Source organism: Labeo rohita, chromosome 4 (genome assembly GCF_022985175.1).
Source record: "Labeo rohita strain BAU-BD-2019 chromosome 4, IGBB_LRoh.1.0, whole genome shotgun sequence".
Taxonomy (NCBI): Eukaryota; Metazoa; Chordata; class Actinopteri; order Cypriniformes; family Cyprinidae; genus Labeo; species Labeo rohita.
The window spans coordinates 43,058,492-43,111,917 of NC_066872.1; the positions used below are offsets into that span (position 1 = coordinate 43,058,492).

Here is a 53,426-nt window from a genome sequence, read left to right on the forward strand (position 1 = left end):
GCAAAAGAATTAGGAATTAAGGTGAAGAATTAGGTGTGACAACATCAGGAACCGTTTCCAGTTCTCCAGCGCCACCATTTTCCAGAACTGCAACCTACCTGGAGTCTTCAGAAGTACAATGTGTCAGGTTCTCAGAGACTTTGCTTGGTAAAAAATCCTAAAAAATGCCCCTGACTTAATAAGAATAACAAGCTGACGTCTTGTGAAATACATGAAGACAGTTTTTTTATATGCTTTAGAGACAGATAAGTTGAGAGTGACTCTTGAAGGACAAGCATCACATCCTCTTGTACCTCTGATTCAAGAATTTATCTTCTAAAATCTGGCAGTAAGTTTTGGGAGTTCATTTTAGTCCATCTCTGCAAGTCAGACTTTTCAGGATAAGAGACTAAACATGAACTCCCAAAACTTACTGCCAGATTTTGGAAGATAAATTCTTGAATCAGAGGCACAAGAGGATGTGATGCTTGTCCTTCAAGAGTCACTCTCAACTTATCTGTCTCTAAAGCATATAAAAAAACTGTCTTCATGTATTTCACAACACGTCAGCTTGTTATTCTTATTAAGTAAGGGGCATTTTTTAGGATTTTTTACCAAGCAAAGTCTCTGAGAACCTGACACATTGCACTTCTGAAGACTCCAGGTAGGTTGCAGTTCTGGAAAATGGTGGCGCTGGAGACTAAACGGTTCCTGATGGTGTCACACCTAATTCTTCACCTTAATTCCTAATTCTTTTGCAGTTAACATGCATCTTTTCTTCTCCACCTGTTTTTTCTGACCATGCAGACTCAACAAGCATTTCACTGTCCAATGGTCAAGCCTTAACTTTGCAAATTCTTGTAATGCATTAGTATTGCATTCTTCTCATGGGCATTTAATAATTTGGACTTTTCAGTCTGGGTTAAATATCTTTTTTGGCTCATTTTAGCTGTAAACGAAAACATGCCTAATAATCCTGCACACCTGAATATAAGGAGTTTTTCACTTCCAGCCTTCACGGACAATTATACATCACATATAAATGATTAAATACAAAATTAACAGTAGTTACTAAGACTGATGTGGTTTGGAATTGGTAAAATGTGTTTGGAAAAAAAATATGACCAGAATATCAACATGCCTAATAATTCTGCACACAGTATATAACAAAGAGTGAAAAATTTAAGGGGGTCTGAATACTTTCCGTACCCACTGTGTATATATATATATATATATACATATATATATATATATATATATATATAATGCAAATGCTGCATGTATATACAGTTGCAGTTTATTTATTGCACATATGAAAACACCCATTCAACAATTAGGTTTATAAAAATGTCACAGACACACAAGTGTTTATTTAAAATATTTGTTTTTAATTTGAGGCTTTGAGGTACATAGAGTTCCTGAAAATCAGTACAGTCTTATATAGAATAAGTGCATCCAAACCAAAAACAAAAAATAAATAAGTGCATCTGTACCAGTGGCTTTAGTTACAGTAAATGTAAGAAATATGAATTAGATATTAATATCATAATACTGTGATCAGTTTTATATACTGGAGTGACCTGCCAAACCTGAATTTATTGAAAAGTGTATTATTTTATAAATAGTTCAATATATTAAATATTCAGTGATGTTTATGTGCTCTGCATTGACTTTCAATCAAATTTCCAATGTTTTACACACATTACAGTGATGATAATCCTGAGTGTAGACAAAGGCGATATGCTAAACAGAGTAAAATCACGCAGTCTCTGTTTAACACACAGTAAGACACAATACAAGACTTCAGACAAGAATTCAATCCTAAAGTGCAGCATGTTCATTCAAAGGCATATGTCCACGTCTGTCTGCAGGAATAAGAAATTAAAATCCAAAAGAGCGAGATCTCAGGGTTTCTGCAGAACGAGACTGAGGAGCTGGGAAAGAAGGCGCTGGGCAGGTTGACTGATGGGGTACTGATGAGGCAGTTTGTCCTCCAGCCCTGACATTTTCACATAATACCTAAAAGAAGCAGAGGATATTATAATAGAAAAGCATGATAGCTCTATCTCAGCTTTAAAAATATCTGAAGCTCATTAAGAACCTGAACTCCTCCTTGAATCCCGTTCGGATGTATTTGCTCAAAGAGGTGCTGTGCTGCAGACAGGCTAACAAAACACGGCATCGCTGGTACAGGAGAACTGCCTGAGACGGGCTGAGTGGATACTGAGGACCTGAGAGAACCAGAACCACCTGCTGGGCCTGATAGCCGACGAACGGGAGCTGTGAAAGAGCAAACAGATTCGTTTTAATATGGAAGGCAAACATATGGCATGCAAATATGCATGAAAATGAAATGGTTGTATACTTACTAAAAATAGATGTGGTTTAAGCAACCGAAACACCCAGCTGATAGTGAGGAAATGTCCCAGAGCAGGTGTGCGACTAGCCTTAGAACCACAAATGAGAAGAGTAAAGTTGATCAGTGTTATATATGCATATACATGAAATATATATGTGTGTATGATAATGCTTCTCACCTCCTGACAGAGCACAACCACCTCAAACAGCAGCGCTGATGCCGCATCCAGATAGTCCGCCTGCAGACGCTGCAGCTGTGACACACAAAAACACTTCATTATCATAAATTAAACCTAATTATCATAAAGTAATTGATCACAAACAAGATATGAATGGAGGATCAAAAAGAAGAAAGAACTTATTTTATCTTTTCTTTACACCTAGGAAGCGAGGGTGAATATATGATAACAAAACTATCTTTTATACCTTATTAATTGAAGATTTGGAGGCGTTAGGAGCGTCTGGCAGCCGGAGATCCGGATCACACACTAAAGCCAGCAGCATATTCTCTGTAAGAGCTCCCCTGCATTAAACATTAGACATTTCTTATTGAAATAAGGTGTAATGAGCGCACTAGTATTATTGGAGGAAGAATCACTTACTGTTTGGCTGTCAGCATGCTGAGCCTCGCCGGTTCGATCTCTGTTTCTCTGAACATCAGGCTTAATATCTGAACCACCAGAGTGCAAAGCCTGCAGGATGGAGAGAGATCGTCTTTGTCTTAATGTCCTATATTACAGAAAACTACAGAAATGCTCATGAAAATGTGATTGGCGATGGGTTGTAAGTAGTAAAATGTCAACCTGAGAACATTATGAAGTTGTAGATTTTATAAACACGCACAGTTCAGGTTTTTATGAGAATGAAATGTCAGTTTTTCTTGTCCTGATTATAATGTCTCGTGATTATTTTCTTGTCCTGATTATAACATTAATTAAAGTTTACAAAAATGTTTCTTACAATGTTTTGCTAACTTTATTTTCAACCAAAATCTAACGTTATTTGAATGTTTATTTGTAAAATTCTAAAAATGTTAGAATGTCCAGTTTTCTTGTTGTGATTACAACATGACATAAAGTAAACTAAAACATTTCTCAAACATTCTATTTAATTTTATTTTTACCCAAAAATAATGTTATTTGAATGTCTATGTTTAATATTCTACAAATGTTAATGTCTGTTTTTTTTGTTTCTTGTTTCTTGTGATTATAATTATGAAAGGTTACAAAAAGATTCTTACAAAATTCTAATAACTTTTTTCACCCAAAATCTAACATAATTTGAGTTTTTTTTAACATTCTAAGAATGTTAAAATGTCCAGTTTTCTTGATTAGAATGTTTTTAATTGAATGTACCTTTTTTCTAAAATATTCTAAGAACATTAAAACTTCCAGTTATCAATGTGATTGGATCGTTATTTAAAGGTGACTGAAACGTCTCTTCAATGTTCAAATAATGTTATATTTTGATTAAAAAAATTAGTAGAACATTTATTTGTAAACATTTAAGAACATTAGAATGTTCTTAGAACGTCTTCTTTTTGTGATTAGAATGTTACATAAACATTTCTACTAATTTTTTGACCCAAAATCAAAAAATATTTGAACCATTTAAAAAAAAAAAAAAATTCTAAGAATGTTAGAATGTTAGAAAACATTCTGAGATCAACATTTTCATAATGTCCTTATGATGTTATTGGAATCTGATGATTATTCAAATATTTTTGTAACATTTAACATTTGTAACGTTCTAATCATGACAAGAATACTGGAGATTTCAAAGTTCTTAGAATATTAAAAGTAAACATTTCACTCAATTTTAGTTTGACCCAAAAATATTTGAACGTTTAAGAAACATTTTAGTCATCTTTAAATAATGATTTAATCATGATGAGAACCGACTTTTTAATGTCCTTATAACTATATATTATAATCATATTTTGGGTTTATATTTAATATTTAAACTGTATGTTTTGTTATTATCATATTATATTATATTAAAAATAAGTATTAAAATTTATATATTGGGTAAATAAAATTTAGTACAATGTTTACTTTAAATATTTTAAGAACTTTAAAATCTCCAGATTAGAATGTTACAAACGTTAAATGTTTCAGAAATCAGAATCATAATCAATCATAATCAAATTCAAATAACATCATAGGAATGTTCCGAAAATGTTGATCTCAGAATCTTTTCTCTCAACGTTGCAGTTATAAGAGCATTCCATAAACATTACGTTAAGAACCTTTTGTTCTAACATTTTTATTACTCTTAAAAACATTAGTGAAAGTTGTGAGAACGATTAAGTTAGTTAAGTTATATGTGCATGAGCTGCATGTCAGATTTTCTCATGACGAGGCTTACAGAAGTCTGTCTGCTGTGTGAACTCCTTCCTGGCTGCCCTGAGAACTTTCAGCCAGCGTTTTCACCAGGAAAGGACAGAGGTCTGGTGACTGAAGAGCAAAAAAGAAGGATTTCGTGAGAGAAATTAAATTTCTGGATGAACAATGCATGCATTTGGCAGCCTTATCTTACCCTCCAGAAGAGTTTTTTGATGGTGGGGTTGCGGCACGTGGCCGTGTGCAGCTCCTGCAGGAGCAAATACAGACTCTCCAGGCTGATGTTCTCCTGCAGTAGCTCTCCGCTCAACTGACTGAACAAGTGACACGTCCGTTCCCAGCTGGAAACACATTAGAAGACGCTTTCATTTGACACCACCCACACAGATAAACGCAAGCTGTTCGGTCAGAAAGACGCAGTACCTGATTTGGTGATATTTCTGTTTCTGAGGAGAAGTGGATGAAATGCCACATCTCTTCCTGTACACTGGGTCCAGCATCAAAGTTGATCGCTACAAGAAAACAGCATTTCAGTTTTGCAATGTTTTGCAACCATTGCAATGCCTTGCAAAAACGGTACAACACAAAAATGTGTATTACTTACAATATGCAACAAATGCAATTACTCTCTGTGTAAAATGGTCAACCTACAGAAGTATAAGCTGACTCCACAAACACTTACTATGATGTAGCTGCTCCAGGAGCTCTGCAGGTGAAGGTATATTCGTGATGATGGAGAAACAGCATAAAGGTGTAACTCTTCCTCCTTCTCCTCTTCCTCTTTCTCCTCCTCCTGCTTCTCTGTTGTTGTTCTCTTCGTCAGTGTTGTCGGGACTGAAGCTCTATGACTCTGGTTATTGGTGATGTCGGGCAGAGGAGGTGTACTGGAGCTGGAGGAGTGAGTGGGAGACGTGTTAAACACAGCCAGACGCGAAACATCCGGGTTCGGGCAGGAAGCTGAACGCCTCTTCGGAATAACGCTGCCTCCTTCTTCCTCCAGACTGCCATCGCTGTAACAGACAAAGACATAGTTTTTTAGGGTATGTCAAACATGTGGGGTGATTAACATCTTAAAGGCACAGTTCACTCAAAAATGTATTTTCTGTCATCATTTAACCACCTTCACATTGTTCCAAATCTGTATGAGTTTCTTTCTTCTTCTTCAAAAGAAGATATTTTGAAAAATGTTAGTGAGAAAACTGTTCAAAACTGTCATTGACTTCCATAGTACAGAAAAAAAATACTATGGAAGTCAATAGGGACCAGAAACTGTTCGCTTACGCACATTCTTCAAAATATCTTCTTTTATGTTCAGCAGAAGAAGGAAACTCATACAGGTTTGGTAAATAAATTATGACAAAATTATCATTATTTATTATTGGGTGAACTATTCCTTTAATATGGTATTACAGGCATAGTAAATTAAAAAGTTTAAAAAAAAATTATATATATATAATTTTTATTTTTTTACTTTTTTATTTACTATGCCTTTAATATATATATATTTAAATAACTAAATTATGATTATGATTATTATTGTGTTTTATTTTATATTATTAATAATATTTTATTTTATTTTAGAGTAAAAAGTAAGTTTGTCTTTAAATATGAATATTACAATTTTATGATATTATTATAATACTATCAATCATTAACAATAACAATCATAATTAATAATATTAATATTTTAAAAATGTTATCACATGGCAAGCAGGGTCATTACAGTTCATTAAAATCATTAAGAAAAATGTTACTTGGAATATAATAAATGTTAATTGAAATACAATACTTACAAACTTTATTTTATTTCAAGTAGCTGCAAAGAAAACATTCCTCATTTTAATTTGTTGCAATTTTATATTTTAATTTTGTATTAAAATATAACTAAAACTAAAATAAAAAATTCATAAAAATTACATAGACATATAAAATAAATTGCAAAAATGACAAAACAAGCAAAATTATGAAAACTCTCACCAAAATTAAAATGAAAATAAAAAGTATACGAATAAAAACGATTTTAAAAATATTAATAAAAACTACAATATAGTACATATAAACAAAATAATGTAAAATACAAAATAATAATGTAATAAAATAAAATAATATAATAAAATAAAATAAAGTTGAGGTTTAAATTTTGAGTTTGAGTTTTGAGTAACTTTCCAGATTAAGATTTCTTAAGGTTTCAATACTTCATACAACAAAATTACTAGAACTTCAACTAAAATTAAAATGAAAATGGAATTTATAAAAACAGAAATGAACTCAAACGATATCAAACGATAAACAAAATTTCATTTAATTTAATTAGAAAATAAAATGTGTTTGGTCTCACATGTTCAAGGTCTCAATCTCTCAAGATTTCAAAGTATTGTAGAAAATTATTTTTCTTGTCATGATCAAAGAAAAATACTTCAAGGGTTATCTAATAAACTGATCTAAGATAGATCTATTTATAATGCAAAGGTCTCTTCAAAGAGCTCCTCTGAGCTGTATAATTAAACAGTGCCTTTGATAAAGCATAAAAGCGACTTCTAGTTGCAACACTGCAATCTAGTTGCACTGACAGAACGTTTCCATGAGGAGGCGCTGATGAGCGACATGTTCACAGATGCCAGACAAGATCGCTCATCATCATCATTCTCGCATTTCAATCTCCTCTAACAGCATGCAGGATAAAGACAAAACTTTCCACACATCTCAGCCTTCTCACAATTTCCACAGTGGAAAATGCCCACAAAATTTTTTGGCTGCACTGACCTACTTTTCCATTTCATACAGATTTTTGAAAAACGCTTAAAGACTGTTACTGTACAACCGCATGCCACCGATTCAATAAAGCCTTCAACTGATAGTTAAACTGTGGAAAAGCTGGTTTTAAATAACGTTTAAAGCACTTCCCATGTGGTTTACTCCTCAACGGCGAGCGCTCACAAATATGTGCTAAACGTGAACTAATGGTCTCCCTCGGGTCGGGCTCGACTCGCTGCTCCTCTATAAACATCACAGCGCGTTCACACTGGTCTCAGAACAGTCTCAGAGAGGTCTGGCTGGCATCTCCCGCACAAACACGCGTCGTTAGGAACGTCAGGCTGCCGTGTTTTGCTGAGACAAACAGGGTGTTTTAATTGGACATTTATTGCTCGGCGGTTTCCGTCTCATCTTGTGCCCTGGCAACAGCGTGAATGACGCCAGTCCTGCTCCGCTCAACGCCGTAAAGTCATGGACTGTCAACAGTGTAAAATGCATGACAGCACATCGTGTGCAGCAGCTGATGTTAGTTTTGGAAATCCACTGGTCACATTTTCCAGCTTTAGCTATGAATATCGCGTTGTTAGTGTTTACTAAAGCTATCACTAATAAAATAATGATTAACAGTTGAAATAAAATCAAATTTAAAAATTAGATGAAGGTAAACTAAATGGAAATCAGAAGTAACCATAATACATTACAGAAATAAGTTAAGTGAAAACAAAAATGGAAATAAAACTAAGACTGAAATAAAAATAAATGGAAACTATTTAAAAGTTTAAAAAAATTAATAAAACTCAAAAGTGTACCAAAATGACCAAAAAAAGTATAAAAACTACATAAAAGACACACACAACAAAATTACTAAAACTTAAAATTAAAACGGAATGTATAAACAGAAACTAATTTGAACTATTAATATATATATATATATATATAATACAATTATGAAATAAAATGAAATAAAATGTGTTTGGTCTCACATGTTCAAGGTCTCAAAAGGTCCTTAAGGTTTCAAAAATATAAAATTAAATTAAATTAAATTAAAAAAAAAAATTAAATGTGTTTGGTCTCATGTTGGGTTATTATCAAACAAAAATCTTGATTAAAAGTGTTATGAAATTACTAAAAAAAACCTCTAAAAGTAGGTATATAAAAATATAAATAAATGTATTATATATAATTTATAAAAATAAAAATATAATAATATTTAATATATAATCAGTTTTATTTTAGTATTATTAAGATACTATTATAGTTTTTATTAATATTTTGAAATCGCTTTTTATTTTTACATTTAATTTTGGATAAAGTTTTAGTAATTTTGCGTTATGTGTTTTTGTTGTTTGTATTAGTTTTTTATTAGTGTTTTTTTACAATTTAATTTTTTATAGTGATTTTTTATTTTATTTTATTTTATTTTATTTTATTTTATAAATTGACAAAGGTTTTTATGGATTTAGTTTAAATTTACTGCAATAAGCCTAAAATAAATGTATTATATATAATTTATAAAAATAAAAATATAATAATATTTAATATATAATCAGTGTTATTTTAGTAGTATTGAGATACTATTATAGTTTTTATTAATATTTTGAATTTGCTTTTTATTTTTACATTTAATTTTGGATAAAGTTTTAGTAATTTTGCGTTATGTGTTTTTGTTGTTTGTATTAGTTTTTTATTAGTGTTTTTTTACAATTTAATTTTTTATAGTGATTTTTTATTTATTTTATTTTATTTTATTTTATAAATTGACAAAGGTTTTTATGGATTTAGTTTAAATTTACTGCAATAAGCCTAAAAGGCCTAATACTAAAATGGTAAAAATTTAATTGTTTGATGTGAAAATCATCATGCAGCCACAACACTTAATATATAGCTGTTGGTTTCCAGTTGACAAGATGCCTCCTTCTTTTATCTGCATTCATTAAACATGCATATGTAATACGACCTCTCTCCGCTCCTCATTTCCTCTTCAGACGCTCACACTGAATGTTATAGAGTGCAACAAGTTATTGGAAATAGGTTTTTAATCAAATAAACTATATAATATATATATAAAACATAAAAGTCACTAAAAAGTCAACTTTTCATCCATTAAGTTAATGTTTTCTTTTGCAAAACACGTTTTTTGTGATGTCGACGCATGTTAAACAATTCATCCTGATGACCTCTGAACCTTTAAATCAATATATCACCTACAGTGTCACTGATATCTTATAACACAGAGCTGAACTTAATCAATTTAGTTTCTAAGCAATGAAGCACAACAAACGCATGTCCCGTGAGATACAGAGCAATGGGATTCAGAATATCTCTGCATTTATTATCGCACAGGTTTGTTTAATATGATTGCTATAGCTGGAGTTGCTAAGCAAATGCCTGTTGGTTGTGAGCATTGTAGAGTCGGAGGCAGTAAAAGCTGCGAGGTGGAGATAAAGCGCTGTGAATGGCTCATTGTGGCGGTCACGGCGCTTGTGTTGGGTGAACGTGAGGCTGTTAAAAACTGAGAGGGTTTTACCTCATTGATGTGGGAGAGATTCTCCAGCTCGAGGACTCAGATGACAGGAGAACGGGACTCACACCTGCAGGATCATAAAACACAATTTCGAAGTCGAGGTTTATCTGAGATGACAATTTGAAATCTTCGTGAAGTTTAGATTTACATTCATGCATTTGGTGGACGACACTTTTATCCAAAGCAACTTTCATTGCATTCAAGTTACACATTTATGCTTTATCCGTTCTTGCTTTTTTGTGGGAATCGAACCCATGACCTTGGTGTTTCTCTACTATTTGAGCTACAAGAAAACATTCATTATGATGTTTCAATCTAGCCTGAATTTTAAAACATCAATGTGACATTATTTTTGTGTCTATAACTGCGATTTATACAGACAATTACTTGATTCTATCTTTTTGCTGGTGGCGTAACTGTCCTGAGATGGTAAAAAAATGAAATAATCATAATAAAATAAATAACGTGGTTGGTATAAACTATTTTACTATTATTTAATATACTTAGGCAGTTAAATTACTTTGTGTTGTGAAGTGTTTTTTTTTTATATACAAATATTAGTGCTGTCAAATGATTAATCTTGATTAATCACATCCAAAATAAAAGTTTTTATTTACACAATATATGAGTGTGTACTGTGTATATATGTTATGTATACATAAATAAACACACATGCATGTATATATTTATAACAAATATGTTAAATTCATGTATCAAATATATTTATATATAATATAAATTAAATAAATATAAATATATACATGTAGATACATGTCATTATTTTCAAAATACATACCGTATGTGTGTGTATTTATATATACATAATAAATATACACACTACACACATATATTATGTAAACAAAAACTTGTATTATTTTTATATGATTTTATAGGATTAACTGCATCCAAAAACCTTTATTTTGGATGCAATTAAGCATTTGACAGCACTAATAAATATATATTAGTTTCCCCATATTTTATTATATATATATATATATATATATATAAAATATAATTTAATATTTTTTAAATATTATGACACATTTTTGAATGTCAAACGTCATAATTACAAATAAAAATATTAAAATAAAAATAAATAAATTACCATTTTAAAAACCTTGTACATGGCCATAATAAATAACTTGTAGTAAATATTGTCCCATATTTTAGTAATATTTAATAATGTAATATTTTTTAATATTATGATTATATTTTGAATGCAAAATGTTAGAATTCTATAAAAGTTGTAAAAATTAATTTTACCTTGAAAAATGTATGTACATATTTTCATTATTTTTAGTAACTAATTTACCATTGTTTTGGTTGGTTAAAGTTTAATAATATGTTTCATTTATATCAATGTCATTGAGCTGTTACAGTAACAAAGTGAATCCTTTTCATTTACAGATGAACTGAGTGCTGAGTGTCTTTGTGCATCCGGTTTATTCAGATAACCTGCTTCAGCTGTTTCTTCTGCACTGGCTAAGCAGCTTTTCTGCACTGCCATACGGTAAATCTCAATGCAAAAGCGTCTCTTAACAGTTAAGATGAACACAAAACTCACAGCTGACACATGCATGCATGTCAGTGTGGGTTAGACGGGTGTCAGTGCTGCTGCTTCATCCAGACAGTTGAAAGAGCTCACGGATTAACACACATACCTGCCGTGCAGATTACAGCTTTACATCACACTGTCTAGGAAAAATGGACTCAATCCTGGGCCTCTAATAATAGTCAGCAGTTATGCAGCCATGCTTTGCATCTCCTGCTTGTGAACAGTTAATTAATCCCTGATTAATTATTAATTCTTGATTGAATTAAATGGTTGTTTTTACCCTCCAGAGAATGACGGGCACTCGAGTTGCGTCCTTGCAATGGAAATGATGGCTTATTCTGACCGGATCCTTTGGGTATTATGCTCTTTTTCCCAGGATTCTTTGAGGTATGAACAACACGGATGTGCAGTGAGCGCTCACGATCCTGTCCGCTGAGGAAATCAGGCAAATCATTGATCTGTAAGGAGAGACAGAGATTTGTACGCATGCAGCCTAACATTGACCTTGTTACATCAGTGTAAGCCGCTTAAAGTGGGAATGAATGACTGTTTAATAACATCTAATCATCTGCAATCAATTAGAATGTACGTTTATATATGAATTATGCAATGCATGTTGTATTTTTGAAGAAAATGCATTTGCATCTATGTTAGGTTGGATTGTCTTTGTAATTCTGACATTTCTATGCTTTCAGCCGTCAGTCTTTTCCAGTCTTTCAGCGCTGAAATGTTCCATGACTCATGCTTTGAGCTGTACGCACATGAGCTTACCAAACCTTCTTTAAGCAGTTTAACATGACAGGATAAGTAAACGTCCTCACTATAATTAGCATTGTCTTAGAAGACAGTCGTGCTTTATTTGACATTTAGAACACACTGACTCAGCGGCAAGTGATGTATGACTTTAAAATGAACCGTAAATAGGTAAATAAATAACTAATATAATTTAACAAATAAATGACATGTAATTATGCATTTTTCAGGTTTTTCAGAAACTCTGTTCAGAAGAGTTTGGCCAAGTTAAACTATGGCAGTTAATTTTGCAATAAAGAATTTACACTACCAGTCAAAAGTATTTAGTAAGATTTTTAATGTTTTTTAAAGAAGCCTGCATTTATTTGATCCAAAGTACAGCAGTAAAAATGTAAAATATTTTTACTATTTTAAATAACTGTTTTCTATTTGAATATATTTTAAAATGTAATTTATTCCTGTGATTTCAAAGCCGAATTTTCAGCATTATTATTCCAGTCTTCAGTCACATGATGATTCAGAAATCATTCTAATGTTGATTTGCTGTTCAAGAAACATTTTTTATTACTATTATTAATATTTAAAACAGTTGAGTACATTCTTTGATGAATAGAAAGATCCAAAGATCTGCATTTTTCTGAAATAAAACTTTTGTAACATTACACACTATACCATTTAAAAGTCAGTATATATATATATATATATTTTTTTTTTTTTTTTTTTTTTTTTTTTGGAAAGAAATTAATACTTTTATTTACCAAGGATGATTTAAATTGTTATTGACTGGTAGTGTATACGCAATCAAAAAAAGTTTCTATTGATGTGTACTGTATATTGCATTGCATTGCACTTTTATTTTACTACTGTGTTGTAATGAACCGTATTGTTTTAGTAGGAAACGTTCTCATACCTGGTTAATATTCTGGCAACATTTTCTCAACGTTAATAGAACGTTTGTTCAGATACCTAGTCTTTAATAACATTCTTAGAATGTTTGCACAAGAACATTGATACATTGTTAATGGAATGTTTCTCTGAAAGATTCTGGTTGGACGTTCTAACGTTTTAAAAGTTACAAGTTTCAGACAACATTCCTATAATGTTTTCAAAATGATAAAATGGAATGTTCACTTAAAGTTTTCTCTAACGTTCACACATCCAAGAAAGAACGCTTTTTAAACAGGACACTTTCAAAAATAGCCTTTTCACAACAACGGGAACGTTAGAAAAACGTTGTTGTTCTTTTTTTTTTTTTTTTTTTTTTTTTAGCTCGGTTAATCATGCAAAAATATTCAATTGCACTGCATGTGGGAATGAAGTATGAATAAATAACATTCGTATTAGTGTGTATATGCTGCTTTCTCACCAGCTCGATGCTCTTGATGTGTCTGAAGCTGAGCGCTTCTCGCAGCGCCCGCGGGTGATACTCGCTCAAATAGACGCGCTCATCGCTCAAGATCACATGCATGAAAACCTTCTTCACCGAGCCCGAAACCACCACACACGGCTCGTAGACCCGGATCCGCTCGTACACATCCCGACTGGTGTTCCTTTTGAGAAAAGAGTCCAGTTTGCTGTTGTTCTTGCGGAGCAGCAGCCCGTCCGCGCTAGTTCTGGCCATGGGAATGTCACCTTTAACACCACACACACCCTACGTCCCATATCCACCGCTCGCTGTCATATTAAATATCATGCAGGAGTCATGTCTATATTCACTGATTCTCTGCTGCGTCCGCTGTAAGGTGTATCCTCGCTCTCAATGCCCGTTTAACTCATGTCAATGGGAGCGGAGCGCCGCTCTCATTGCGCATGCGCAGCCGCCCTTATAAATAGTGCAGCATGGCTTGGCTCTTTGTTATAAGGAGTGTACAGCCTGCAACAATAACAAAAGACAGGCTAAACGTAAAAAAGAATATAAAACGTTATAGCTGATGAAACTGATAAAATAAGTCATAGCTGAGATGTAATATAACGTAAAAGTCGTATGGAGTAGCCCATACATCATGCAACAATAACAAAAGATATGGCAAATGAATATAAAACGTTATAACTGATGAAATAAACATAATGAGTTATAGCCGACATGTAATATAGCGAGAAAGTCGTATATAGCGGATATTTTAGTCTTATTTATTTTTATTTTTATTATTATTATTATTTTGTGGAGTGCCCTACCACTTTCATTTCACTGCTAAACTTATTTGTGTTCGGTGGAAAATCCCTTTATCATTTTCCTTTTATAGCCCTATTGTATAATAATGTTTATTATTTTATTTTAATTTGAGCAGAAAAGATTGCGGTTTAATGTAAGAGATATGTGATATGTTTCTTAGCTGAAGTGCATGCTGAATGATCACGGAACAATCGCGCCATCTTGTGGACGTAAAGACAATTCAGTTTTATTTAAGCAGACGCTTCTGTTTGCCATTGATGTGGAGTGCTAGTTAACCTGGGAACAATTAACTAAACTGTTAGCCATTATGCCTCTCATCATTACAGCATTTTTATGCATAATTTATTGTGTAAAAACGCCACTCATATGTTGTCTATAACAACAGTCTTTTTTTAACAGAGTGACTATTTATTAGGTTCTGTAAATACAAAAAATAATCTGCCGTTCAGAGCAACAAAATTAATCTGTCAAGCACGAAATTTACTTTTATTCATCCATCATCTTAAATGATTTGTTCATCCTCCATTTTCCAGCATTTCACAGCATTGTTTTCTATTGACCCTTTTTTTTCCGTATAAGTGGGCGTGGCCATTTGTAAATTTTATGGGTCTGGCTTCCGGTCTCATCCACGTTCAGCTATTTCAGCTGTAAAACTGCTAGTTTTGCTGCTTAATATTGCAAATTGGCATGTCTTACCATATTATTTTAACGTATTACCTTAATTATGAGCACACTGGTTTGTAGTGCAAACAGTTTTACCGTTTGCACGTTTTTTTAGTCTTCTTATTTCCCTATAGAGTGTTTTCATGATGCATCATCAATCGGCCATATTGGCGGTACTGAACGTAAACAATGCCACTGAACCAAACAGAACTCGCAAATTTTGTTGATTATTGCTGAAAATGGTCAATTAGGGTCATGTTTTGTTCTGTATTAATCAGTTGGACCGGGAAAAACATTTGGAGTACTATAGACTGCCAAAAGTTATAACAAATCAAGGAAAATAGTGCAAAAAACTGTCAGAGGAACAAAAGGCATTTGTGGTTGGCCAAACTGAACCAGGATTTCCAGGGCAAGAATCATTCGTGTTTGTCTTATCATTTCCCATCAGGTAGGTGAAATATTAGTCTAATATCTTAATTAAAACTGCTCATACTTATCTTTACCACCTATGAACTTTAGTTTGTCAAAATATTGTGCCCTTTTCTGTTTACTAAGTCTTTCTCTTTATGATTTAGCAGCTTCCACACATTTTTTCTGTGGTTTATACAGCATAAATGAGCAGAATTAGCAATATATATATATATATATATATATATATATATATATATATATATATATGAAGAGTTCAGATGCAAAACCAGCTAAAAGCCATCTCGGTCAAAAATGAGATAATGATACTGAGTGAATGCTCTCGACACATATTATACGTCCATCAGACACTTTTTCTTCAAATTCGTTAAAATACCAGCCTCAGCGCAATCAGAAGTACCAGTACTTACATAGAAACCTATACAAATGAGCCTGATAAAAATGCATTTTTTAAAGAAAGATGTCAGATGGATTTAGCTGGTTTTGCATCTGAACTCTTCATATATATATTATGATGTATAGTGGGCAATAAAAAATACAAGAAATGTGTACAATGATTTTAATCTTTTTATTTGTTATAAACAAAATCAAGTTTTAAGTACCATAGGTTTTTGAGATCCCAATGTACGTCCGTAATGTGGACATCAGTGTAATTCTCCTACACTTCCATAATACAAAAAACATAGAAATATTAAATTGATGCTCTAATGTGACCTGACACAGTTGCATTTTTCATTTTTTTTATAAGTGCAAGTAGTCACCTTTCCCACGAACATATAAAGTACTAACTGACAAAAAATAAACCCTGGAGCGGATCACAGTACCAGTATGGAGTCCTCACCTCTCCTAATATAACTTTACTCTCCGAGAAACTACTCAGCCCGCCTCCTTAGAGTCATTCAGAAAACTTCTCATATATGCAACATACTAAATTGAACTACATTTGGACTCAAACCTGCTCCAGTATCTAGATCTAGCGGTGTGTGGTGATCTAGTTGGCTCTAGCTTGAGTCCATCATTTCTCTTGGTTTTCTGAACCCCTGGAGCCGTTTGCACGTAGAGGCTGTAATCCGTCGCTATGGCGACAGTTGTAAAAGTTCTGAATAAAACTGTGTTTCTATGGCCACAGACGCTGTGGAGTGGCGCTGGGGTACAGCGGCAGAGCGGGCTGCTCGATGGGGCTTTCTGTGGGCGAAGGGGTGGAGAGGTGGAGGTAGACGGGCGCGCTGGGTGCAGTCGGCACTGTGGGTGTGGGAACCCTCTGCAGGACCACATGTGGGTACATCTGACTTTCCGTACGGTAAAGACCAGGAAGAGGAGCTTTTAGGAGGTTTTCCTGACTCCTGCAAAACAAACAAACCATGCAACCAAGAAATGCATGTTTTTATTGAGCAAGAGTATATTAAATTGATCAAAAGTGACAGTGAAAACATTCATAATGTTACAAAAGATTTCAAATAAACGCTGTTCTTTTGAACAATCAGCATAAAATCAACACTTATGTTTTCTATCAAAATGACAGATTTAAGTGTGTGTGTGAGTGTATGTGTGCAAGAATGCGCAGTTTCTCACCTCTGATACCCGCGGTTATCGTAACCAGCCAGTCCGCCCATATAGACCGGGCTCTCAGGGGTCAGATGGGGGTCAAGGTGCTGGGAAAGGTTGTAAATTTTAGGTGGAGGAAAAGCTTCCCAGTCTCCTTCATCTCTCTCCAGCCAACACTCGCTTCTCCAGGAGGATTTGCGCTTGTCTCTCATTCTGGAAAGTCAAAGAAATCATTAGCATCCTCTTTGCCTATTTTAAGCTCCCCTGTGTCTTTCTCCCCAGATGTGCGTACCTGCCCCGTCCGTCTGTCCGTTCAGTCCTCTCTTTGCTCATGCGCTCCTGCAGGCAGCAGATGATGAAGGACACGGACATGGCGAGGATGACGATGCTGCTCACTACCGATGCCAGCACGGCCACTCTCAGCCCGCGGTCCTCCGGTCTGGGAATGGCTACCGTGTTTACACAATAGTCCACATTGAAAATCTGGGCTTTAATTAGTAGGAGTGCATTTTTATCTCTTAAAACAGAAATGATGGCAGTGAACACAGACCCTCGCAGTCGGGCGGGTAGTTGCTCCACTGAGCGGTGTCGCTACGCAAGACACAGGTGATCTTCTCGCTGCCCACCAGCTGGTATCCCTCGAGGCACCAGAATGCCAACACCGTGCCCACGGACATCCCAGTGCCCTTCTCTACATAGAAAGAACCTCGCCGAGGGGGAAGCAGTGACGTACAGCTCAGGCCTGCAAACACAAACCACAGATGGTTAGAAATCTATTTTAAATGTGCTAAGACTGCAGTATAAACTTCAGTCAAACAGAGAATAAAATAGAATAGAATAGAATGCAACTTGTTGCAATCAATTTTTCCATGGTTGGACTAAATTAAACAGAACATAACATAACATAACAGAATAGAATAGAATAGAATAGAACAGTATAGAATAGAACTTGTTGCTATTACTTATTCATGATTGAATTAAATGAGACATAATAAAATAGAGTAGAATAGAATGCAACTTCATAGAATGAAATTTGTTGCGGTCACTTTTCATCATTGGACTAAGTAAATAGAATAGAATAGAACAGAATGCATCTTGTTATCACTTTTTCATGATTGGATTTGAATAGAATAGAATAGAATAGAATAGAATAGAATAGAATAGAATGCAACTTGTTGCCATCAATTTTTCATGACCGGGTTAAATCAAACATACTAGAATAGAATAGAATAGAATAGAATGCAACTTAGCACTTTTTCATAGAATGAAATTTGTTGCTATCACTTTTTCATGATTGGGCTAACTTAAATAGAATAGAATAGAATGGAATAGAATAGAACAGAATGCATCTTGTTATCACGTTTTCATGATTGGATTTGAATAGAATAGAATAGAATGCAACTTGTTGCCATCACTTTTTCATGACCGGGTTAAATCAAATACACTAGAATAGAACAGAATAAAATGCAACTTATCACTTTTTCATAGAATGAAATTGGTTGTTGTCACTTTTTTGTGATTGGGCTAAAGTAAATAGAATAGAATAGAATAGAATAGAATAGAATAGAATAGAATAGAATAGAATGCAACTTGTTGCCATCACTTTTTCATGACCGGGTTAAATCAAACACACTAGAATAGATAGAATAGAATAGAATAGAATAGAATAGAATGCAACTTATCACTTTTTCATAGAATGAAATTTGTTGTTGTCACTTTCTCATGATTGGGCTAAAGTAAATAGAATAGAATAAAATAGAATGCATCTTGTTGCTATCACTTTTTCATGATTGGGCTAAATTAAACACATTGGAATAGAATAGAATAGAATGAAACATCAATTTTTCATAGAATAAAATTTGTTGCTGTCACTTTTTAATCATTGACAAAAGTAAATAGAATAAAATAGAATGCATCTTGATGTTTTCATGATCGGATTAAATAGAATAGAATAGAATAGAATAGAATAGAATAGGACTTGCTATCACTTTTTCATGACTGGGCCAAATCACACACACCATATTTGAATAGAATAGAATAGAATAGACTAGAATAGAATGCAACTTGTTGCTATCACTTTTTTCATGACTGGGCCAAATCACACACACCATATTTGAATAGAATAGAATAGAATAGAATAGAATAGAATAGAATGCAACTTGTTGCTATCACTTTTTCATGTATGGGCAAAATCAAATACAGAGTAATAGAATAGAATGGAATAAGTATAAATAATAAATGCCAGTAATCATAATATCAGCACTTACGTTTTCCATCAAAATGGCAGCTTTGAGTGTGTCTGTGATTGTATGTGTAATGACTGCGGCATGAGCATTCGGATCCATGTGCAAAGAACTTTATTTCAGTGGTCAACAGGCAGGGTCGAAATCACAGGCAGACAGGTACAATGGAGGCAAGGCAGAATCGTGGTCGAGATACAAGAGCAATTGGTCAAGGCAGGCAGAAAACAATCACAGAGTCGAGGAACAAAGAAATGCTTGGTAGATTGCCGGTGCAAGTCAATACTTCACGTCTGAACAGATGAAAATGAACCAGTTAAATAGTATGTGAGAGAGGGTGTGGTGATGGGCAGCAGCTGAAGGTGATAATTACAGAATGAGAACAGGTGTGGGTGTGCAGTGTATGATGGGAAATGAAGTCCATGATGAAATGAGTCCCAGGGAAGGTGAAGTGAAGCGAGTACACTCTAGAGGCGCTAGAGGGCACTCATGACATAGCCCCCCCTCTAGGCAGTGGCTTCCAGACGCTCAAACACTAGAAAGTCTAGGAGGGTGGTGGATCAGGGGCGGAACAATAACTAGAGCAGGGGACGGGATGGGGGGTAGAGTTCTTGACAATGTCACCTTCCAGATGGATCGAATGACTGAAACGCCCCCCAAAACGCAACGGGAGACAAAAAAAAAAACGCCTTCCAAGGCGGCTTAGGCGATGGAGTCGCCCTCCAGGGCAGGACAGGAAACAGAGTCACCCTCCAAGGTGGTTTAGGTGACAGGAACGCCCTCCAGAGTGGAGCAGACACTAGAGACGCCCTCCAAGGCGAAGCAGGCGACAGGATCGCCCTCCAGTGCGGCTTGGGTGACAGGGAAGTCAACCAGTGCGGAGCAGGACGGACTGAAACAAAGAGCTTAGAGAGGTTAGTTTTGGCCTCTATGGCCCAGACAGTACCTGCTCGGGGTTCCTTGATGGAACGGGGTGGAACAGGCGGGTTAGGAACTCCACGGGGAGAGGCCGGCTGTGGGTCAGCCGGTAGGGATTCCCTCCAGGGTAAGACTGGAGACGATGACACTCCCCAGGACGGAGCAAGTGGCAGCGGCCACCCCGGAGATGGTTCAGGTGAGGTAGGACGCTCTTGTCCCGAGGGCTCTGGTCGTGGCTTCGACACATAATTCTGGGGCGGCACTCCTGGCCATAACTCGGGAACAGGACTGGACCACGGCACTCCTGGCCGCAACTCGGGATCGGGACTGGACAACGGCTCTCCTGGCCGTGACTCGAAAACTGGACCGGACAACGGCTCTCCTAGCCATGATTCGGAGCTTGGACCGGACAACAGTTCTCCTGACCGAGATTCGGGGCTTTGACCCGACAATGGCTCTCCTGGCCGTAACTCGAAAACCTTTGTGTCTGGAACCAGGCAAGGTAAGGGTTCAATGACTTGAACTAACGGACCTAGAGGTCGTGCAGCCACCAGAGGAACCTCCAGAGAGTCTACGACCCAATTCGACATCTCTTGAGGTGGTGCAGCCACTGGCGGAACCTCCATGGTCAGGGTTGAAAGGACCGAGGGTATTCGTGCCTGATCGAGAGGTTGTGCAGCCACCAGCGGAACCTCTGGAGAATCTGCGGCCCTAACCCACATCTCCGGAGGTTGTGCAGCCACTGGTGGCACCACCAGAGAGACTTCAGCTTTAGCCGTTACCCCTGGTGGTTGTGTAACCACCAGCGGGACCTCCTGAGGTTCAACGGCCTTCTGGTGCACTGGTTCAGGGATGACAGACATCTTGAGTGCTGACTTTGACTGAGGTATGGTGGCCATCTTGTGAGCTGACTCGGGCTGAGATATGGCGACCATCCTGTGAGCTGACTCGGGCTGAGGTATGGCGACCATCTTGTGAGCTGACTCGGGCTGACATATGGCGACCATCCTGTGAGCTGACTCGAGCTGAGGGAAGGCGGCCATCTGGTGAGCTAACGTGGGCTGAGGTATGGCGGCCATCTTGTCTGCCGACTCTAGTTGAAGTCTGACGACCATCTCGTGCAACTGCTCAAGTGTGGCAGCCATCTTGTGCAGTGGCTCAGGTGTGGCAGCCATCTTGTGCAGTGGTTCAGGTGTGGCAGCCATCTTATGCAGTGGCTCAAGTGTGGCAGCCATATTATGCAGTGGTGGTGGTTGTGGTTCTGGTTGAGGTTCTGGGGTAATAATCTTTGGGTGGTGGTCTCTCTGCCCATCGTTCCCATAGGGGATCTCCTCCTCCACTTCTCCTACAGTGAATGTGGATCCACAGTGCAAGAGAACAAAGTCAATCAATTCGGCCAGAGACCACTCTGGATCGTCCCAGGGCAGGTTGAGACTGATCTCAGAATCTAAACCACTCAGAAAACAATCCTTGAGTAGATCATTATCCCCTAGAACCATATGGCTGTAGCCCAGAAACTCCTCCACGTAGCTGTCGATGTCTCTTCCTCGTTGGAAGATGGCACAGAGTCTAGACAATGGATCCTGGTAGTCACCATGCCGTGGAAACTTGAATAGTTCTGCTGGATCCTGGGTGGTGAAGTATTCTGTAATGACTGCGGCATGAGCATTCGGATCCATGTGCAAAGAACTTTATTTCAGTGGTCAACAGGCAGGGTCGAAATCACAGGCAGACAGGTACAATGGAGGCAAGGCAGAATCGTGGTCGAGATACAAGAGCAATTGGTCAAGGCAGGCAGAAAACAATCACAGAGTCGAGGAACAAAGAAATGCTTGGTAGATTGCCGGTGCAAGTCAATACTTCACGTCTGAACAGATGAAAATGAACCAGTTAAATAGTATGTGAGAGAGGGTGTGGTGATGGGCAGCAGCTGAAGGTGATAATTACAGAATGAGAACAGGTGTGGGTGTGCAGTGTATGATGGGAAATGAAGTCCATGATGAAATGAGTCCCAGGGAAGGTGAAGTGAAGCGAGTACACTCTAGAGGCGCTAGAGGGCACTCATGACAGTATGTGTGCAAGAAAGTTTTCCTGAGACTTAGTTAACAGTACTTAGTTATCCTCAAGGGTTAAGATGAAAGCATTTTCCATCAGTACCCAAAGAGTGTTTTCTCCCTCGCTCTATCCCATAATCCACCTCTCCTCCAGTCTCTCTACATTCCCACAGAGGATTCCGCGTCTTCTGTATTCTCCTACCGAGTTTTCATCACTGCACTGTCCATCTCCACTGTCAATATACAGTCAAATGGAGCTCATATTGACTGTGCTGGAGTCAGTGTGATTAAGCTGGCAGGGTCACTGGATGGTGTTTATTGTTCACACCAGTTCCAGTCCTGCGCTGCTCTCATTAAGCCCGGCTTAACTGGCATGGCAATGCCGCTAGCATTAAGCAATCCGACTCCATGGCAAAATAAATAAATAACTCAACTGTCAGTTTCTTTTTCTCCCCTCTGTCCCTTCTCACATACTCCCCAAGGGTCACAGCAGAGAGCTTCTCTTAGAATAGAACACGATTAAATAAAGCATAGGGCCGTGCATTAAAAATTGATTACCCACAAGTCCCTGCAGCTGAGGAGGCCGGGATGATGCAGCCTGACCACACACTCCTGAAGATGCACAGCCATAAAGCCACAGGCGTTCTCCAGTGGGACAGTTTGAGTGGATCAGTTTGTCAATGCATGATCATGTAACTTCAGCAAGGAACAGTGTGGTATAACTTTGCATCTTTAACGTGTAATTGTAACTCTTCGGCTGACCTCATGAGCTATTCCTGTGTACTCTGGCTTTCTCTCTTTAACACTATCAGTTCAGTAATCCATTTAAAAAAGTGACGTATTTGTGTTGCAGGTAAATGAGTGACTTGGAGTGAATAGAGGAACTTTACAGGGGTCCACAATATGTATTTCTATATATTGCATTTATAAGGAAATGCATTATGCCACTTAGTATTATTGAGAAACAGTTATAGTTTTCAGCAGTGTTTTGAATTTCATTTTTATATTTTCTGTCTTCATTTTCATTTTAGTTAAGGTTTTAGTGATTTTGCTGTTTTCATTATTATTATTTTTTATTTCAGTTTTAGTTTTAATTACTTTAACTAAACCAATGTTTCAATATTAGCTGAAACAAAATTAAGATTTTTGTTTTAGTTCAGTTAAAATGTGTTTTATTATTTAAATCATTTATTTATTTTTTAATGTGAGAATGGGCACACTGTGACATTAGATCACAATTAAGCACATTTTCTCAAGCAATCTTCATTACTGTAATGCAATAATGTTACTATAGTGCATTACAATACATAAAAATGATTGTGATACTATTTTATAAAAACATGATTTACTGCATACAATTTAAGGTATTGCAAGAAACATGCATAAAATCACAAATTAAAAAATATAGAATTATTTTTACTTTACAGAAATTAGACTTTTTTTTTTTTTCATTATATCAAATAGAATTCTGGGGCTAAATGTGCTAAATTGTCATAGAAATACTGGCACAGTGCAAACATCTTAATGTTCTTGAACAACCAAACCAAATATATCTCTTTTTCTTTATGCAAAACATAACTTCTTACTATCTTCTTTGATTTTAGGATGAAATCTGACTCATGCATGTTCTTATCCAGGACAGATCCGCTTCAGATTCCTTCAGGTTTGCAGTGCACTGAAAGCTGAAAGCAGGGCATATTCTGTCATGGCCACGGTGGCGATAAACCCCCCTCCTTTTCAGTTTCAAAGCTGGCAACCCTGTAACGGAACTGACAAACTGCCAACTATCCCACTGCCCGCCATTGCCACGTGGCAAAAAGCATCCTTTGTTTCACCTGTGCAATAAACCTCAAGGTAACTGACACCTGTGGATGGTTTCTTTTCCTTCACAGATACATTATATACTGCAAACAAACTCATATATTAGCTTGATAATGTTAGAGATCCACAAATCTGTCATGCATATTGACTTCGGGTCAGTAGAAATCAATAAACTATTTGCAAAGTGCACTCAAAGTATGCAAAGGCTGGCATATATTATATGTTCTCCAGTCATAATAAAACGTGAGTTATATGCAGTTCAGGCTGATCTGATTTTATCTGAGCTGTTGTGAAAGCTCTGTTTGTATGTAAACCCGTAAGAAGCTTTTGCATTTTAAAACCAACACGTGAAATTTCACAATAAGTGCATGTGTTTTTATATAGCCTACCTATTTGTGTTTGCACACAGTAAATGTTGCACTGTGAGTATGCTTTTTATGAAAAAGTTATGAACTTTTTAAGTGCATTTGCTCATTTTTGCACAGCACTATATGATGCTATGCAGTTATTATATTATTATAACAGACATATTGTTGTTTTACACACCTGTGTAGTTGTTTGTAGGGGCCTCAGTGCTGTTTATCAGTGTCTCGGTGGCAGTGGTGCGATGAAATATGGGACTGACCGAAGACCCTTCATCTGGCGTAAAAGTCCGAGCCGAGTTCCACGTCATAGACCACAGCAGGAAGCCCCAGGTGAGGCAACTCTCCTTCAAAGCCATCGAAGACCGAGGTTAAAAATCACACAGAAAGTGTGAATGTCAGTCGCTCATGTCCGCTGGTCCTTGGCGACTCCAGAGACTCTCCTGCGCTTCAGCAGCCAAACGCAGGCTGCTCGCTCAGGGACAGAGAGAGAGAGAGGGACAGAGAGAGAGAGAGGGAGGGAGGGAGTTACACTGACTCTCATGCAGCGCTGCTGTGTGTTTGTCCTCCGTAAGCCGCTTGTCATTGCGCTCTCGCTGCTGCAGCTCCACTGCTGATTATGAGCCGCTTGCGTAATGCAACACACGGCAGAGCTGCAGTGCTTTATGTGCGAGTACATCCTCATGTACATGTGCTTTGCACTGCTTCCTCTCTCTCTCACTGTCACTCTCTCGCTCCCACGTGATTACAAGACTGTGGCTTTAAAGTGGCGGCATATTTATGCGTTTTCGTCTTTTTCTAATACATACTCTACCAGTCAAAAGTTTTTGGACAGCATGATTTGTAATGTCTTTTAAAAGACGTATTTTCTGCTCACCAAGCCTGGGTTTGATTTGATCGAAATTACAGCTAAACAGTAAAATTCTAAAATATTTTTACTATTTAAAGTAACTGTTATTCTATTTGAATATATTTTAAAATGTAATTTATTTCTGTGATCAACACCGAATTTTCAGCATCATTACTCCAGTCTTCAGTGTCACATGATCCTTCAGAAATCATTCTAATATGCTGATTTGCTGCTCAAGAAACATTTTTAATATTATTATCAATATTTAAACCAGTTGAGTATATTTTTTTCAGGATTCTTTGATGAATAGAAAGATCTGAAGATCAGCATTTATCTGAGATATAAAGCTTTTGTAACAGTATACGCTATGACATTTAAAAGCTTGGAGTCAGTATGTTTATTTTTATTCTTTTATTCTTTTATTTAGCAAGGATGCTTTAAATTGATCAAAAGTGATGATAAAGATATTTATAATGTCATAAAAGATTTCAAGGCAGCATTTATTTGATTAAAAATACAGAAAAAAACAGTAATATTGTGAAATATTTTTACAATTTAAAATAACAGTTTACTATTTGAATATACTGTAAAATGTATTTTATTTCCGTGATGCAAAGCTGAATTTTCAGCATCATTACTCCAGTCTTCAGTGTCACATGATCCTTCAGTATTCATGTTGATTTAATGCTCAAGAAACATTTTTATTATTATTATTATTATCAATATTAAAAACAGTTGTTCTACAGTTTCCATATTTTTGTGGAAACTGTCATGTATTTTTTCAGGGTTATTTGGTAATAAAATATTATACTTAATATATAATATTACATTTCGAATATTAATAATATTATATTCATTTTTAAAATCTGTCAATAAACAGCTTTTTTGTGACAACGTACCCCATAATGTGCCAGCATGAGCCTAAACAAGTGTGACAACTCAGTCCCAACTCTTCTAATAATTTTTATCATATCATCTAATGATGTCTGATTTAATTAGGATTGCATTTGTATACTTATTAATTTTCATCTCTCCATTTCTAATCTCCTTTTGTCTATTCCACTTAACATGCAAAGCCTTTGTGCTATTGATTAATTGATTTATTGACTGATTTAGAGTGAGTTCAGGACATCCGGGCCACATTGTGACTCCGAATCTGTCAAAAAGCATCCATTCACTTACCATTCATGTTAGTTATTGATCATTTTATACTAAAGATCACAGGCACTATTAATGCAGCACGTCACTCACTCACTGACAGCAGCTAATAATATCCCATTGAGAGCTGACAGTGACGTCTCTGTGCAGTGATGCTGGTGACAGACTCCTCTTTCTCTAGCCGTGACCCTGCTGAGAGGAAAACAATCAGACTCTCATTTCATCTGAGCAAACAGTCCTAATATCCCACACTCTTTCTCAGTTTCCCTCTCAACGTCAAACTCCTTCAGCATGTATAACGGATTGTTGCGTTGATTAATCAAACACCTCGGCCCGTCTTTTAAGTCTCTGTAATGCTCTGAGATCTTCACCCACATCGTGCCATATAAACCTGATCCTAATGGCTCCTCTCACCCCATCAAACCCTTTCAACGCTGTCCAAGAGGAGGACAGCACTTAATCTTCAGCATTGTGTCATGGAGAACACAGTCTTTTCACAGCCTTACGCAGGAGCAGCAGCTCTCCTGACCGCTTGTTTGAAGATTTAAGCGTTACTGACATTCATCTCCTGCTTAAACCCTAAAGAGCTTTACAGGTAACTTAGGCAACATTGATTAGGTAATGCAACCCTGTGTTCGCCGTTTACTGACTGTATGGAGAGCAGAGCGCTGATTTAAATGTAGACGTATGCCGAACATGTAACGTGATTACTCTCCAGAATAAAAGTCAATCGAACAAAAGCACACAAACAGCTCTGCCCCCCACTGTGACTGAACAAAGCTTTGCTTTAGTACAGCATTTTCTTAGATTAAGAAAGAAATTACAAAGACTTAGAGCACATTACACAACAGAAAAGCAGCAAACTGAGATTTTTATTCCTTGTTGGCTGCGTTGCAGATGTTTTCTTGTAACAGCACTTCACAGTACAGTCTTTAAAACTAATCATACTTGAAAAATACCAATTCAGTTACAGTAGTTGCTCTGTTTTCCACTAGGTGGCGTGCTATGCACATTATGGTCTAAATTTTTGGACTGATGTTGTAATTTGTTTTTGTTTAACTTAACATAATGTTATTTGGTAACACTTTACAATAAGGTGTCTAATTATAATTAGTTAATGTATTAACTAACATCAATGAACAATACATTTATTACACTATTTATTATTATATAGTATTTACTTTTTTATATAATGCATTAGTACAGTAATTGCTTTGTACAAAATAATGCAACATGACACAGGTAGATATTTGTGTGATAATTAAGTATATAATATAATATAACAAAGGTAAGAATATTTGATAAATTATAATTGTTTAATAATAAATTAAATCAAATGTATATTTTATATTACAATTTATAAATTGTTAAAAAATATAGTAAAATTCAGTAATAATGTATACTAATTAAATATAAATAACTATTATAAATAATATATGAATTATTTTAAATTAAAATTATGAAATAATTAAATATTTTTCTGTTATAATTAATGATATATATATATACACACACACACATAAAATAAAATATTGTTTTACTATAACATTATAAATTGCATATTAATTAAATAAATTATATTAATTAATAAATTATAAATAAATAATAGACAAAGTTTAATAATTTAAATATTGTAAAAATTATTATTATGAAATCAAATCAAATTTCTAATTTACATTACAATTTATAAATTGATAAAAAACTGTAAAATACAGTGCATTCTAATTAAATATAAATAACTATTATAAATAATATTATATTAATTATGTTAAATAAAACAATAATAATGATTATTATTATTAAATTATTTTAAATTATAATAAATTATTTACGTGATGATATTAAATATAATTAAATATTTTATATGGTTTAATTAATGTTAAAGTATAAATATAAATTATTGTTTAATTATAGCATAATGAATATTATATTAATTTAATAAATTATTTTAATTAATACATTATAGATATAATAATATAATTTTATTAGAATTAAAATTGGAAACACATGATGTATAGCCATTATACACATTATATATGGCCATTAAGATAATAAGATAATATATATAATTAGCATACATATATAATTTTTCGTTAGAATTACACTGGGCGCACCTTTTTGAATTTACATTTCACATTGTCTTTAAATCCTTTTGATTGAAAGGCATTTTAATAAATGCTTGTTATTTGCCAATTAATTTTTCGTTCTTTCTTTCTTTCTTTTAACTGATCAGTTGGAGCAGCACACGTGAACTCCAGTACTGTTTAGAAATCATGTTGTTGATTGCACTATTATGCTAAAATGTGGAAAAAAGCCATAGTAATGAAAGATTAGGGTTTGACTTGTAGCGTACTGTATATACCGTCTATACACTCGCCTGCTTACATTCTGTGTACTGATCATGACATACAGGCTCCTGGGTTTATAGCGAGTTTTTGTGCATGTGTTAATTCAGGTGCTTCTGCTCTTTATTTTCAGACACTCTCAACAGCGTGATTTCTGATCCCTGTTGCGTTTATTCTGAGAAACCGGCGCTGCTGCATGTAAACGGTTCAATTTGGCTCAAGAGCATCGCAACCCCGCGACCCCACATCCATTCATAAACTCCACTCACTCACCTCTGATTGGTCCGGCTTTAAACTGGGAGGAGATATGGTTAGATTAAAGTTAAATTAGCTTTACCGCATATTCACACATTTCATCTTCATCCTAAGAAACGCTTTTATAACGCACAAGAACAAGTAAGTTCATTAAGAGTACAGCTCATGCATGCTTATGCGCAACTGGTGCCATTTTACAGTGTAAAAAAGAAAGAAAGAAAAGAAAGCATGGCGAATCAGAGATAGACGCATTTACAGGTGGAGACACAAAAGAGCCATAGGTGACCTTTTCATCAATACGTCCTGAAAGAGGTATAAGAGGGTCTGCAATCACTCCTGGATGGACTAGAAGGACTACAGGCGCACTCAAACAGGAACCAAAGAGAAAAGTCGCGCTCTCGTCCATGCAAACTTTTCTGAGAAGACGCGCAACGCGTGAAACGCACGAAAAGGGAAACTCATTTGCGCGGACAAGAACATCAGCACTTCAATTATAATTCATAAAAAGGCTGAAAGGGAGTGAAGAAAACTTTGTGAAGAAACTTCTTGCACCTCTGAGAGCTGATTTGAGCAAAGCGTTCTCCCATGAGGCTGGAAGGTGCCAGAATGGACTTAATCAAAAAAATATGGACGGCTCGGAAACTCATTCTCGTGGTCATGATTCCTTTATCGCTGCTGCCTTTGCCTCTCATCCACCCGTGCAGTGTAAGTAGATCATCCGTCATCATTTCCACCAGCACACGCGTTCTCCGTGCGCTTTTACGCGCGGGTTACTTTTGGGTACGTGCACTAAAATGTGCGTTTAAATGCCGTCTATTTAAACGTTAGCACTTTCTACGTGGTTTTAACTGGATTTTGAATATTTGAGTCCGTACGGAATCTTTATATGTGTGCAAACATAAATAAAATGCTGTTTTATAAGCAAACAGACAGTTTAATTTACTTAATGCCTCACACATGATAATTATGATAGGCTAATTACTCATTGATTATGGTCTCCTTGGGGTTACGGTGAAGGCGACGATCCGCCGCGACCTCTCACCTGATTGGTCGCTTTCCAGGTGCGCTGTCAGAGCACGTCGTGCGTCTGTGCAGTGATGGTTCAAGTGTGCGGTTCTGACGGGAATTGTTTGTTTGCAACACCGGCAGGTTTTACAGATGTTGTTTGTTTGTGTAGCAATTGGGATCTTAGATGCAGTCCAACATCAGCAAATCCTGCAGAGAGGCATTGCGCCATCTTGAATCCTACTAAATTGTTTTAGTGAATTTTTCATACCTGTGTATGCCAGATTATGTGCATAAACCACCTAAAGATGTAGCATTTTACCATGTTAACTGCATTTCAGGCATTTTCTGCATTTTTCTATTTCACAGTAAATTCAGTGTGTCATTTCTATGTGTTTTTAGTGAAATTTACCAGCAATTTCTGAGTGTTTTAAAGTAAATCTACACCATTTGTCAATGTATAATGAAATAATGGGAAAAAGCAAATCAAATGTGCAGAAAATGCCAAAAAATGAGTCCTTAATTCAAAAATTTACTCTAAAATTGGAAAACTAATAATATATATACACTGTAAAAAACAAAAAACACAATTTGTTGAGCCATCTTAAAATAATTTGTTACACTGCTGCCTACAATTTTAAGTTCAGTTAACTCAAATAAGTTTAGTCAACTTGAAATGTTAAGTTGTACTAAGTGACAATTTAGATATTTGTGTTTGTTAAACTTAAAAGCTGGGTAAGTAACCCAGCTGCCTTAAAATTTTAAGTTGATTCAACTCAAATATCTAAGTCACTTAGTACAACTTAACATTTCAAGTTGAATAAACCTTTTTTGAGTTGACTGAACTTAAAATTTTAAGGCAGCCGGGTAACAAATTATTTTAATTTGACTCAACAAATTGTTTTAGTTCTTACTGAAAATTGGCTAGTAATCACATTTACAAGACATTTATGCATTTAACAGATAATTTTTGGTTTCTATAGTGTCCTGTAGTGACATAACTATAATTCATATAAAACATTTTTCATAATAGGTGCAGTTTATGACTTAATATTAATTATTGCATGGATTTACTTAAAATGAACTAGTGAAGGTGAATGTTATTAAAACAGTTAATGGATGAATGAATGGAATGAAGACAGGGTCTAAGAAATGGACTTTGTCTTATGCATAATATAACTAGCCTAACATTACACATTCGGGAGATGCTTTTTTCCAAAGCGACATAATGTAATCACATGATTCAAATTGATCTAAAGAGCTGTAAAGTCAAAAGGCAAACGGGGAAACAGCGCACAGATCAGGAAATGTCATTATCTTCTGCCTTGACAGCTTTTTTTGCAATTTCAAAACATGTTTAAGATTAGATCACTTGCACAGGTTTGCTTATCTCTCTCTCTGATAGCACTTTTCATCAAGAGTCAGAAATAAAGGGGTTAGTTCACAACAGTTCACTAATCCCATCTCACCCGCCGACTGAAAGCAATTATTCACACAAAGCAATTATGTAATGAATGCAATGTGTGTGCGAGTCCTGCTGCCGGGAGGCTCGTGTTGATGTCGAAACAGTACCGGGTTGTTTTAAGTGCGTTTCCAAATAAAGATGCTTGATGTGTTAATCATCTAATGATCAATTGTGGAAATCATCAGTTTCTTTTATCATCAGCACCTTCTAACAGAAATCAGTTGGATCTGAATGGACTGATTTCTTGAGCAATGATAAGATTAGAGCAGAACAAAAGCAATGTGCCAATGGAGGCTTAATCTTCAGTGTGCCACATAACTGACGTCCTTCAGCACAGTTGGGTGGTAATGAGAAAGCTGAAAGGTGCTGGACTGAGTTTATGAACACAGGAGCACGCTGAGGGATAATCAGCTTTGGCAGGAGCGCTGAGGAAAGGCCAAAAAAGGCCAAAAAACAGACATTTGCTGGTTCAAGTCCCGTAAAGGACAAGCCATGAACCATTGTGCCCTTGCTAAATCAACACTTACTTAATAATACTTTATTAATGTCACATGATTGATAAAATGGTAACGCTTTACAATAAGATCCCATTAGTCGGCATTAGTAATGTATTCCCTTACAAAGAAACAATTTTCACTTAGAAATTGCTAGTAAAAGTTTCACAAACACAGTAATTACTAAGAAAAGCCAAGTAACACACTGAATCAAATATAAAATAATAATAAAAAACAAACAAACATATATATATATATATAGAGAGAGAGAGAGCAAGATTAATTCAAAATGTTTATGCACTAACAAAAAATTGGTGTAGAAACAGTTTTTATTTAGAAATTGTTAGTAAATTTCACAAATAATTATTAAGAAATGGCAAGTAACAAATTGAATTAAATGTGAAATTTGAAGTAGAAAATCTGAAATAGTATTTTTTTGCAAAACATACTCTGATGATCTTTATTTTATTTGAAAAATAATTTTTATAGTGATTTTTTTACAGTATTTTATTTTTATTAATGTAAAATACAACTGTTCATGTTAGGTCTATTAAATAATATTAACAGATAACATTTTGGATTTTAATAATTAGTATTAGTAAATGTTGGAATTAGCATAAACTAAGATTAGTAAATGCATTTTTCATTAAAGTGGATTATAATGTTAACAAATTGAGCAAATTATTATAATGCAGTAAAGTGTAAAAATGATTTATTATTAAGATAATTGGAGTACATTTAAAAAAAACTTACATTTTAGCCTTTCTGCTTCAAAATCTCACATTGTTGTGACTTTTTTTTTTAGCAATTTCTGAGTGATTTTTTTTTTTTTAATTTCAGTATGTGATGAAATAACACTAAAAAAGCCAATCAGGTGTGCAGAAAATTAAAACAAGTTCTTACTTTACTAAAAATTCTCTGATAATTGAAAAATGAAAATACCAGAAGGCAGATTTCTATTAGTAATCATAAACTGGCCACAGATCAGTGCCTTTCCACGTCCTCCTCATTAGCCTGATGTATTTATAATGTCTGGAATGTGTGAGCGTGTATTAGCTTCGCTTCGCTTGGCCTGTTATAAAATCTGATTAATTATGAAATATGAGTCACCTGACAAATGCTTGTTCGGTCAGCCTAAGCTCCGCATGCAGACTTTTTATACAGCTGATTCACATGTGCTAAAATCATATTTGTATTTCACTGATTATTTGTTGTTTGCTGAACCCACGTGAAGCGTTGTGCACCCGGTTCCAAATATTTGGCAGGGCAAACCGGATTTGGATTTTTGTCCTGATTTGCAGACTGAAGCACATGTTTCCTGCTGTTTTGCTCATAATTAAAGTCACAGTTTGGTTGAAGAACTCATTTACTCCTTGGCTGGTACAAATCTTCTCTTCTGTTTAAATACTAATGATTTCCTCAAAACATATGTTGTATATATTTACAAAAAGGTTCTTTCTGTTCTTTGAATCTGATTGGCTGAGAGGACTGTGATATTCTAGTGATAACAGAACTCCAACCATTTCACCATTTGTATCACTGTATCATTTAAATTTGTTGCGGAAAGAAGTAGTTCTGCCTAAAAATGGATTTTAAAGACACTCCGTTGTTGTTTCTTAAATATTTACACACTCGTGGTGTCAAATTGTTGTATAAATGCAATATCACACTTGTAGCTGTGCGATATAGCTATATATACCTATACAGCTGAATTACAGCCGTGCTTATATACTGCCATGTTGCACGTTACAATTTAACAATTTGGTTTAAATAAAATTATGAAGAAATAAAATAATGTAAATAATATTTAATTTAAATGTAAATAATACACAGTCACTCTCAGAATTGCATAATATATTTCTATACAGAATCAAAGCAGTGTTTAGATCACATTATAAAGCACAATGTTGATAATGATGCACTGATCTCTTTTCTGTTTCTGTAGGAATCATCATGTGCGTACGTCCTGATCGTGACAGCAGTGTATTGGGTATCTGAAGCTGTGCCGCTGGGAGCCGCCGCTCTCGTCCCGGCCTTTCTGTACCCGCTGTTTGGGGTCCTTAAATCTAGTGAGGTAAGAAAATACAGTAGGATGTTTTGTGCAACAGGAAAGAAATTCATGCTCAGGCCGGACTACTGTAGGTCAGATGTTTAACATACTTGAATAGCAAGACTTTGCATTGCTTCTAAAGCTGATTTATATAATAAATGACCTGTTTTCTGGGGTAAATGCCTGACCTAGTTATATTCATAGGCATTTGAGCCTCTCCGTCAGGGTTTGAGGCTTCTATAGGTGAAAAATGTCATGGTGTTTTTGTATCATCATGCATGAGAGTTTTACAGCTCTCAGAGTTGCTGATCGTTCATTCGCACCAGCCCGTTATTATGTCCACAATACACTGCCAAGATATTACGTAAAAGAAAATGCTGCATCATGTGACTAAATCCCATTGCCAAACTTGACAAAGCAACCTGTTATCTTAAATACTGTAATTATGTTTGGCAAATATTCCCCTTTTTATGCAATATTTTTTGCTGACTGCAGGGATTTTGGGGGTTGGTTATGATATATATATACTTTTTACAAATAGTTTAATACTTTCAAGAAATGTTTTGAGTAGCAAATCAGCATATTAGAATGATTTCTGAAGGATCTTGTGATGCTATAGATTGGCTGAAAATTCAGCTTTGAATCACAGGAATAAATTAGGAATAAATAGAAAACAGTTATTTTAAAATTGCAATAATATTTATTATTTGTACTGCATCTTTTGATTAAATAATAAACCCTTGAACAGCATAAGAAACTTCAAAAACATCAGAAAAAATTGACTAATTTACCAATAAAATATTATTCAAAAACCGCATAATTAATGCCATTGTTTTCTGCAGGGTTGAACTGATGTTGCAGTCCTTTTTTTTACCCCACATATAACATTATTCGAACGTTTCTTCAATATTCTAAAAATGTTAAAATATCCAGTTTTCTTATGCGATTAGAATGTTATTTAAAGGTTAATTTTTTTTTACAACATTCTATTTTACTCAAAATACAACATTTGAACGTCATTCAAATTTTTAAAGAATGTTAAAATGTCCAGATTTGATAAGAAGATTATTTAAAATTTCAAAAAATGTTTCTTAGAATGTTCAAGTCCAAATGACATTCCAAAAACATTCCAAGAATGTTGATCTCAGAATGTTTTCTCTAAGTGTTATGAGAACGTATATTAAATGTTAATAAAATTAAAAAAAAACATTCCAAAAACATGTCTTTGTTTTAGAATATATGTCCTAACTTCTAAATAACTTTTAAAATAACATTAGCGAAAGTTGCGAGAACATTCCATGATACCTGGGATGTAGCGTAGGTGATAAAAATATTCTAAAATGTCTGTATGTGTGTTTGCAGGTGGCCTCTGAGTATTTTAAGGACACCACGTTGTTGCTGATGGGGGTGATTTGTTTGGCCGCCTCCATTGAGAAGTGGAACCTGCATAAACGCATCGCCCTGCGGATGGTCATGATCGCCGGGGCCAAACCTGGCATGTATGTATTCAGCATGTTTAACACAAATGTATAGCTAGAAATGGACTCTGTGAGCTGGATGCCTTCTGTTCTGTGTTGTAGGCTGGTGTTGGGCTTCATGTGCTGCACGGTGTTTCTCTCCATGTGGCTGAGCAACACGTCCACCACGGCCATGGTGATGCCCATCGCTGAAGCCGTACTGCAGCAGCTCATCTGCACCGGCATCGCCGATTCTCTCGATGACTCTGTGACTGTGGATACACAGGATGAGGAGAGCGGTGAGTCAAAGCATCAGTCTGAGATTATGTGCATGCATTATGGTTATTATTAGCCGTATTTCAATCTTCTGTTCTTTCACAGATAAAGAGGAAAACCAAGAATCAAGCAAGAATCACCTTGAGCTGCTGAATCGCAAGCACAAGTAAGACAGTGTGTCTGGATATAGTCAACTGTATTAAACTTCATGTGTTAAACAAGCTTATTTACTGTAATTTCTCTTTGTTTTGCAGTGAAAAACATGAAGTCTGCATGCTGAGTGAGGTAAGGCGAAATTGTTTCTTGACCATGCATAATTATGGCTGTTAGAAATTAGAAAGAAAACAAGAAATAAACAGGGTTTATGCTTAAAATAAAATAAAATAAGAAAATGTATCATTTTAATTTAAACTTATTTGTAAAATGTATTATAGTTTACTAAAATTAAAGCCATCTGAAATAAAATAAAATACAAATAACTTATGTACAAGAGCAACATTTCTAATTTTTAATGTAGTTTACCTTTATGTACTAAAATAAATTAAACTAAAACTGAAATAAAATAATTAAAAACTACATTGACATTTAACACACAATTAGTTACTAAAACTTTAATTAAATAAAATACAAAATGACAAATATACAAAATAAAAATTAAAAACATTAACAAAAACTATAATACTATCTCAGTAAAATTAAAATAACACTGCTTTAAAAATGATTTTTTAAAATTATTTATGTAAGTAATTGTAAGCATGATATTTTTGCAATTATAATTAATGTGAATGTACACGTAATACACAGAGTATGGAGGACAAAACCTGCATAAATAAATAAATAAATGATTTAATAAAATAAATGTAATTTATTCGTAATAAAATTTAATTCTGAGTTATTTTTTCTTTATTATTATTTTCTATATTTATTTTTTTACATTTTTTTGTTTTATTTGCTTATTCTTATTTCATTTAAACAGAGAACATGTTTACTGTCATTAAATATAATGTATTTATTATATATATATATATATATATATATATATATTTATATTTATATTTATATTTATTTTATTTTTTATGTCTTTATTATTTATGATTATCTTTCTAAAAAGAGTTCAGTTTATTAAATTTAACATAATTTGGGAGTGTCATTTAAAAAATATATCTATTTTGAAGATACAATGTCTGAAAACAAGTCAAATAATTTGTGATTGATTCCCAGATAAATACATTTTATTTGAGGAAAAAATGTGATTTTTTTATAAAAACTAAAATTAATAAGAGTTTTTTTGTGGTAAATTAAGGGCATTTTTTAAAAGTGTGTTTTTCATACTATAGGAGTTGAATGGTCTGACATTAAAGCCTGGTTTTGGTCCAGAGTTTTCTAAAGAGTCAAATGGATATCTGCCCGAGGTGAGACCTTCAGCAAGCCGACAATAGCTCTGCACAATCTGCTTCTTTGATTTCTGAAATCATTGATCCCAATTGTTCCCAAACAGGCTCCAATCAGCATCCCCGCTCCGCCAAAGAAGCCCAAAATCCGTCGGGATTCGCTGTACCCCACCAAGAGAGACCACATGATCTGCAAGTGCCTGTCTCTGAGCATCACGTACGCGGCCACCATCGGCGGCCTCATCACCATCACCGGCACCTCCACCAACCTCATCTTTGCCGAGCAATTCAACAAGTATGTTCAAAGGCGCATTGAGAAAACGCCGGGATTTGTTTAAGCACCCGATTCAATCCGCTCAATCTCATTTCCTGATGCTAAGCGCAGAAAAATAACCCTTTCCTTTGTGCAATGTTTCTTGGGCAAAGGTGACTCTGTATTGTAACCTGGTTTTGCTGATGTAAAGATATAAATTACAGTGAAAAGCAGGCATTTATGGGTCAGTGGGGTTTGTATTGACGCTCGTTTCATTCTTTCAGCAGGCGAAGCGCTGCATTGACAGTAACTATCACAGCTGTTATAGTCTGTGTGCTGTTATCACTGACATTTTTCCAGAAATAATCAATGGAAAGCACTAATTGGCTTAAAATGGGTCAGCTAGAAACCTTGCGCCACATCGACCGACTTTCAGTATCTTCTCCAGGCTTTTCTTGAACGCTGTGCAAACAGAACCTTGTCCTTTTCTTCCACATTGGAATCAAGTAAATGAGACATTTGACCTCTGAACGCAGCACGACTGAGCTGAGATTGAGCTTTCATGTGATTGAACGTGTTTTAATTATATTTAAAGATCAAGATGTGAAGTTTTGAATGAGTTTTGTTTGCTGTGTAGGTGAGGTATATAAAATACACCCATTTTAGTTTCATAATGTGACATATTTCAGATTAACATATTTTCTTACTTTGGACTTTGTTTTATCCATTGGAAATAGTGAAGAATGATCTTTATATGACAGGTTAAAAATACTGGTGATGTCAGCTGAAAAGGAAAGTTGTTTCAGAGGAGAAGCAAGTTAATATTTTTTAATGAAATATTTATTAATTGTGATATTTTTAATATTTAAATATATTTATATATTAATTTAAAAATTAATACATTATTAATATTAATATAATTCTTTATTTAATATGTATTCATTTAATAATATTTATTTTAATATAAATATTAATATAATTTCATTTTAAATATTTATTTATTTCTTTAATAATATTTATTTTAATATAAATATTAATATTATTTATTTGTAATAATGTTTAATATTATTTCTTTTATTTAATAATTTTTAAACATTTATTTGTTTGATACTTTAATATAAATATTATTTTTATTTTAATATAAATATTAATATTCTATTTTAATATTTTCAAAATTTAATTTATTTATACATTTATTTACAAATTAATAATTTATTTAATATCATTTTTTATATTTATTTATTTGATATTTGTTTTATTATTTAATATTAATAATTTAAAGTTTTTTATTTTATTGATTTATTTTTTTAAACATTTATTTATTTTATATTTATTTATTTATTTTAATATAAATATTAATATTATTTTATAAATATACTTATATATTTATTTAAAAATTAATACGTTTATTTATTTATTTTTGTTAATGTTTATTTCATCATATTTATTTTAAAATATTAATATTATTTATTTTTCATAGTTTATTTATTTATTTATTTTTTAAACATTTATTTATTTTGAAATAAATATTAATTTTATTTTAAGGTTCGAATTATTAAAATGTATTTATTTATTTATTTAAAAATTAAACATTTTACTTTATAGTATTAATAATAATATATTTTATAATATTAATTGAATTAATATTTGTTTTAAGTTACATATTATTTAATAATAATAATTTTCAAAATTTCTAATTTTGATTTATTTTTTTTAAAACATGTATTTATTGTATACTTATTTATTTTAGCATAAATACTAATATTTTTTAATATTAGTAATTGTAAAGATTTTTTTATTATATTATTATTTTTTTTTATTTATAACTTTTTTACCCCTTTGGAATAATTTGCACTGGGAAATCATTCTCCATTAGACCAAGAACATACATTAGCTGTATATAGTGATAAAATAATGACTGGCCTTTTAAATTATATGAACACTGTAAAAATTACTGTTTCAGTTAGCTATCACAGATTTTAAATAACTATCAGATTTGAAATCTCACTTAATACAACTTCACATTTTAAATTGCCTAAAATGTAATTTTAAAGCAGTTCAAACACTTGTTTTACAGTGAAGTTATTATGTGTTTGCAACACTAAGCTTTGCTTTAAAATGTCTGTTTCAGTCGTTACCCAGAAGCAAAAGTCATCAACTTCGGCACGTGGTTCATCTTCAGTCTGCCGATCGCTCTGATCATGCTGATTCTCACCTGGATCTGGCTGCACTTTCTCTTTCTGGGATGCAAGTAAGAATAAATAGAGACGTTATGAATTTGAAATGAATTTGTGAAAAGATCTTGCTGAACTTCAGCTGTTCTTTCCTCACAGTTTCAGAGAGACTTGCTCTCTCAGCAAGAAACGCAAGACCAGGCGGGAAATCCTCTCTGAGAAGCGCATTTACGAGGAGTACCAGAAACTCGGCCCCATCAGGTACAAGAATTGGAGCTTGTGCTGGTGTTTAGAAACTGACTGATGTTATGGAAGGTTTTCAGTAAGACTTTATTTTGATGTTGTGACTAATATATGGATTTTTTTCCTGGTTCACAGCTACCCCGAAGTCGTGACGGGCATCTTTTTCATTCTGATGACTGTACTTTGGTTCACCAGGGAGCCGGGATTCGTCCCCGGCTGGACGTCACTTTTTGAGAAGTACATAAACCTCTTGTACTCTTGTAAACCTTACGCAGCCAATAAATTATTTTATTTTATTTTATTTTATTTTAATAAGTTTTATATTTTTATTTATTTTATTTTATTTACAAGGAAAAATGCATTGGATAAAAGTGTCAGTTAAAACAATTGTATATTTATAATTTATTTTTAATCTAAATATTTTATTTTTATTCTATGTTATTTATTTTTATTTTATTTTAATCAAATAATTTTTAATATTTATTTATGTTTATTACTTATTTTATTTTATTTTATTTTATTTTATTTTATTTTTTTATTTTTATATTTCAGATGAATATGATTTAATTTAATTTAATTTAATTTACCAGGAAAGCTGCATTGGATGAATGTGTTAGCTAAAAGTTAAAATAATTTTATATTTTTAATCTATTTATTTTATTTTATTTTATTTTATTTTATTTACCAGGGAAGCTGCATTGGATAAAAGTGTCAGTTAAAACAATTGTATATTTATAATTTATTTTTAATCTAAATATTTTATTTTTATTCTATGTTATTTATTTTTATTTTATTTTAATCAAATAATTTTTAATATTTATTTATGTTTATTACTTATTTTATTTTATTTTATTTTATTTTATTTTATTTTTATATTTCAGATGAATATGATTTAATTTAATTTAATTTAATTTACCAGGAAAGCTGCATTGGATGAATGTGTTAGCTAAAAGTTAAAATAATTTTATATTTTTAATCTATTTATTTTATTTTATTTTATTTTATTTTATTTTATTTACCAGGGAAGCTGCATTGGATAAAAGTGTCAGATAAAAGTTAAAACAATTGTATTTATTTATTTATATTTACAATTTATTTTTAATCTAATTATTTTATTTCATTTATATTTTATTTATTTTTTATTTTATTTTTATCATATAATTATTTTTTATATTTGTTTATGTTTATTACTTTTTATTTTATTTTATTTTATTTTAATATTTCAGAGGAATATGATCCAAAGATTTGATTTGATTTGATTTGAAATTTCTTAATATTACAGAGTATGATTCAAAGATATTGTTTGTTTGTATTTATTTATTTATTTATTGTTTTAAATTTTTTTTGGACCAACAAAGCTGCATAGGATAAAAGTATAAGCTAAAAGTTCCAATATATTTTATATTTATAATTTATTTTGAATGCATTTTATTATTTTATTTTGTTGTATTTTATTTTATTCTATTTTATTTCATTTTGTTTTGTTGCATTGTATAAAAGTGTCATCTACATTTTTTTTTTACTGTTTTTATTTTATTGTTAACCCGTACTCTAAGTCTAATCCTCTAACATATGCACACATATTGTAAGAAAGATGCACTAAACATGATGTGTCCCGCAGGAAGGGCTACAGGACTGATGCCACGGTGTCGGTGCTGCTCGGCTTCCTCCTCTTCCTCATCCCGGCCCGAAAGCCTTGGCCATCTGCGTTCTCCAGCGAGAGCAAAGGTCAGATCACACGCTGCCCGCAGCAGGGCTGCTGCGCACTACAGAACGGACACACGCATTTGCTCAGCAGGGTCTAGTGTACAAGCGGTTCACTGGGGTCCAGGACATGAGAGTAAAGGTGAATGCTCTCGATGGCGCCCCCTGGTGGCCGTGTTTGGTAACGTTCTTCTCTATGCTATCTCTATGCAGGTGATGATGACGATGAGGAGGAAGAGGATCCTCTGGCCCCAATGATTACGTGGAAAGATTTCCAGAGACTGATGCCGTGGGAGATCGTTATTCTGGTGGGAGGAGGATACGCACTGGCTGCCGGATGCAAGGTTCAGACCCATCAAGACATTATTAGATTTTTTATTACATTTTGCATAAAGAAAATAAGGTTCATTAAAATGTAAAACAAATTCGTTCTCAGTACAGTAATACAGGAGAGAGTATAATATTTGTTCATGGTAGTATTTGTTGTACTGAATCTGCATTATGCTTATTTTAATGAAAAAAAAGCACTAAAATTCTGTGTCCAGACTAGGTTTATTACAGTACTGAGAATTTACCTTATCATTTTTAATTTAATTTAATTTAATTTATTTTAATATGTATAATATGACCCAAACATTTATTTGCAAGATTCACCAACAAAATGACATTGGATAAAATTGTGAGCTAGAAGTTATAATAAATGTAAATAATAGCTAACATAGTAGATATAACAATAGATATAAATCATTTTTATATATAATTTGTTTCTATTTTTTTAAATAAAATATTTTTATACATTTACATACAAATATTTACAATAAAAATATTTGTAAAATATTTGTATTTTTATTATTTCTAATTATTTTATTATTTATTTATTTATTTACCAAAAAAATTGTATTGGATTAATGTGTCAGCATTTTTAATATAATTATGTTTTTATTCTTTTTAATTTATTTTAACTCATATAATTTTTTATCATTATTTTATTTTATTTTATTTATTTTTGTAATGTATGTAATGATTCCAAGTTGCTGTGAATAAAATGTCAATCTAATTTAATTTAATTTAATTTAATTTATTATTTTACGTTTATAATTTTTTACAAGATTCACCAACAAAGTTGTAAAGTTAAATATTTTTTATGTATAATTTATTTCTAATTATTTTTTATTTTTAATGAATTATTTTTTTTTATTGTAGTTTTATTATTATTTTTTCTTTATTATTTATATATTTGTTTATTTATACAAAATTCACTGACAAAGTTGTATTGGATAAATGTGTCAGCTAAAAGTTCAAATCATTTTTAATATAATTAATTTTTGTATTATTTGTAATTTAATTTAATTGATATCATTTTTAATAATTATTTTATTTTATTCATAATGTATGATACGAAGTTGCTGTAAATAAAATGTCGGCTAAGAGTCAAAAACGTAAAGTAACAAGTAGTATTTCCTTTAAATCACACTTAAATACTAAGTCTCATATAATAAAAAACAAAACAATAAAATGATCTTGAAATTTCTTTGCAAGATTCACCAACAATGTTGTATTGGATAACAGTGTCGGCTAAAATTTTATTATTTTATTTCATTTTATTTTATTTTTACCAGATATTTATATAAATACCAGATATATTTTATTTTATTTATTTATTTATTTATTTTTTTTTTAATGACCCAAACATTCTTTGCAAGGTTAACTAGCAAAGTTGCATTGGATAAATGCATTGGATAAGTATTTTATTACTTTTTTTTTTTATGTAAAATTCCAAAAGTGTCAGCTAAGACTCAAAACATTAAGTAGCAAGTAGCATTTCCTCTAAAAATCTGTGGAAAATACTGAGTCTCATTTAAAAAACAGCAATATAATAAAACAAACAGGTCTATACAATTCTGAAGAATGTTGTATTAAATCATAATTTAACATCAGAGCTGTTATGTAACATCAGATTATATATATTAAGCATGTGGTGTCTGTGGTCCAGGTGTCGGGTCTCTCCATGTGGATCGGTCGTCAGCTGGAGCCGATGAGCGGTCTTCCTCCGTGGGCCGTGACGCTGCTGGCGTGTCTCCTGGTGTCCGCCGTCACTGAGTTCGCCAGCAACCCGGCCACGCTCACAGTGTTCCTGCCCATCCTGTCCGCCCTGGTCAGCTAACACACACACACACACACACACACATCATATCTATAACACACAGACGGATCGCAGTGTTATGATTCCTGAGCGTTTGTCTCCTGTCGCTCACAGTCAGAGACGCTGCACATCAACCCTCTGCACACGCTCATCCCCGCCACCATGTGCGTGTCCTTCGGCGTCATGCTGCCCGTCGGAAACCCGCCGAACGCCATTGTGTTCAGTTACGGACACGTGCAGATCAGCGACATGGTATGAAACAACATTAGCCTGTTATATCACCTCTGTCCCGTCCGGCAGCTGTGCCAGGAACGCCGGGTCGAAAGGCCAAACCATTAATCATTTGTTTTTCATAAGCAAACTAAGGGTGAAGCAGGTGCCTGTTCTGTTTCCAGAAGTACATTTCTGAATGATTTTAAACAGAGAAACAATGTGCTTGAGCGTTAATGAAATTAACTGAAAAAATAGTTAACATTTTCATGTGTTTTAGGCTATAATTATGCCTTCAGAAAAGTATCATGGCTGATGGTAACTAGGATTGCAGTTTTAAACATAATTTTAATATGGAAAAACTACAAGATGCTCTTTAGACAGATTAATTTAATTTAATAATTTAATAGTTGTTTATTATACAAAATCATTTTCACAATGGTGACATTTTAAGATAAATATAACAAAAGCCTAATAAAAAATTAGTTAAAAAAAATATAGAATTAAAATATTATATTGTATTATATTATATTATATTATATTATATTATATTATATTATATTATATTATATTATATTATATTATATTAACACAGAGGGGTGGACAGACCAAAAATGCATATTCATGATAAAAGAAAAATCTATTCATTAATTTCAAATAATAAAATAAAATAAAGTAAAAAAAAAAAAAAGCTGGATTTTTGATAATGTGTTATTGTATATTTATTGTAAAACATGGTAAAACTAAATCTGGAGAAAATATTTGATTACAGATATTTAAATCAATTATTGTAATTTTTTATAATAATTTTAAAATATGATTGTAAATAAAATCTATAACGAAATATATTATATTATATTATATTATATTATATTATATTATATTATATTATATTATATTATATTATATTAACACAGAGGGGTGGACAGGTCAAAAAATGCATATTCATGATAATAGCAAAATGAATTAATTAATTCCAAATAATAAAATAAAATAAATTAAAACAAAACAAAACAAAACAAAAAATAAATAAAATAGCTGGATTTTTGATCATGTGTTTTAAAAAAGTTATTTATTGTATATTTATTGTAAAACATGGTAAAACTACATCTGGAGAAAATATTTGATTACAGTTATTTAAAACAATTATTGTCATTTTTTATGACAATTTTTAAAAACATTATTGTTACTAAAATCTTTAAACTAAATATTATATTATATTAATTATATTATATTATATTATGGAAACACAGAGGGGTGAACAGGCCAAAAAATGCATATTCATGATAAAACAAAAATAATAATAATTCCAAATAATAAAATAAAATAAAGTTACATTACTAAAATAAAATAGCTGGATTTTTTTTTATTGTTTATTGTGAAACTACATCTGGAGAAAATATTTGATTACAATTATTTAAAACAATTATTGCAATTTTGAATTTTTATTGCAAATTATGAATTTTTCAAAACATATTTTTACTAAAATCTAAAGACTAAATATTATATTATATTATATTATATATATTATAGAAACACAGTGGTCAAAAATGTCAATTAATGCTAAAAGAAATAGAATACAAATAAATAAATAAATAAAAAAGCTGGATTTTGATGATGTTTTGAAAAATGTTTCATTTTTAAATGTACTAAAAGTCTGCATCAGCTAAAAGGGGAACATATTTGATATATATTAACTTATTTTTAACGAAAACCTATAATCTAAACATAATTCTTCTCCTATTTTCCAGGTAAAGGCTGGGTTTGGAGTGAATCTGATCGGTGTTTTTGTGGTGATGTTGGCCATCATGACGTGGGGCGAGCCGCTCTTCCACCTCTCCGAGTTTCCCACCTGGGCGCTGATGCCAAATGTCACGGGCACCTTGTAGCCGGCGTTTGACTGAGGACATTGCATATACACTGAAGGAGGCACATAAATACGATTAAGGCCTTATTTTTTACATCCGCGGAGTAAGAGGACGTCCGTCGGAAGATGCAGAACTGCTCACTGTGACCGAATGAACGGCGCCGTCGGTGGAAACCATTCTTTTACACTTCTATCAAAGCATTAGATGTAGATTAACATCTTTCCAAGTTTACGTGCCTACAAAACACAATCAGCGATGCTTGTGTGAACCAAGCGAATGTAACATATCCATATATGCTTTATTTTCTGACGTCTAACAAATGTTGCCATACATTTGCGTTATTTTACTTGAGAGGTTCGAGGGAGATCAGATGAAGCCGCTGCTGAAATCAGTCATGTAGGATCTAACATGCTCTTACCAAAATGTTACATAGTTCATGTGGTCTGGTTACCGAAAATCATTTCAAGCGTTACACAAAAATCCTGGCAATCATAAACCTCTGTGCCGCTGATCGTTGTACATACAGGAAACTAACATTTTGTTATCGCCGGCAGCGAATCGTTGTAATATGTTCTGTGATCCATTTATTTCACCTGACATCTCTGAAGACATAATAAAACACTGTATTTTTGGTTCATTTATTTATTTTGCATTTCAAACACCACACTGAAGCACAGATTCATTCAGATAAATTATAAGACGGGACAAAAACGCAATAACTTTTAGAGTCCAGTGTCGTCATTTCCTCCGACGGCTATAATTTTGACGCTCCTTCAGTTGGTTCGTAGCCTTCCTTTTGTATTTTCTCCTTGTACTTCAAGAAATCCCTCCGTTTGGCGAAATACTTCACCTGCCATTGAATCACAACAATCAGTTCATGTAGATTCATTGAGAAATTCAACAGAATATAGCTTAAAAAATGTGCAGAATTGTATCGAATGTGCACTTCAGATCTTAAAAGTATATATTTTTAAAAGCTGTTCTTGTAGATAATATATTACTAAAATTAAAGGCCACTTAAGTGTACTTAGAGAGATACTTTCATTACTATTAATTAAAAGTGATCAGCTGTTTATTATACAAAATCAGTGTAACATGTTGACATTTTTATATGGTCCTCTGCTAAAAAAAAATATCAAAAATTGATAAAAACAAAGGAAAAAAGTTAATGAGAGAGACAGTAGTTTGTCTTTTAAAAAATGTTTCAATTATTTTTAATAAAACATTATTTGAAGTAAAAACTAAACATTTAATTTAAAAAAAAATATTTTCCACTAACTATTAACAATATATTTTAAAAAAATATATTGTGGAAATACAGAGACCAAAAATGTATATATTTATGTTGGGAAATAAAATAATAAAATAAATAAAATAGCTGGATTTTAATTGTGTTTTAAAAAAACTTAATGAACATACTAAAACTCTGCATCAGCTAAAAATTAAAGTAAAAACTATAATATTATATTATGATGTGTTTTTATTTAAAAATGAGTTATCAAATGATTTGTTTAATTTTTTTTTGTATTTAAAATGACATTTAAAATTGTTAAATATTTTATCATGCAAAAAAATGCATATTCATGTTTAAAAAAAAAATAGAATAAAGAAAATAAAAAAGCTGGATTTTGATTGTGTTTTGAAAAACTTACTAAACATACTAAAAGTTTGCATCAGCTAAAAATTAAACTAAAAACTATTTTTTTGTATTTTAAATGACATTTAAAATGATTTAACATCTTATTATAAAAATAAAAAGTATTATATTTAAAAAATATTTTTTAATCTATTTAATTTTTTTTGTATTTAACATGACATTTAAAATTATTTAATATTTCATCATGCTTAAAAGAAACACTAAAGCACGTGTAAAGTTTTTTTTATAATTTTGTCCACAGCATTATTTGACATTACATGTAAATATATATTAAATGTACTAAACTGCAACTTCCTCATTAAAAATGTGCAATTACAGATATATTTGAATGCATTAAATTAATGCATTAATGCATACCACATGTAATTACATATAAAGAAAAGCACTGTAATTGCATTTAATATTAATTTTAAAGTATAATACATTTTCTTTTATTGGCAAATAACATGCAATTAAGTGTTCAAGAGCATGACATTTAGCTCACATTTAAGTATGTTATTTTAAAGTATACTATTTCCGTAATGCATGCTAAAGTGTACTTCTTTTTCAATGCTTTGGTTTCATTTTAAACTAATGAGGAGGCTCCAAGGCTGATTATGCATGTCAGCTGCTGCAAATGCATTCAAATGCAAGCACCTTGCAAGCAGGTGTCAGAGATCCACATATAAAACCTTATGAATCTGAAAAGATGCAGGACATGTTGATGTTTTTGCTGACTGAGCTGCACTCAGAGCTATGGACTGACCCACTGGGCAGGACACTTGGCTTCAAACTCCCGCTGGTGCTTCTCACAGGCAGACGTTTGGTCTTGGTGGACATCTAGACACTTCCAGAGCTCGTCTCTGGCAGCCCAGCAGGCTTTGCGTTCACTGGCGTTAGGAGCGCTCATCTCTCCTCAGGTGTTCTGCAGGTTTGTCAACATGTCATTAACATTAATAAAAAGAACATTAATATCATATTTAATATTAAATTACATGACAGAAAGTTACATATTTCAATTAGAGTACAAGCTGTTATTTACAAAAGTGGTAACTGTGTCTGACAATCAGCTCTGTAATGAAATCATAATACTGTAAGCGCTTACCAAACGCGGTGCATCACCTCATACACTGTCTGTAATTATTATTAAACTAATAAAAGTGTTCATTAGTCATGTTCTGAAATGCAGGAGTCCCAAGGACGCGTTAAGCATGTAGGAAGTAATGCAACTAAACATGTCGCTCTCTGATGACTCAAGCCGTTGTGTAAACTGTAGTTCATTCAGTGACCGCTAGATGGTGCACTTAAAACACTTCAGTTTCTCTCTCTCTTTTTTTTTATTTTTCAAAAACAAAAATACAAAGGTACTTAACATCAAACAGAAAATAAACAAAAGTGGGGGATACATATAACAAGTATGCATCATGGAGGGTAAAACATTAAATTTTACAAATAACATTCTTGTTTCTAGTAACTGAAATCAATGAGTCATAAAATATATTAAGGTCTTTACAAAAAAAAATTAAAAGAGGGAGTAATAGACATTATCTTTGTTTTATGTATATGAAACTTTCCAAGAAGTATTAACACCTTTAAAGTGTTATCTACTACCTCTGATCCAGTATTGCAATTCAAAAAAAAAGATCATAGATTCATCTATTTTAATTAATTTATAAAATATATCAAAAATCAACCTAGATACCTGCTTCCAAAAATCTTCAGAGCATTTACAGTTATGAAATAAGTGTGTAAGAGTTTCATTTTCTAAATTACAAAATGAACATTTAGGTGAGACATCTTTTCTAAACTTGTTAATAGGTGTTACAAGGATAGTACCTGTGCAATATCTTAAAATGTATTTCCTTTACCTTATTTGGGAGTAAAAATTTATTAGATGCCAACCATATTTTTTCAGTAGGAAGTATGAGGAAGAATTGTTTCCACTTCATGAGTGCTTTTGGGTAACAGCTGACATCTCGAGTAAGACGTTTTCTAATGCGTGAGTTATTACATTTAAACCTCCAATAACAAGATTTGGAATTTGTCGGATAGCTGAATTATAACCGAGATGTTTTTTTACAAGGTAAATCAATTTAGGGGACATGCTTTTCACAACCAAATTATAATCACTACAAGAAGATTCAATCCCAGAGAAAGAAAGAAATTGCTGATAAGTATAAATCTCACCATTAGTGTTCAATAAGTCAGAAAGAAATATAATCCCTTTATCAAACCAATCTTTTTTTAAATATACTCGTATACTACTTGTTTTTAGACAACACAAATTGGTTATTCCATAGTATGCATGAATGTGGAGAGAAATTATGTTTAAAGGCTATTTTCCATGCTTCTAATGATTGCAAACACTTTTTTTTATTATTATTGATTTAACATTATCATTTGTTTAAATATTTTTATATATCACTCATGAAAAATATGTAAAATCATATTCTGATGATTTTCGATTTCCTTTGGTTTGATCTCGTCTTTCATCAAGAGTCGCTATCAAAAAAGAAAGTTGTTTTGCTGCTCTTTTCATAAGTTTCTCCTCGTGCTCCTGAGCGCAGTGACTCATCGCGGCCATTAACAAACAGCAATTAATTGTGTGGGAATGCTAGTGAAAGTGAGCTCTTTTGTAGGGACAGAGAGTGGCCATTGTTCAGAGCTGAATATTAAGGAGAAAGACGAGCACAACATTTGAGCTTGCTGATAAACCCTCAACCCTTTCAAAGATTGGTTTCTTCCTCCATAATCACCAATCAGCAGCAGACCTTCAGGTCCCGGGGGATTCCAATGAAAAAGATGAAAATTGTTCTGATTTGAGCTGCTGTCAGATGAGATAATCGGACTGTAAGAGATCCTTGAGGTGTTTAGCAGGACCGTCTGAGAGTGAATGCTGTTATCCACTCTTGTAATCATTCACAACCTGCCAAAGCATTCTGGCAATCTTAGCAACCACCAATACACCCTAGTAACCTCATAGCAACACCCTACCAACCACCAAAGCACTGGTAACCAACTAGCGATGACTTCACAACCACCAGTGCACCCTCATAACCACATAGCTACCACAAAGAACGTTAATAACTACACAGCAACGCCCTAGCAACCACCAAAGCATCCTGGTAACCACATAGTAATGCCTTAGCAACCACCGATACACTTTAGTAAAAAAAATAGCAACCACGCAGCACTCTGGTAACAAGCCTGTAATGTTTTCCCTACCATTAAGCTCTTTAGTAACCAACTAGCAACGCCCAAGAAACCAACAAAGCATCCTGGTAACCACCTAGTAATGCCTTAGCAACCACCAATAAACTTTAGTAAAAAAATAGCAACCACGAAGCACTCTGGTAATCAGCTTGTAATGTCTTCACTACCATAAAGCTCTTTAGTAACCACCTAGCAACACCCTAGAAACCAACAAAGCATCCTGTTAACCACCTAGTAATGCCTTAGCAACCATCAAGGCAAACTGGTAACTACATTGCAACCACAAAGCACTGGTAACCACCCTTGTAACCACCAAGTGATACCTTCACAACCACCAATGCACCCTTGAAGCCACATAGCAACTACAAAGCACCCTAATAACCACCTAGCAACCACCAGAGCATCCTGGTAACCAGTAATGCTTTAGCAACCACCAATACACCCTGGTTAACACATCACAAAACACCCTGGTAACCACATCCCCTGATGCCATCACAACCACAAAGCTCCCAAGCAACCGCTTTGCAACGCCCTAGCAACCTAGAAATGCCTTAGTAATCACCAATACACCATTGTAACCACAAAGCACTGGTAACCACCCTGGTAACCTAGCAACACCGTAGTACCCATCAAAACATCCTGATAACCACCTTGTAATACTTTAGCAACCACTAATGCACCCTAGTAACCACATAGAAACCACAAAGCACCGTAGTAATCGCATAGCAAGCACAAAGCTCCCTAGTAACCACCTAGCAACACCCTAGAGACCACCAAATGATCCTGGAAACCATCTAGTAATGCCTTAGCAACCGCCAGTACACTCTAGTAACCACACAGCACTGGCAACCACCCTGGTTACCAATTAGTGATATTTTCACAACCTCCAGTGTACCCTAGTAAACACATAGCAACCAAAAAGCACACTAATAAGTACATAGCAACGCTCTAGCAATGAAATAATTCTGGTAACCAGCTTAAAATGCCTCAGCAACCATCAAAACACCCTTGTAAACACACAGCAACCACAAAGCACCCTAATAACCACCTAGCAACACCCTAGTAACCACCAAAAAGCACCCTGGTCATCACCCAGTGATACCTTCACAACCACAAAGCACCATAGAAACTGCACAGCAAACACAATGCACCATAGTAACTGTGTAGCAAGCACAAAACACCATAGTAACCACCTAGCAACACCCTAGCAACCACAGCATTCTAGTAACCAGCTTGTAATGCCTTAGCATTAAAAGCACCCTAATAACCACCTGGCAACACCCTAGAAACCACCAAAGCATCTTGGTAACCACCTTTTAATACCCAAGCACCCACCAATGCACCCTAGTAACCACATAGCAACCACAAAGCACACTGATAACCACCTAGTGATACTTTCACAACCACAAAGCACCATAGAAACCGCACAGCAAACACAATGCACCATAGTATCCACTTAGCGACACCCTAGAAACTGCCAAAGCATCCTGGTATCTACATAGTAATGCCTTAGCAACCACCAAGACACCATAGTAACCACAAAGCACCCTAATAACCACATAGCAATGACCTAGCAACCACAGCATTCTGGTAACCAGCTTGTAATGCCTTAGCAACCATCAAAGCACCCTAGTAACCACCTGGCAACACCCTAGAAACCACCAAAGCATCCTGGTAACCACCTTTTAATACCATAGCAACCACCAATGCACCCTTGTAGCCACTTAGGAACCGCAAAGGCATCCTAGTAGACACTCACCTAGTACAACATGAGCAGCCTGAGTGAGTGTTGTGTTTCACTTGTGTTAACTTTGAAGCGCTGATTCTTTCATCTGGCTCTGTTTTTTTATGGTCTGGTGTGTGATTATGGGTCAGCACAAGGCTGTTTGGTTTGTTTTCTGTCTGTTTTCTCTCTCGGTTGCTAAGGAACTGAGATGTGGCATAAGTTGCAGTCATGCGTCTAATTTTCAGCACCTATTAGCGATCAAAGTGATTTCAGTAATGCTCTGTGTGTTAATAGTTTAATAAGTATGCCCTGGGGACCCGCACAGCAAATCATTAAATTAGCATCCCATAAAGAGCCGAGTCAGGACCCGTAGGAGCATGATAAATGACTTTAAACTGCTGCAGCTCCTGAGGATCACACTTACTGTATCATGTTTCAAAACATTCATTAATAACAGAACAGTCCTTTGGAAGTACATCAAAGATAAATGCATGTGTGCTTATAATAAAACTTAATTAAAAATAAAAGAAATCTAAATAGCAATGACAGTTAAAAAGAATAAATAAAACATAACTTTTTCCTTATTTAATCAGTTTTTTCCCCTCACTAAAAACAGTGTTTTCTGGATTCCAGAGGCAGAGGGATTGTGGGTTATTCCGCCAATAGTAGAGCTTTTTGTGTGTGTTTTGCATTTTTGTGTGATTAGAAGTCACACACTGCGCTCCTCCTTTGAGCATGTGTGTGAGTGTGCTGTGTTTTGATTTTTCATCTCTCTGAGGGGGACAGAGAGAGAAACAGGGGTGGGTGTTGTCCTGGCACTGCACTTCAGATGAAAAGCCCCCAGCACTCTTCCTTTGGGCCCCTCTCTCTCTTTTGGACTTAAGGAGGCCTGATGTCACATTTCAGAGATTTATTTCAATGCCATAGTGTGCTGTGTGAGGGATGAAGTTCGTTTCATGAATGGCTTTTATCAAACCTCAGGGATGCTCATCAACACACTGTTCCTGCAGAATAAAGCTTCACGCGACTCAGCGGTGTGT

At 33.9% G+C, this 53,426-nt stretch overlaps 4 protein-coding genes across 4 annotated transcripts; 1 reads left to right on the forward strand and 3 right to left on the reverse strand.

The window, feature by feature from the left end:
• Window positions 1-1,346: 1,346 nt before the first annotated feature.
• On the reverse strand, window positions 1,347-14,016 carry c4h12orf56 (chromosome 4 C12orf56 homolog). Its single transcript, XM_051107108.1, has 13 exons — window positions 13,632-14,016; window positions 11,793-11,970; window positions 9,961-10,024; window positions 5,362-5,689; window positions 5,103-5,191; window positions 4,876-5,020; window positions 4,705-4,793; window positions 2,940-3,029; window positions 2,764-2,860; window positions 2,517-2,591; window positions 2,349-2,426; window positions 2,081-2,259; window positions 1,347-1,998 (listed from the first exon to the last, which is right to left on the reverse strand). The coding sequence occupies exons 1-13, from the start codon at window positions 13,884-13,886 to the stop codon at window positions 1,884-1,886; spliced, it is 1,782 nt and encodes a 593-aa protein (XP_050963065.1). The 5' UTR covers window positions 13,887-14,016; the 3' UTR covers window positions 1,347-1,883.
• Window positions 14,017-16,079: 2,063 nt separating this feature from the next.
• zgc:162331 (uncharacterized protein LOC793007 homolog) lies at window positions 16,080-25,142 on the reverse strand. The gene is made up of 5 exons (XM_051106948.1): window positions 24,655-25,142; window positions 17,626-17,817; window positions 17,368-17,524; window positions 17,103-17,288; window positions 16,080-16,873 (listed from the first exon to the last, which is right to left on the reverse strand). The coding sequence occupies exons 1-5, from the start codon at window positions 24,827-24,829 to the stop codon at window positions 16,648-16,650; spliced, it is 936 nt and encodes a 311-aa protein (XP_050962905.1). The 5' UTR covers window positions 24,830-25,142; the 3' UTR covers window positions 16,080-16,647.
• Window positions 25,143-29,152: 4,010 nt separating this feature from the next.
• Window positions 29,153-46,448, forward strand: slc13a4 (solute carrier family 13 member 4). The gene is made up of 16 exons (XM_051108430.1): window positions 29,153-29,783; window positions 33,988-34,116; window positions 35,455-35,591; window positions 35,673-35,848; window positions 35,931-35,991; window positions 36,080-36,110; window positions 37,163-37,237; window positions 37,324-37,511; window positions 39,601-39,720; window positions 39,803-39,904; window positions 40,022-40,123; window positions 41,508-41,614; window positions 41,804-41,934; window positions 43,584-43,745; window positions 43,848-43,985; window positions 45,695-46,448. Exons 1-16 carry the CDS (start codon window positions 29,664-29,666, stop codon window positions 45,830-45,832), a joined length of 1,917 nt encoding a protein of 638 aa, XP_050964387.1. The 5' UTR covers window positions 29,153-29,663; the 3' UTR covers window positions 45,833-46,448.
• On the reverse strand, window positions 46,436-48,717 carry LOC127164467 (cytochrome c oxidase assembly factor 6 homolog). Its single transcript, XM_051108431.1, has 3 exons — window positions 48,553-48,717; window positions 48,214-48,372; window positions 46,436-46,661 (listed from the first exon to the last, which is right to left on the reverse strand). The coding sequence occupies exons 2-3, from the start codon at window positions 48,355-48,357 to the stop codon at window positions 46,566-46,568; spliced, it is 240 nt and encodes a 79-aa protein (XP_050964388.1). The 5' UTR covers window positions 48,358-48,372; window positions 48,553-48,717; the 3' UTR covers window positions 46,436-46,565.
• Window positions 48,718-53,426: the final 4,709 nt, after the last annotated feature.

Coding starts and splice junctions, on each gene's coding strand:
- c4h12orf56 (XM_051107108.1), bottom strand. CDS start 13,886: ATGGCCAGAACTAGCGCGGACGGGCTGCTGCTCCGCAAGAACAACAGC. Junction 5,192..5,361: donor CCTGGAGCAGCTACATCATA/GTAAGTGTTTGT, acceptor GTTTTCTTGTAG/CGATCAACTTTGATGCTGGA. Junction 2,592..2,763: donor CCAAATCTTCAATTAATAAG/GTATAAAAGATA, acceptor TGTGTGTCACAG/CTGCAGCGTCTGCAGGCGGA.
- zgc:162331 (XM_051106948.1), bottom strand. CDS start 24,829: ATGGCTTTGAAGGAGAGTTGCCTCACCTGGGGCTTCCTGCTGTGGTCT. Junction 17,525..17,625: donor CTACCCGCCCGACTGCGAGG/GTCTGTGTTCAC, acceptor TAAACACGGTAG/CCATTCCCAGACCGGAGGAC. Junction 17,289..17,367: donor CGGACAGACGGACGGGGCAG/GTACGCACATCT, acceptor TTGACTTTCCAG/AATGAGAGACAAGCGCAAAT.
- slc13a4 (XM_051108430.1), top strand. CDS start 29,664: ATGAGGCTGGAAGGTGCCAGAATGGACTTAATCAAAAAAATATGGACG. Junction 29,784..33,987: donor CTCTCATCCACCCGTGCAGT/GTAAGTAGATCA, acceptor CTGTTTCTGTAG/GAATCATCATGTGCGTACGT. Junction 35,592..35,672: donor GCCGGGGCCAAACCTGGCAT/GTATGTATTCAG, acceptor TCTGTGTTGTAG/GCTGGTGTTGGGCTTCATGT.
- LOC127164467 (XM_051108431.1), bottom strand. CDS start 48,357: ATGAGCGCTCCTAACGCCAGTGAACGCAAAGCCTGCTGGGCTGCCAGA. Junction 46,662..48,213: donor CCAAGTGTCCTGCCCAGTGG/GTCAGTCCATAG, acceptor ATTCAATGGCAG/GTGAAGTATTTCGCCAAACG.